Below are 72,089 nucleotides of genomic sequence, written 5' to 3'. Positions count from 1 at the left end.
TGGACTGGATGCAGGTCAATGGGACTAGCGGAATAATGTTTCGGCACAGACTAGAAGGGCCGAATGGCCTGTTTTCTGTGCTGTAGTGTTCTATGGTTCTATGGTTCTATGGCAGTCCAGGCGATACAACCAGATAAAGACATTTCTTCACGATGGTTGCCTTCGAACACCAGTTGGAGCGGTTGGGTGGAAAGGTGGATCTGGCCAGTTCCCAGAGGTTGACCATCCAGCACCTTGTCACTGATCTTTTCTCTTAATTTCTGAGTTGGAACTCCCCATCTTTGAGCTGGAGAGATGTCCATGAGATTCCCAGCTGCACCGGAGTCGATACGTGCCTTAAGTTCGTGGGTCTGCGACCTCCAAGACAAGGAAGCTGCGAGCATTACACAACTAGGAGAAGCTGACTGAAGAGAACTGACCCGTCAGGACTCCCCTCTGCTGACAGGTATTCTGTTTTAGTGGACATTTGGAACATGCCGCCCGGAAGTGTCCTGGATCGCCCCAGTAAAGGCAGGAACCTGTCCTCCGGCGCCCTTCTCGTTTCTCCTGAGACAGGCGCATGTGCCCCACTTGCATAGGCTCCTCCGTGGGATGGGCGCTGGGTGGCGAGGAAGAGGGAGAAGGTGAAGAAAGGCGGTGATCAGTTGAGGGAGGGAGAGAGGGCGAGGGAAGACGGTGATCAGGTAGCACGTAGGAACTTTGAAACATTCTTTCCCTGCGCCACTCAGTTACCCGGTTGTCAGCTCAAATAGCCAGATTAATCGGGTCATCCAGACTATCCTGCTCGTCCCGGACAGCGATCTCATGCCGGACCCCAGCGTTCAGTCCACGCTGGAAGGTAGTAATGAGAGATCACACATTCCAACCCGCCTCTACTGCAAGCGTACGGAATTTAACTGTGTAGATTCTCACCGTTCTTCTGCCCCCCCCCCCGCCCCCGCCCCCGCCCCCCGTTGGTGGGCAGCTTCTTGACTCTGAACTGGAAGATCAAAACTCTCCTTAATTCTGCCACAAAATGTCGGAACGACTGGGCTGCGGGGTACCCTTGCTTCCGTAAAGCGTTGAACAGGCTGAATGGAGGACAAAGATTGACCATGTAACACCAGTTTTCGTGCAACATCGCCAGAAACGACCAGCTTGGAATGTCATCTTGCATTAGCCGCAGGAATTTTATTACCCATCGGGGTCACCAGAATATCTGCCTGGTGGTGGAATACTCGGTTCCTGTGCGGACGCAGGAGTCTGTGGGGGTCCAAAGGTGGGGCTCAGCTCTGGTCCGGGCACAGGAGCGGGGCATTAGTAGCAGATATTGTCGGGGCAGCTGAAATGGAGGACCTGCGATACGCTGGGAGAGGAACTAAGGCGGCCAGACGCTGCTGAATTGTGTTGACAAGAACGTTAATGACTGTCAGCTGACTCCGGCTGTCCACAGCAAATTTGTGGACGGTGGCCGTGAGTGTGGAAATCGGAGACACCTGTGTCCTGTTATCTGTGGTGAGCTGTTTAACCGTTGCACCTAGGGATGATACCTGTTCCTCCAGATGAGACTGGGCTTGTTGGCACGGGATTATCTGCCTCATTGCCTCTGTAATTTCACTCGGAACAGGTTCCATTGCCTGCAGTTTGTCTCCTACCTGACCAATGAATCTCAGGGCCAAGGTCAGCTGCCCTCTCTCTGCTGGGTCCATTTTTGTGAAATTGAGACTTGCTGTCACGGGTTTCAGATCCAGCCCAGGTGCAGAGTGAGAGACACTGAAGCTGGTTGGTAGTTCACAGACTTTAATGTGAACAGAGTAGAGGGAAAAGAAAACAATAAATGCTAGGCCAAACAGGGCCATTAACTAAAACTCACAAATAGAAAATGAGGCCTACACTGTGGCTGAAAGGAATAACTAAATATAAAGTGAATACCACTCGTCTTCTGAGTCAGTTGACTCGACAGTCCAATCTCTCAGGCAAGGCTGAATACAAACAGGCAGCGAAACATTGCTGTGCTGTGTTCAAGTCTCGACAAGCACTACAACAGAAAGAATTGAGTTAAATACTATCACAATGAAATAATATTTAGCTGACACATGCATATTCATGACAGCAATTGCCGTTCCTACTGTGCTGCTGAATCTGTGGTTGTGACACAATAACTGTAATCTGCAGCCTATAAACTCCCTTTAAAATGAACATTTGAACCATCTAAATGAACTGGCACTTTTACAATCACCTGAAGGATTCAGTGAACTTGACTCTGAGGGATGTAAGTATCATCGCTAGAATAGTCATAGTCATAGTCATAGTCATACTTTATTGATCCCGGGGGAAATTGGTTTTCATTACTGGTGCACCATAAATAATAAATAGTAATAGAACCATAAATAGTTAAATAGTAATATGTAAATTATGCCAGGAAATTATGAAATAAGTCCAGGACCAGCCTATTGGCTCAGGGTGTCTGACCCTCCAAGGGAGGAGTTGTAAAGTTTGATGGCCACAGGCAGGAATGACTTCCTATGATGCTCTGTGTTGCATCTCGGTGGATGAGTCTCTGGCTGAATGTACTCCTGTGCCCACCCAGTACATTATGTAGTGGATGGGAAACATTGACCAAGATGGCATGCAACTTAGACAGCATCCTCTTTTCAGACACCACCATCAGAGAGTCCAGTTCCATCCCTACAACATCACTGGCCTTACGAATGAGTTTGTTGATTCTGTTGGTGTCCGCTACCCTCAGCCTCCTGCCCCAGCACACAACGGCAAACATGATCGCACTGGCCACCACAGACTCGTAGAACATCCTCAGCATCGTCCGGCAGATGTTAAAGGATCTCAGTCTCCTCAGGAAATAGAGACGGCTCTGACCCTTCTTGTAGACAGCCTCAGTGTTCTTTGACCAGTCCAGTTTATTGTCAATTCATATCCCCAGGTATTTGTAATCCTCCACCATGTCCACACTGACCCCCTGGATGGAAACAGGGGTCACCAGTACCTTAGCTCTCCTCAGGTCTACCACCAGCTCCTTAGTCTTTTTCACATTAAGCTGCAGATAATTCTGCTCACACCATGTGACAAAGTTTCCTACCATAGCCCTGTACTCAGCCTCATCTCCCTTGCTGATGCATCCAACTATGGCAGAGTCATCAGATAACTTCTGAAGATGACAAGACTCTGTGCAGTAGTTGAAGTCCGAGGTGTAAATGGTGAAGAGAAGGGGAAACAAGACAGTCCCCTGTGGAGCCCCAGTGCTGCCGATCACTCTGTCGGACACACAGTGTTCCAAGCACACGTACTGTGCTCTGCCAGTCAGGTAATCAATAATCCATGATACCAGGGAAGCATCCACCTGCATCGCTGTCAGCTTCTCCCCCAGCAGAGCAGGGCAGATGGTGTTGAGTGCACTGGAGAAGTCAAAAATCATGACCCTCACAGTGCTTGCTGGCTTGTCCAGGTGGGCGTAGACATGGTTCAGCAGGTAGACGATGGCATCCTCAACTCCTAGTTGGTGCTGGTAGGCGAACTGGAGGAGATCTAAGTGTGGCCTGACCATAGGCCGGAGCAGCTCCGGAACAAGTCTCTCCAGGGTCTTCATGATGTGGGAGGTCAATGCCACCGGTCTGTAGTCATTGAGACCGCTGGGGCGTGGCGTCTTCAGCACAGGGACGAGGCAGGACGTCTTCCACAGTACAGGAACCCTCCGGGGCCTCAGGCTCAGGTTGAATACATGGCAAAGTACTCCACATAGCTGAGGGGCACAGGCTTTGAGCACCTTGGTACTGACACCATCCGGTCCTGCAGCCTTGCTTGGGTTGAGACGTTTCAGCTGTCTTCTCACCCGTTCAGCTGTGAAGCCCACCATGGTGGTTTTGTGTGGGGAAGGGGTATAGTCATGAGAGCAAGGTGGGGGACTGTGAGGAGGGGTAGGAGGGGAGAGTGGAATATGTGTTGGTTGGGGGCCGACAACAGATGGCTCATGTGGGGGATGGGCAGAGGCCACAATGTCAAATCTGTTAAAGAACAGGTTAAGTTCATTGGCCCTGTCCACACTGCCTTCAGTTCCTCTGTTGCTAGTTTGCCAGAACCCAGTGATAGTCCTCAGGGCAGCTGGGCAGACTTCAGGTCAGAATAAAACAACATGGTATGAAGCTACCTCCCTCTTGCATAATGTTGGTTAACGTACATTATGCTAGGGAGAGAACAAGATGGAGGATCTAAGAGCAAAATTGCTGTATCGAAGGGAAATGAGGGATTGCTGCATTCTCTGTTTCAATGAGGCATGGCTCACTCCTGACATTCCATACATGATGCTCCAGATTTCCAATCCACCAGATGGACTGGACTGCAGATTCAGAGAAGGCAAGATGCAATGGAATGTGCTTCATGATAAACTCATCATGGTGCTTGGATATAGCAGACATAGTTCTCCCTACCCGAGCATTTAATGACCAAGTACCAACCATTCTACTTACCAAGAGAATTCCTGATCACAGTTTACATACCACCAAAGGCAGATGTCAAGCAAGTACTCAATGTATTGAGTACCATGATTCTCAAACAAGCACCAGCTTATACTTATGCCTCTTACATCCTTGCTGGGGATTTCCTTCAGACTTGCTTGAAGAAATCACTGCCCAATTACAATTAGCACATCACTGTAACAAGGGAGCTTTGGATGGTGATGAACCCCAAGTACAGAGTAAAGTCTAGAATTAACTCAGACTCAAAATAAACAAGACAGCACAAATAAAATTCAAAGGCAAAATCACAAACAGCAGTACTAGAAATGCAACTCCTACAGTTGAGCACTGAGTGCTCAGTATGAAGCCTTTAAAGACAGTGTTTCCATGAAGAAATGTGGCAGGTAATAACTGGCAGTCTGAGTGTTAAAGGGACAGTAGCAGCCAACTACACTCCGGGGAAATGGAATCCAAAACTTGGATGCAGGCCTCTAGGGTCCAGCGGGAATCTGAGGTTGATGAATGGTGCCGCCTTTGAACTAAAATTGCTGATGAACCTCCTGTAAAAGTTGGCAAAGCCTAGAAACCGTTGGAGTTGTTTCATGGAGGTGGGCTGGGCTGACTACACATAGCCTGGGTCTTATAGGCTCCGTTTGTAGGTTGCCAAGAAAGGAGACTGTGGATACATGGGATTCTCTCTTCTCGAGCTTGATGAACAGTTGGTTCTTGAGAAGTTTTTGTAAAACCTGCCTGATGTGCTGGAAGTGTTCTTGAGTGGACTGGACGAAAATTAGTATATTGTCTAGGTAGACAAAGATGAAGTGGTTTAGCATCTCCTGGAGGACATCATTGATGAAGACTTGAAATACCCCCGGAGCATTTGCCAACCTGAAAGGTATGGCCCAGTATTTGTACTGGATTGTAGTAGCCATTTTCCATTCATTCCCCCCCCCCCGCCCCAAATGTGGATTGGGGTTTTTACGGAGGTCCAATTTGGTAAATATTGGAGAATCTCAAAGGGAGGGGGTCCTAGTTTTTTTTACACTGAGCTTGTTTAGTCTATAGTCTATGCAGGGCCTTTGTCCACCATCTTTCTTGGTGATGAAGAAAAACCTGGTCCCAGTGGAAGATGCAGATGGTTGAATAAACCCAGATGCCAGAGGTCCTTGGATGTGGTCCTCCATCCCTTTTCTCTCTGGGGTCGATAAAAAGCAGTCGTCCCTGAGGAGAACAAATACCCAGTAGCAGATCGATGGTGCAGTTGTAGTCCTGGTGAGGTTGTAGAGTGGTGGCCGTTTTGATGCTGAAGATCTTCAGCAGGTCTGAATATTCTGGAGGTACTCTAGACAAATTAGATGCACTGGGGTTTGACAATAGACAATAGGTGCAGGAGTAGGCCATTCGGCCCTTCTAGCCAGCACCGCTATTCACTGTGATCATGGCTGATCATCCACAATCAGTATCCAGTTCCTGCCTTATCCCCATAAGCTTTGATTCCGCTATCTTTAAGAGCTCTATCCATCTCTTTCTTGAAAGCATCCAGAGACTTGGCCTCCACAGTCTTCTGGGGCAGAGCATTCCATATATGCACCACTCTCTGGGTGAAAAAGTTTTTCCTCAACTCCGTTCTAAATGGCCTACCCCTTATTCTTAAACTGTGTTTGAGGTGGAAGGTTCAATAGGAAATTCAGAAAGTAGTCTCGGACGGTGTTTTAGGCACCTTTAGGAGGAATTTCTTTATGCACTGGTTTGGGAATTTCAGTCTTCTGTCCAGTCAGTGATCCAAAAGATACCCCGCTGCACTGGAGTCAATAAAGGCATTTAAAGAACGTTATCGGTCTCCTCATGAAAGCAATACAGAGAGTACTACTCCCGAGGAAGCCGAAATGGGAGTGAGGCTAACAGCCGTCACAGTCCTCCCTACGCTGTATGGTCCCAGGAAGCTTCCTGGCAGCCTGGGGCAAGAGATCCAATTGCGTCCGGCTTCTTCACAGTAAATGCAGCACTTCTCCCTCCTTCTTCTCCCCCTTTCAGCTCAAGGGAGCCTGGTCTGGCCTGTTTGCATAGGCTCCTGGGATGCTGGCATCAGCAGCAATCAAGGAGGAGCCCTAGTCCAGGGAATAGGAGAGAACGGAAAGTAATCGGGAGGAGAGTCTCTCCGGAATAATCCCCTTTGTCTATCCCTTCTCCTTTCCATTTATCGATTATTGAGTGCACAGTGGAGAATAGCCTGACTAGTTGCATCATGGCCTGGTGTGAAAACACCAGTGTCCTTGAAAGGAAAAGCCTACAAAAACTGGTGGATAGAGTCCAATCGTGTGGAGGGAAAGCCCTCCATACCATTGAGCACATCCGCAAGAAGTACTGCCACAAGTAATCATCATCAAGGACCATGCTCCCTTCTCACTGTGCCATCGGAAAGGAGGAAAAGGATCTTTAGTTCCCACACCATCAGGTTTAGGAACAGTGATTACCCCTACACCATCATGCTCCTAAACCACATTAGTAACTTCACTCACCCCAACCCTGAAATGAATCCACAACCTATGGAATCACTTTCAGGGACTCTATAACTCATTATTTATTTGTCTGTTTGTGTATTTATGTATTTATTATTATTATTTATATTTGCACAGTTTGATTTCGCACATTGGTTGGTTGTCAGTCTTTATCTACACAAGTTTTCATTGGTCCTATTGTATTTCTTTGTTCCACTGTGAATGCCTGCAAGAAATATATCTCTGTGTAATATATGATGACATATGATGATAAACTTACTTTGAACTTTGAATGCTGCTTATCTGATGCTATGAGCCTGCAAAGCTGCTGCAAGTAAGTTTTTCACTGCTCCTGTGCATATATGAACTTATGCAGATGACAATGAACTCAAGTTTTATGTGAACAGGGGGATCAGAGACCTGGAGTGAAATGTCCCCAGGCAAACAACCCTATTCTATTCTGCTGTTGTTCTGAAGCACAGGAGAGGGGGTATTTTAAATGGTTTCTATGGAAAATAAATTTTAAAAGGGACAAAAAGTATAAAACATAAGAGGTCCTTTAGTCTATTCTGCAATTTAGTTTGATGCAGTGATGCATTCCCAATATTTAAACTGGGAACTTCCACTCAAGGAGGGATCATTACAGATACATCAGTACAGAAGAAAAGGAAGTGTGTAAAGAGAGTGGATTTCTCCAAAAATATTGTGGGCTTCATATGATTGTTAGGTTAGATATCCAAGTCTTGCTAGTGGAGAACCTATGGTCTAATAACAGCAGGTGGCAGTGCTTGAACAGGGAACTCAGGAGCAGCCAACGGGAACGCAGTTGACATCTTACGTTGTTCGTTATACCGTCCACATTACAGAGTCTTCTCTGTCGATGTAATCTCCGCTAGGTCATGGACACCAAACGCAGACTGCTTTGCACAACCTGCCAAAGTTGCCTCTCATCTGCCCCATCTGTGGTTCCTACTTTGGCCTCATCAGCCACATCAGAAGCCGCTACCCGGAGTGGAAGCAAGTCAGCCAGGAGGCACAGAAGCCTGGAGTCCCACAGCACCAAGTTCAGGAACACTGCTTTACTACATCTATCAAGTTCTTGAACCTGATCTGACCAACCCTGACCCTACCTCAATAATTGAACGTTTCAGACCACCTCTTGCACTAACGTGTGCACACTCATTTTGTTTTTGCAGTCTTTTTATGGTAAAACTTAAAGCATAATTTACGTTCTGTGTGTCAGCTGTACAGAGGTGCCTGTGATGCTGTCATGAGCAAGCTTTTCACTGTCCGTGTACCTCACCGTACTAGTGCAATTGACAATAAACTAGACTTCAACAGTCCTTTACAATGGCAGGAGCTATTTTACCTTTAAGTAAATATATGTCATATTAGTTTGATAAAAATTAGGCCGCAAAGCCATGGATAGATTTGGCATAGCAAGAGCCCTTCGGCCCATCGGGTCTCTACTGACCATCAAGCACCCACTTGTACATTAATCCTCCCTAACTGACTTTATTCTTCCTACATTCCCATCAATTTCACCCACATTTTTACCACTCTTCTTACACAATTAAACTTCTAACTGGAATGTTTTTGGGATGGGTCAGGGAACCGGAGCACCCAGAGGAAACCTGGGTGGTCATGGAGAGAACGTGCGAACTCCACACAGACAGCACTGGAGGTCAGCACAGAACCAGGGTCACTAGAGCTGCACCACTGTGACTTGACTTCAGTTACCAAGGACAGCCTAGGAGGAACTGAGAGAAAGCAGGCAAGTTTGTGCTTTCGACAGATTGCAGGTGGATAGGACAAAAAAACAGGTTGGGATATCTGATTTGCATATGACTTCAGCATTGTAAACAAGCACTGTAAATTATTCTTGCGGGGATCTTCTTAAAATAAGTGTAGTACCCAGAAGCATATCGCAGCAGAAGCCAGCTCAAAGATATAAAAAAGTGAAAACTAGTAACACTCAGCAAGTCAGGCAGCATCTGTGTAGAGAGAAACAGTTAGTGTTTTTACATTCTCTGTGCAATACAAAACTAACACTCTCCTTCTAACAGTTTTCTTCCCCACCGCCCTCCGTTGATTCCATAATCCGCCTTCCTCTCCTATCAGATTAATCATCTTCAGCCCTTTGTCACTTCCACCAATCACCTTCCAGCTTCTCACAACATTCCCACTCTTCCCTCATCTACAGACAGTACTGTGCAAAAGTCCTAGGCTCATATACGGCTAGGGTGCCTAAGACTTCTGCACAGTACTGTAGTAATTTTATGTATTCCACTGTACTACTGCCGCAAAAGAGAAATCATGACATGTGAGTGCTGATAAACCTGATTCTGATACCGGTCTCCATTGTGCTCTGAGAGGGGGAAGGGGGCAGGGAGAGGGGAATCATAGTTGGGAAAAGGGGAAGGGAGAGAGGAGGGAGCAGGACACACTGGAGAGAAATTCTGTGATGATCAATAAGCCAATTGTTTGAAATCAAATGACCCTGCCTGGTGTCTCAGGGCTGGGTGTGTCAGCTCCATCCCCGGCATGGCACTCCTTCTCTGCCAGCTGTCCCTCACCCCTCCCACAGCACTCCACCCCCGCCACTTCTAATATCCTTTGCTCCTGCCATGCTAACAAATACAGTACTGGGGCAAACATCTTAGGCACCCTAGCTATGTGTAGTTGCCTAAGACCTTTACATAGTACTGTATCTGCCTATCACTCTTCCCCCACCCCCGGACCCACCTATCACTTGCCCACTCTTTCTCCAACCCTTCCCTCCACATCTTTATGTTATCCTTCAGTCCAGATGAAGGGTCTCGATCTGAAACGTTGACTGTCCATTTACTGGCACAGATATTGCCTGGCCTGCTGTTTCTGCCAGCATCTACCGTCTCTGGTGTCTCTCACTTGCCAAGTTCTGACAAAGAATCTTCAATCTGCAATGCAGTCCTGTTTCGCTCTCCACAGGTGCTGCCTGAACTGCCGAATGTTTCTTGCATTGCTGGTTTATAGTTCAGATTTCCAGCGCCTGCAGGATTTTGACCTTAGTCAGAGAAACGGGTTGGAAAGTGAGGGGAAGGGATGGGGTGTAGAGAATCAGCGAGGGGGTTGAAATCCAGAGCTTGGGGTCTGGTCATCTGAAGAGGCAACCTCCAACAGTGGTTCCGGGGCAGAGAGGAGGCCAGGAAAAAGGGGGGTGCAGAGGGGGAAAGGGGAAAACGTGGTTGCAGGAGATCACAGTGAAGAGCAGAGCAAGGCCACGAGATTTTGGGAAAACCAGGGAGAGATTTTTTTAAGTCAAAGTAAGGAGGAGTTGTGGATAAGGACGGTACTCTCTGTGGGATAGCATCATACAGTTCTACAGAATGGAAACAGGCCCCTCGGCCCACCTCATCCATGCCGGACATCAAGCTCGTCCCATTTATCCATATTTGACTCAAATCCCTCTAAATCAGAGCTTCCCAACCTGGGTTCCACAGACCCCTTGGTTACTGCTTGGGGTCCTTGGCATTAAAAAGGTTTGGAACCCCTGCTCTAAATCTCACCTAACTCTGTACCTATCCAAATTTCTTTTAAATGTTGTTATACTTTGTCCGGCAGCTCATTCCATATACCCATCACACTCTGTGTAAAAAAAATTGTCTCTCAAGTTCCTTTTAAATCTTTCACCTTTCTCCTTAAACCTATGCCCTCCACATTTCATCAAAGTTGCAGGTGAACGCAGCAGGCCAGGCAGCATCTCTAGGAAGAGGTACAGTCGACGTTTCAGGCTGAGATCCTTCGTCAGGACTTCGTCATCTGCAGAATTCCTGTTGTTTGCCCTCTACATTTCAGTTCCCTTTCCCTGGAAAAAGGATCATGTGCCCTCTCTATATCCTGCATAATTGTATACTCATTGTGGATGGCACAAAGATTGGGAGGGGTGGTGGCCGAGTAGAGAGTGAGGAACATTATCAAAGCTTGCAGCAGAATCCGGACAAGCTGGGAAAATATGCTGAGAAATAACAGATGGGATTTAATGGAGACAGGTATAAGGTGACAAACTAGGACTTACACAGTGAACAGTGGGGAACCGAGGAGAGCAGTAAAACAGAGGGATCTGGGAATACAGATCCATAATTCCTTGAATGTGGAGACACTGTCATAAGGAGAGCTTCTGGCACGTTGGCCTTCATAATCAGAGTACTGAGTACAGGAGTTAGGATGTTATGTTGAAGTTGGAAACACATTGGTACGGCTGAATTTGGAGTATTGTGTGCAGTTTTGGTTACCTACACAACTATAATCAGGGAGGACCAGGGAGGCTAAAGACAGGTACAGGAGGAAGCTTGAGTGGAAACTCCAGCAGAACAACATGAGAGAGGTCTGGAGGGAGATGAGGACCATCACTGGGTTCCGGCAAACTAGAAACAAAGGAGCTGAAGGCAGTGTGGACAGGGCCAACGAACTTAACCTGTTCTTTAACAGATCTGACATTGTGGCCCCTGCCCATACCCCACATGAGCCATCTGTTGTCAGCCCCCAACCAACACACCCCTCCTCACAGTCCCCCACCCTGCTCTCATGACTATACCCCTTCCCCACATGAAACCACCACGGTGGGCTTCACAGCTGAACAGGTGAGAAGACAGCTGAAACGTCTCAACCCAAGCAAGGCTGCAGGACCGGATGGTGTCAGTACCAAGGTGCTCAAAGCCTGTGCCCCTCAGCTATGTGGAGTACTTCACCATGTATTCAACCTGAGCCTGAGGCTCCGGAGGGTTCCTGTGCTGTGGAAGATGTCCTGCCTCGTCCCTGTGCCGAAGACACCGTGCCCCGGCGGCCTCAATGACTACAGACTGGTGGCATTGACCTCCCACATCATGAAGACCCTGGAAAGACTTGTTCTGGAGCTGCTCCGGCCTATGGTCAGGCCACACCTAGATCCCCTCTAGTTCACCTACCAGCCCTGACTAGGAGTAGAGAATGCCATCGTCTACCTGCTGAACCGTGTCTACGCCCACCCGGACATGCCAGCGAGCACTGTGAGGGTCATGTTTTTTGACTTCTCTAGTGCGTTCAACACCATCCGCCCTGCTCTGCTGGGGGAGAAGCTGACAGCGATGCAGGTGGATGTTTCCCTGGTATCATGGATTCTTGATTACCTGACTGGCAGACGACAGTACGTGTGCTTGCAACACTGTGTGTCCGAAAGAGTGATCAGCAGCACTGGGGCTCCACAGGGGACTGTCTTGTCTCCCTTTCCCTACACCATTTACACCTCGGACTTCAACTACTGCACAGAGTCTTGTCATCTTCAGAAGTTATCTGATGACTCTGCCATAGTTGGATGCATCAGCAAGGGAGATGAGGCTGAGTACAGGGCTACGGTAGGAAACTTTGACACATGGTGTGAGCAGAATTATCTGCAGCTTAACGTGAAAAAGACTAAGGAGCTGGTGGTAGACCTGAGGAGAGCTAAGGTACCGGTGACTGCTGTTTCCATCCAGGGGGTCAGTGTGGACATGGTGGAGGATTACAAATACCTGGGGATACAAATTGACTATAAACTGGACTGGTCAAAGAACACTGAGGCTGTCTACAAGAAGATTCAGAGCCATCTCTATTTTCTGAGGAGACTGAGGTCCTGTAACATCTGCCAGATGATGCTGAGGATGTTCTACGAGTCTGTGGTGGCCAGTGCTATCATGTTTGCTGTTGTGTGCTGGGGCAGCAGGCTGAGGGTAGCAGACACCAACAGAATCAACAAACTCATTCGTAAGGCCAGTGACGTTGTGGGGATGGAAGTGGACTCTCTGATGTTGGTGTCTGAAAAGAGGATGCTGTCCAAGTTGCATGCCATCTTGGACAATGTCTCCCATCCACTACATGATGGACTGGGTGGGCACAGGAGTACATTCAGCCAGAGACTCATTCCACTGAGATGCAACACAGAGCGTCATATGAAGTCATTCCTGCCTGTGGCCATCAAACTTTACAACTCCTCCCTTGAAGGGTCAGACACCCTGAGCCAATAGACTGGTCCTGGACTTATTTCCTGGCATAATTTACATATTACTATTTAACTATTTATGGTTTTATTACTATCTATTATTTATGGTGCAACTATAACGAAAACCAATTTCCCTCGGGATCAATAAAGTACGACTATGACTATGACTATGACTATAAGAAAGATATCAATAACATTGAAAGAAAGCAGAGAAAGTTTACAGGGATCTTGTCACAACTTGAGAAGCTGAGTTTTAGGTAAAGGTTGAATAGGTTAAAACTCATTCCCTGGAGTGTAGGATAATGAGGAGAGACTTGATAGAGGTATATAAAATTGTGAGGGGTATGGATAGGGTAAGTGCAAGCAGGTCTTTTCCACTGAGGTTTGATGAGACTTGAACTAGAGGTCATGGGTTAAGGGTGGAAGGTGAAATGTTTAAGGGGAACCTGAGGGGAAGCTTCTACAATCAGAGAGTGGTGTTAGTGTGGAATGAGCTGCCAGTGAAGGTGGTGGATGCAAGCTCGGTTGCAACACTGAAGTGATATTTGGCTAGGTAAATTGATGGGAAGGGAATGGGAGCTATGGGCAAACTAAACGGGCTAAAGAGTATGTTTCTGTTCTGTAGTGCTCTATGACTATATGATGTCCTCTGTAAGGTCACCCTTCAATGTCCTATATCCCAAGGAATAAAGTCCTAGCCTCCCCAGTGTATCCGTATAACTCAGACCCACAAATCCTGGCAGCATCCTTATAAACCTTCTCTGGATTCTTTCCAGTTTAATGATATCTTTCCTATAACTGGGTTACCAAAACTAACCACAATACACTGAGGGTGGTTTCATCAATATCTTGTACAACTGCAACGTCTATACTCCATGCCCTGACTGATGAAGACAAGTGTGCTAAAAGCATCTCCATTACCCCGTCTATCCATTACACCACTCTCAGGGAGATTGTGCCTCTGTTCTACAACAATTCCAGGGCTGTGCCATTCACTGTAGACATCCTACCAATATCCGTAAGGCAGTTGGCTTATCCCAGCTGGCACACTGGCATGGTATAAAACAAAAAGCAATAAGATGAGAAAAGATGAAATTGTCACAATGTGGTGCTGCGAACAGACCCAAATGCAAGACACAGACACTGAAGTACAAGGAACAGGACTTGACTAGAGTAGGGACATGACAGGATTCAGACCAGGAGCAGGGACAAGAATGCAGACTTGGGCTAGGGAAAGCGGGACCAGGACTAGAAACCATGGACTAGGAGACAAGGCTTGGACTCCGATCCTGAGACTGGACAAGGACCCAGAACCTGGGTCTTGCCTCGGGCTTGGACCCAAGAACCAGGCAAGGACGTGACATGGCTTGGGGTCTTGGGTCTTGAGGCTTGAGGCTTGGCTTGAGGCTAGGGCTCTTGGTTCTGGAGCTTGGCCGTGGGATGGTCGAGGACAGGGCTCTTGGTTCTGGAGCTTGGCCACGGGATCATCGAGGCCAGGGTTTTTGGAGCTTGGCCGCTGGATCGTCAAGGCTAGGGTTCTTGGAGCTCAGAGACAGACTGGGAACTAAACATCAACATATTATCCTAAGACAAGCCGGGACTCAACTTCTCCACACCAAGGTGGGACAGGTCCATCTGTTGGGTAACGGCAGGACAGCCAGACTTACCCAACAGAGGCAAAGACAAGACAAGACAAGACATGTTCCCCCACAGGGCAACAGCAAAACCAGCCTGACTTACCCCACTGAGGCAAGGACAAGACAAGACACAACCCCCCACGGGGTAACAGCATGACAGCCTGACTTACCCCACGGAGGCGAGGACAAGACAAGACAAGACATGACCCCACATGGGACAACAGCAAGACGGCCTGACTTACCCCACGGATGCAAGGGCAAGAAGAGATAATCACCAAAGCACAACAGACAGTTCCTTCTCTGCTCCAGGGTTGCTCCAAGTCTCAGTTCGGCCAGCAACCTCAGCTGGCTGCAGAAACAGCCCGATCCCTACCTAGCTCACAGTGGCTGGCAGCCACTCAGCTGGCCCAGGAAACAGCCAAATCCATACCGCAAAGACTACTCCAACAAGTGGCAACAAGGCTCCATGAAGCAGTGGTCCTCCAACCAGGCCTAGAGATCACAAATGGTTTCATCAGCAGGTTGCTCCGAGGGGGACAGACAAGACAAACCAGCAGCCCACACCAGTATAATTGAAGCCCGCTGGAAGAATGTGGGTACCTCAGACTGCCGAAGGGAGAGGTTAAAGATTTCAGTGAACACTCTAGACAGATAATCAGCACAGATGTTGAGCACTTGGCCAGGTAGCCCATTTGGGACAAATGTTTTCTGTGGCTTCACCCTTCTGAAGGATTCTCTCATGTCAGCCTTTGAGATGGAAATCACAGGGTCTTTAAGGGCTGTGGAAGTCCATGAAGGTGCCTCCATGTTTTGACAGTCAAAGCAAGCATAAAATGCACTGCGCTCATCTGGGAGTGAAACCTTACTGATATCTACAGTATGTCGCTCAGTTTCACTTTGCAGGATGTGAGAGCATTCAAGCCCTGCCACAACTGTTGAGTATCCTTCTGTGATTCAGATTTGGTTTGGAATTGCCACTTCGCATGTGAGGTGGCTTTCCGGAGATCACATCTGATATGTTTTGTAACTCAAGAAATTAATCAAAAGAAGAACACAGGAGCTAGGATACTTGTCTACTTAGTTTTTCTTTCATTTGTTACATATACAGTGCCTTTAAAAAGTATTGATCCCTTTTAGAAGTTTTCATGTTTTATTGTTTTACAACATTGGATCACAGTGGATTTAATTTGGCTTTGTTTTGACACTGATCAACAGAGAAAGACTCTTTTGTGTCAAAGTGAAAACAGATCATTACAAAATGATCTAAATAAATTACAAATACAAAACACAAAATAATTGATTATACAAGTAATCACCCCCTTCAAGTCAGTATTTAGTAGATGCACCTTTGGCAGCAATTCCAGCCTTGAGTCTGTGCGGATAGTTCTCTATCAGCTTTGCACATCTGGACACTGTATTTTTTCCACATTCTTCTTTTCAAAACTGCACAAGTCCTGTCAGACTGCATGGGGATTCTGAGTGAACAGCCCTTTTCAAGTCCAGCCACAGTTCTCAATTGGATTGAGAACTGACTTGGCCTCTGCAGGACATAAAAACAACAAAGTTAAAGCCATTCCTGTGCAGCTTTGGCTTTATGTATGGCACCATTGTCTTGCTGCAAAAAACACATCTTCTCCCAAGTCACAGTTCTCTTGCAGACTGCATCAGGTCTTCCTTCAGGATTCCCCTGTATTTTGCTGCATTCATTTAGCCCCTACTCTCAGAAACCTTCTGGGGCTTGCTGCAGTGAAGCATCCCCACAGCAAAACATCCACAGCGTATAAAATTTTAAACAGACCCATTCAAGCCTAAAGATTTAATTGCTATGTAAGATTTCTTACTCTTGTGAGATAACGTTTTACTTGATGGTGGGGGTGGGGGTGGGGGTGGGGTGGTAGGTCATTCTGTTTGGCTGGTGAGACTTGTGGCTCTGAAACAATCCCAGGTTCTGCAGCCTCCTCTGTGGTGGTTGTAGGAGTTGACTCTGGGACTGCAGGAAGTGATTCTGAAAGCTCTGGCCACCTTTCTTCTCTAACAATTGACTCTGCTTTCCTCAACTGATCGATATGCTGTCTCCAGATGAAATGAGACACAATTTCCACTGAGTAGAAGAGTGGTCCAGTTCTGTCCATTACCTTTCCAAGTATCCACCTTTGATCACCTCTGCAGTTCCCCCGCTTGTCCAGGGGTGAAATGTCAAGCCTCCTTGTTTGAGGAGCCCTCACTTTGTCTCAGCTGTTTGTCCTGCATACTCCTTCTGAGAGTAGGTCTGAGGAGATCCAAGTGTGAACGCAAGTGAAGACCCAGGAACAGCATAGCTGTTGAGTTGTTGCTTGTAGAGTGTGCAGCACTGTGATATGCAAGGAGGAAATTGGCGAGCTTCTGATTCAGTGTAATGTACTCTTCTGGCATTGCTCACAGTGCGTTCTTTAGACTCTGAACAAACTTCTCTGCCAAGCCGTTTGTAGCTGGGTGATACGGTACAAATATCCACTGTTTGTTCATTGCCATTTTTTCCCAATCAGGAATAATGAGTTCAAGGGGTGGAACACAGAGGCCGGTTTGACAGGAATCTATTATAGTAATTGACAAACGCTGAAAAGCACCGTGCCTGTGACACGTCCTTTAGGCTTAGGGCATCCACCACTGCTTGCATTTTCTCAGCACACTTGTGTAATCCTCATGCATCAATTGAGTGACCACAGTGAGTGATGTGTTGTTTAAAGAATTCACATTTGTCAGATCATGCTCTGGACCCATAATTTTCTAATCTTTTTAACCCTGTCTTTAGGTTTTGGAGATGTTCCTTTTCATCCTTACTGGTAGCAATGATTTCATCCAGATAACACTGAGTGACTGGGCAGTCTTGCAGCATCTAGTCCATAGGGTTCTTCCAGAGTGCAGGTGCATGTGCTACTCCCAAAATAAGTCTTTTATAGGAATAAATCCTTTTCTGAATGTTTTGTGGTGAGAAACACTTTAGACTCTTCTTCCATCTTCTTCTGTATGTAATCCTCAACTAAGTCCACTTTGCTGAAGTGTTTTCCCCCAGAAAGGTTTACAAAGATATCCTCTACCCTGGGAAGAGGATATTGATCTACATTCAGTACTGGGTTGATAGTCTCCTTAAAATCACCATAGATCCTGACAGACCCATCCTTCTTGGCTACTGGGAACACTGGCATTGCTCATGGGCTCCACTCAACCTTGGAAAAAATTCCTTCAGACTCCATGTGACTGGATCTCTGGCTACTTTATCATAGGTGGTATAAGGAAGCAGACAGACCGTGTAAAATTTGTGTGTGGCATTTTCATTTAACACTACTTTATCTTCGACATGTTTGAGTTTTCAGTCCTATCCATGAACACTGCTGTGGCATCATCCAGTACTTTTCATAATTCACTTTCAGTAGACCCTGTTGCAGGGGACGTGGCATGCAAATATGGGATGAATCTCCAATCAAATTGTAGTTGTCTCAGCCAATCACAGCCCGTTTGCTGGCCCTCCTGTTTTTGCCACATACAAGCCCAGTGTGGCCTGTGCTTGTTGTATTTCACTGTTACAGACAGAATTCTCATAAAAGTTTTCTCTTCTCCAGTATAAATTCTTAGTTGGCTGTCTGTAGGCTTCAGTTCAGTATCTTTGAAATGCCGTTCAAACTCATTTTATGGAATGAATTAAACAGCTGAGCCAGTGTCCAATTCCATTTTAATTAATTTGCCATTCAGTTCTGGTGTAAACCACATTGCTTGCCTATTGTTAGTTTTCACATTGTAAATCTTAAGGCTACTCAGTCCTGTGCCATTCTCATCATTATCAGATTCTTTATCTGCAGCATGCAGGTTTGTGCTCTTTTAGAAAATGAAACTTATCTGTTTATCTTTTTCTCTTCCTGTGCAGCACATTTATTTTTGTCTAGCAAACATGCTCTTTGTATCTGTCCTACATGTTGCATTTTCTGCAAGTTTAGCTTTTAAACCTGCATTGGTCTGGTGTATGTGAGCCCCTGCACAATGATAACACAATTTGTTTGACCAGGCCATTTTCTGTTTATGCATTACAAATTTGTTCATGCTCACTTTCATCTCTGACTGCTTCTCAATTGCGTCTCTGACTGTTTTTTCCATTGATACAGCGATTTCAACTGCTCTTTTAAATGTGAGTTGTAATTCAGTTAGGAGCCATTTTTGAATGCTTTCCTGAAAGACTCCACAAACTAAGTAATCCCTCAGTGTATTATTAAGCCCATCACTGAACTGACAATGCTCAGACAGTTTCTTCAATTTAGCCACGTAAGCTGAAATGAACTCCCCTTCTTTTTGATTCTACTTCTGAAGCCTAAAGTGTTCTGCAATTAACAATGCTTTTGATTCTAAATATTCCTGCATTACGTTCAAAGCTAATTTTGGCTGGTTTGGTTGGAACAGTTAAACCATTAAGCAAACTGTATGTTTTCCCATCCATTGCACTCAGTAGCACTGGCAATCATTTTTCATTGGCTATTTCATTTGCTTCAAAATACTCCTCAATTTGTTCAGTATATATCATCCAGTTATCTGCTGTGCAATCAAACACAGCTAACTTTCTAATGTAGCCAGCCATTTCTGCTCTTTTATTTTGTTTATTATTATTATCACCGGGTACTCACTATTTATGAACCTGTGGCCGTACTCATTGTTTATTAACTTTGTCAGTTTTCAGCATTTTTTTAAACTCAAATATCTCTCTTCCCTTCTGAAGAAAAACATGCTGCACTTCAATAGGGTTATTTGGGGTTCTTTTTAAAGCTTCCTTTTCACTACTGTTATGTTTTCTAACTCCTGAAACTAATCAAAAGAAAAACACAGGAGCCAGGAAACTTGTCTATTTAGTTTTTCATTCCTTTTGTTTTAGTGAGGTGCTCACATATGAAATGGTGGTGTAATGTTGTATGCCATTCCCATACTTCTTATATATAACCCATATAGCTACTGCTACTGTGCGATTAAGAATCCCCGGAGGGAAGGCCCCAAATCTTCGGCTTTACCTGTTGCTGGCGGCCGGGGCTGGGGTCGAAGCGCTCGGTAGAGATGGTGCTCAGTGCTCGGTGCCGGAGGGCTGATCGGAGGCTCGAAGTTTACAGACAGACTGAGAGTCAGACTGTGGTTGGGTGCTTCCAGGATGCTGCATCGGCAAGTTTGCGGTGCTGGAAGCTCATGGCAGGGAGAGTTTTCTTCCTTCTACCGTCTGCGTGAGATGTTGGGACTTTCAGAGACTTTGAGACTTTTTTTACTGTGCCCATGGTCTGTTCTTCTATCAAATTATGGTTTTGCTTGCACTGTTGCAACTATATGTTATAATTATGTGGTTTTTGTCAGTTTTTCAGTCTTGGTCTGTCTTGTGTTTCTGTGATGTCACACTGGAGGAACATTGTATCATTTCTTAATGCATGCGTTTCTAAATGCCAATAAAAGAGGACTGCGTGTTCTCATGATCTAATCTAATAATCTAATGAATTATGTGAACAAACAAAAATGCTTAATCAAACAATATATTTACATTTTCATTCAAATATTACTGAACTATTAAATACACAATAGTCCTAGACCTCTTGTATTTTATTTGTTCACCAGACCTGAATGCCACTAATCCGGCCCTCAGCATATTATGGATCTCATGGTTCATCCAGAGCTTCTGCTTGGAGAAGACCCTGAATTATTTTGTGGGGACACACTTGTGCTTTTAATAAATCCGTTGTGATTGAATGACACAGTAGATTCAATGGGCTGAATAGCCTAATACTGCTCCTATGTTTTGTGATCTTATGATCTTATGGTATTATCAGATCCTGCTGATGTACGTACAATCCATTCAGGGGTGTCTAGGGACTGACAAAGGCGCAGAGTTGGTAAGAGCTTCCTCTTGTCTCCAAGTACTTCTCTTTGTGTCTAACGAGTGCAATGATGAAGTACACAGCCAGGAAAACTAGAAGAGGTAGTGTTCAAACCTCATAGCATTACAGGAGGCTTCTAGATGACAGGAAAGGATTTAGGGCCTCATAACCAAAGGTGCCGCTGAGAGAACTAGTATCCGTTTCCAGGGTTGAAATGTTTAATCGTAAATGCAAAGCAGATGTGCAAGGCAAGCTTTTTAATCCACTGCCAGGGTGGTGGTGGGGCAGATTCACTAGAGATATGTAAGAGGCTGTTAGATAGGTACATGAATGTGCAGAGAAGGGAGGGGTATGGACACTGTTCAGGCAGAAGGGCTTCTTCCTGCTCTGTACTATTCTATGTTCAGCTTCTGCAGGCAACTTAAACCACAAGCTCACAACTTCCAGACTAATGTGAGTGGCCTGCTAAGTAGTTGGGCAAAAATGCAAACTGAGAGCATTTAACCAACCACCATCTCGCCGTCTGAGCTGTAATGTCACAGGCATGCCTCCTTTAGAGACAGGGACTGCCTTTAATAATGCCATTACTTCAATGAGTATCACTCAGAGGTAAAAATTTAATAGACTAGCATTAGCACAAAGGGTTGCTAGGCAATAACCAGTGCAGAGTGGGCTGGGCTGATGGTTGCTAAGGAGAATTAAAGACAGATCTCTGTCTAGACACATCATTTACTTTAGACACTGTAGACAAGTGTTTCTCTGTCAGGGCTTATCAGATTCAAAGCCTCGTAACCTGGAGGCCTGTAACTAAGTGTCATTGGCATGGCAATGGAATATGTAATTTTTGCATCCTTTACACTGGAGATGTCTCCAATGACGTAAATGTGCGCACAGTCCAACCTTCCAATTTTGTGGCCCAGGCTGGGGTTTGTGTGAGGGTCATGTTCAGGCTGGGGTCAGTAGTTGGGATTGTGGTCACGGTCAGGGTCGGAGTCATTGAAGGGGATCAGGGTAATGGTTAGGGTTGGGGGTCAGGGTCAGTGATAAGGTCAGAGTCGTGGTCAGGATAGGGGTAGTGGGGTCATGGTCAGGATGTGTTCAAGTTCAATATCAGGGTCAGGATTGGGGTCACGGTCATGGTCAGTTTCAGGATTGGGATGGGGGTCATGTTCAGGGTTGTGAGTCAGGCCTGGGGTTGGTGTTGGAGTCGGAGTCAGGGTGAAGGTTGGGGTTGGGGGTCAGCATCAGTGTCAAGACCACCAGATAGAGGTCAGGATTGTGGTGGGGTCCTGGTCAGAATGGGTTCAAGGTCAATGTCAGTCAGGATTGGGGTCATGGTCATGGTCAGCTTTGGGGTGAGGATTGGAATGGGGGTCATTGTCAGGGCTGAGGTCGGAGTCAGTGTTGTGTTCTCTAACCTTCTCTCAGTTCATCTCCCCTCCCCAACCACCCACCTTCCCCTTCACCTGCCAGCTTGTATTCCTTCCTTGTCTCCCCACCTTCTTATTCTAGCTTCTTCCTCCTTTTTCTAGTCCTGATTAAAGACCTTGGCCTAAATCATCAACTCTTTATTCCTCTCCAAAGATGCTACTGAACTTGTTGAATTCCTCCACATTTTGGATGCAACAAAATAACTGTTTTCTGTAAACAGCCACTGTGGAGGCTGCAGGAGAATTTGGCGGTGGGGTGTGGGTGGGGTTGATTGGTATGTGAGAGAGAATGGATTCTAGAGATATGCTGGGGAATAGGACTAGGGATATAGTGGGATTACCCTGAGAACCCATGTAAACACAATAGTCTAAGTGCCTCCTTTCCAATGTCAAGAGAAATATGATTATATGGGATCCGAAATGTCAGAGGAGGCTTGGCATGAAGAAGTATCTGTGTGTGTGTGCTTCAGAGAACACAATGTACTCTTGGTAAGGAGGCTGAAAATTGAAAAGGGGTCACTTGTAACCAGAAACCAGAGCATCACAGGGGAAGCTTCAGGCTGAACTTCCACCAAACCCTCAAAGCAGAAGTATTGCCTTGCACTAGAAAACATATAACCAACAGCAGATTGCTGGACCCATCTCAATACTCTGCGGGCCAACGTGAGACACCAATGTATTCCTAATAGCCCTGCCCCTAGTTTTTAGTTTTTTAGGCATAGAGTGAGGGCTGTTGTGGATCATGGTCAACTCTGCCTCCATACAAGAATTAGAAAGTACTACAGGGTGTATGTCTATGCTTAAAGTGTCCATCAGCATTTCAATTTCCTGCAGGTACTTCTACATCCGTGGAGGCTGGCTAGCCGGAAGCCACTGCAACCATGAAGCCCTCCTATTAAAACTACAGAGGAGGTAAACACTTGGTTTTATTACAGTCAAGCAAAACCCTTTAACAGAGAATTGACTACTTAATGGAGGGCTTTCTATACCGCAGAGCATTGAGGAATAGCTGTGGTTACGTGGTCCCTTCTGGATACCATTTGCTGTCAACATGCCAATTGTACATGTAACACTCAGCTCCATCAACTCACGTTCATCTAGGGGAAACTGCCCTCTGCCTGCCAAACTGTGTCCACGTTTGTGTAGATGCTGTGTAATGCACCCAACCCACAACACAAAATATCAGACAGTACACAATGTACGATTAAGTGATTACACTTTATAACTCTTTTAGGTGGTGTGGTTAGTAGAAACAAATAACACTGTCCTGTCCTCTTCATACGCCTTGCATGAATTGACAGACAGATGAACTCATCCCCAATTACTACACTGACAAAGATGTTCCAAGTTGACGTTCTTTAATGTAACAACTGGCGGTAGGGTAAAACTGACAGAAAGAAAAACATACAATCAAAAGGTGTCCAAATTCCCATTATGGTAAGTACAAGGCGAGCATTAAGTATACCACAAATGATACAAAATAATACACAAGATACTGTATACAAATAAGTTCCAAATATATCATAAAAATAGGCTACTGGTAAGCAAGATGTTGCTACATACAATGTATCTTATGCATATTTTCTCAGTACAGGTTAGTCAGAACATGTGGCCCGCATAAATATCCCATCTGTATTTTATCTGCACGCAAACCATTCAAATATCTCTGATTTGTGGAAATATGCATATACATCAATAAATAATAAACCCAAAGATTACTTTTACATACCGACGATGCTTTCAAAGACGTCAGGATGATGTCGGATGAAAAGGCACAAGGTCTCCCTTAACTCGACATGGAGAACTCTCTCGACGCGTACTGATGATGTCATCAACTAGAGACACAGATCACATGACCTAAATGACTGCTATACAAAACTACCAGCAATGGGTACTACTACTACTACTACGTCGACTCAGGCCTAGGGGGCCGGCGTCGGGCATGATGACGGACTCTCCACTTCTCCCTCTCCCTCATCGGTGTGATCAGTTCATCTACATTAGCCGCGCCGCTGTCTTCTAGGAGCGTGTTGACCATAGTCTTGGGAGGGCGCCCAGGGTTCATTCTCCCGTGCTTGGGCTCCCATATGATGACTAGGCTGGCAGGTAGCTCGGGGTGGCATAGACAGTGGCCCGCTAGTTGCAGTCTTCTTGCCTCGATTTTAGTGGTGAGCATCAGTAAGTTGTTATAGAGCTCGACGTTCGTCATGTGCTGTTGCCAACTCATGTCAAAGCCATCTGGAGCATTCATGTATAGCAACCATCTAGAGACTTTTGTGTCGTCTTGGTGACTGACCATGTCTCACCTCCGTACGTGAGAATGGGCTCTATGACTGCTATGAAAATCCTCTTTTTAAGCCCGCTGGTCGGATTCGACTTCCAGATTTCCTTCATGTCGTTCACAGCCCTCCACGCCAGCGCCTTCCGTATCTTTATGTCCTTCTCCGAACTCATCATTCTTGACCCAAGGTACTTGTAGTCATCTAGCAAAGGGTGCTAGATGACAAAAAAAATAACTGACTATTAAGGCAGCACAAATCAGTAAGTTTATCAGTCTTGTGGATAAAATATAATTCATTGGAGCTCACACCTTCCCGATCAAACCACAATCGACCTCCGAACATCTGACAGCATCAGAGCCATCGAATTCTGGTATCCGCCATCCGGGAACTGCCAGCTGTTCCCACACTCGCCCTTGCTCTTCGCTTGCCTCGTCGAAAAAAACCGCAAACTCTCTCTTGGTCCCAGCATACAAGATAGCATATCAGGTCATCATTGGTTAGTTCCCTGTTATCGGTAACTTTAACTCAAACATCACAGCTACAGAGAAACATTACCTCATCATTTAACATAACAGAGAAGCCATTTCATGTAACACTACAGAGAAGCCATTTTATTAGCCTTAGCAGTTAACATTACTGAGAACCCTACATACATTTAATATGGGATTCGGAAATAGAAGAGATTTGATTCCTTTACACCAACTTTGTTACTCTTTTAATGGTTCTTGGGATTTTAGCAAGCCCAGTAAGACAACACAGAGACAGAAGTGATTCTGCAGGTGCGGGACATTTTGAGCAACACACACAAAATGCTGGGGCAATTCAGCAGGTCAGGCAGCATCTATGGAGGGAAATGAACTGTTGATCTTTCAGGCCAAGACCCTTCAACAACAGCTCTTGCCAATTAGTAATAAACCCAAAAGAAAGGAAGGCTTAAGCAATTAATACAGGGTTGGGATTTGCATGCAGACTGGACATCAAGTCAAGTTTGTTGTCCAGTGATAGAGGTATGTGAAAAACATGTAGCAGCATTACAGGCAAATAGATGTAGACAATAAACAGAACATGTATATAACATAGAAAAATTATACAAGATAGTGAAGAAAATAAAGATTGTGCAAGAGAAGACACCAGTGTAAAAACACACACACAATCAAAGACTAGTCCATTGTAGTGCAAGAGCTGGTCTGTGGTGTTCCATTACTGAAGTGAAGTTAGGGTTGTGCAGATCAGTTGCTGTTGCTGAGCCTGTTGGTGTGGGACTTCAGGCTTCTGTACTCCTGCCTGACAATAGCAGTGTGATGCGGATCTGACCCAGATCGTGGGGATCCTTGATGATAGGTGCCACTTTCCTGAGGCAACACCTCCTGTAGGTACTGTCAATAGTGGGGAGGGGAGGACATCAGGGTGGGTTTCATTTCCTGCTGTGTCTTTGGACCAGCTTCTGTACAAACCATGGGACACAAATGGAGGAGAAGGACCTTCAAAAGCTACTGACTGGATGGGCCAAATGGCCTCCCCTGAGCCTTCAGTTGCAAAATAACCAGGTCTATTGATCTGAGAAACCCATGGTGGAACTCTATCCCTCTACCTCATCCATACTGTTTACAATAGGCTATAGTAAATGGTTGTGGACCACCAGAATCTGAGTTTCAATGAGATTTGAATCGCCATACTCAACAATGATTTGGAGAATTACAGAAAAAAAAAGTTGTAGACAGATGGCCAGTGGTCCGCGATTTTGTTACTGCATAAAATACTCCTTTAGATTCACTTGTGGCTTCTGAGTGTTGCTGATGGGACTAGGACATCTTGATTTCCCATGACCAGATCCTTGAACAAGTGATGGCACGTCTTCACCTTGTACTCGTGTCCATTTGGTGAAGGTGATCCCACAGTGACAATAAGTATGGAGTTCAGGGAGGTGCAAAGGTTTCTGTGCTACGTAACTCTATGGTTCTGTGTCTACTCTTTCTTCTTGTGTCCGTGACCTCCAATCCTGAGCTCACAGTCTGAACCAGGACATGGCTGGGACAGATCCAAAGGCGGAAGTTCTAATTGTTTATCCACCGTGCTCTGAGAGTTCCAATAACTTTTAACAATTGGATCTTGCCTTTGTTTGGATAACAATCAGAGCACTTCGAATGCAAAAGTGATGTCCTCCCTATAGTTAGGTCATCCTGTTACAGGATATTGTTATAACAGCCAGGAACAGACAAGTGCTTATCACAACAGTACTGTTCCTGTGAAAGATAGCTTGTGTCTCTGTCTTCATGTCTGATGGGTGGGTCGTGGTCATTTGTTTTCATTTAATATCCTCAGCTACAAGGTGGGGATGGAACGGACAGAATTTCTTGGCTATCCTAAAATGACCGTGATCTGACACCAATACAGAGGGACAATGTTGCTGAGTTACACGAAGACCAAATGGTGTAAGGATAGCAGGTATCCTCCCTTGAACCGGATGGCATAGCTTGTTCCTTTCAGTTGAACTCTGGACCATTAATAGAATTCTGTTAGGTCAGCCGGTATTGCCAGGATCCGAACAGAGGTCTTGGCTTTGTTGGCCTCTGGGTTACAGAACCCAGAGCACCACTTCTGTAGCCAAATCTTGCATGCTCTTACACTTAGGCAAATACACCCTAGTAACAGCTCGACCACAGGACCGTGACACAGATACCATTGAAAGATTAGCTTTATTTATCACACGTACATAGAAACATACAATGAAATGCAACTTTGCATCAACAACCAACACAGTCCAAGGACTGTGTCACCATGCTTCCAGCACCTACATAGTATGCCCACAAGTTATGAATCCTAACTGAACGTCTTTGGAATATGGGAGGAAACTGTAGCACCCGGAGGAAATCCATGCAATTTTGGGGAGAACATACAGACATCCTACAGGCACTGGCAGGAAATTAACCTCAATTGGTGGACACTGGCACTGCAATAAAATTACACCAACTGCCTTCATTACACTATTGCAGTGTTACCTAATGCTGAGATTTATTGCCACTTGCATTTAACAAAGTATATGGCACCTAGAGAGAATAATGAGTTTAAACGAGACAACTTCTGGTGTGGAAAAGCCTTGCATTTCTGGCAAAAACTCGAAATGTCCCCAAGTACTTTGCAATAACAAAGTAATTTTGAAGCATAAGAAATGTCACAATGAACAAAATGCATCTGCTAGTTAATACACAGCAAGATCCCACAGTTGTGGGTAATGATCAGATGATCAGAAACATAGAGTAGTACAGCACAGTACAGGTCGATCGGCCCACTATCTTGTGCTGACATTTTCACCTACTCCAAGATCAATGTAACACTCCTGTCCTGGATGTCTCTCCATTTTTCTTTTGTACATGTACCTATCAAAGAGATGATGGCTAATGAGTAAATATTGGCCCTGGACACTACGGCAGTTCCATTACTGCTCTTCCAAAGAAAGGACATTTAAGACTGGCAAATTTGACTCATTATTATCACATGTATCTAGGTACAGTGAAACATGTGTTTTGCATGCCATCCATACAGATCATTTCATTCCAACAATTTACAGATAGTACGAGGGAAAACAATAACCAAATGAAGAATGAGGTGCCCTAGAGAAAGTGTCGTGTAGGCTGATAGTTAGGAGCAAGGCCCTGACTGTGAGGTCAAGGGTCCATCCTATCATACTTGAGCACCATTCAATAGTCTTACAACGGTGGGATAGAAGACATTCTTGAACCCGGTTGCTTGTGCTTTCAGGCTCTTGTATCTTCTGCCTGAAGGGAGAGGGAGGTGAAGAGAGCACGTCGGGTTGTTTGGATATTTGATCATGTTGACTGTTTAACTGAGACATTGAACGTGCCTCTCCCAGGATCTCAATTAAAAATGATGGTGCATGCAGCATTTGCTGAAGTGAGCTAGCCTAGGCTTTAGATTCATGAACGAGTGATAAGGTTAGGGTTGGTGATGAGCTTGGTGTAGGACTAGGATTAGATATCTAGGGATAAAATAGGCTTTAATTATACTGCTGAAGCTTTATAACGTGTTGGTCTTACCATATTTGGAAGATACTAAGTGATTTTCAACCCAGTGTCAAAGGAAAGATGTTCTGATCATGGAGAGGATCTAGACAAGTTTCACTGGAATGATCCCAGGAATGAAAGAGTTAATCTGGGAGGAGTGCTCAATGTCTTTGGGTCTGTACCTGATGGAGTTCAGAAGAAACAGTGAGGGATCTCATTGAAACTTACCAGACAATGAAAGACTTGGGATAGAGTGAATGTTGGGAGGACGTTCCCATCAGTTAGGGAGTATGGGATCCAAGGGCACAGCCTCAGAATAAAGAGACGTCCTTTTAAAAATGGGGCGAGGAGGAATATCTTCAGCTAAAGGGTGATGAATCTGTGGAATTCATTGCTGCGGAGGACTATGGGGGTAAAGTCATTATGAGTATTTAATGCAGAGATTGGTAGGTTCTGGACTGGTAAGAGTGTTAAGGGTTATGGGAAGAAGGGGGGATAGTACAGCTGAAAAAATGCCAGCCATGATTGAAAGACAGAGCAAGAAATGTTGGCTGAATTCTGCTCTTACATCTTATAGTCTTATAAGACTTATATAAGTCTTATATAGTCTTATAGTGTTATAGTCATTTAAGTCTAGAATTAAGAAATATTGAACATGTAGTGCAGCTCAGAATAGGCCTTTGACCCATGATGTTATGCTGACTTCTTAACCTATTCCACGATCAATCGACCCCTGCCTTCCTACATCACTTGTAACCCTTTATTTTTTCTTTCGTCATGAGCCTATCCAAAAGCCTGTTAAATATCCCTAGTGCTTCAACGTCTACCACCATCCCTGGCAGTGCGTTCCAGGTACTTACCAATCTTTGTGTAAAAAACCTACCTCTGACATCTCCCCTAAACTTTCTTCCAATTACCTTTCCAGTATGTCCTCCAGAAATGACCATTGCCACCCTGGGAGAAAGGCTCTGACTGTCCTCTCTATCTATGCCTCTTATATTATACACCTCCATCAAATTGCCTCTCATTCTTCTTTGCTCCAAAGAAAACAGCCCTAGCTTGCTTAACCATGCATCCAAGACGTGCTCTCTAGTCCAGGCAGCATCTGGTAAATCTCCTCTACACCCTCTCTAAAGTTGCCAAATCTTTCCTATAACGAGGTGACCAGAAATGAACACAATACTCCACGTGTGGTCTAACCGGTGTTTTGTAGAGGGAATGTATAATGGGAATAGGGTTCGCAATAGATTCTCTTTTGTGCTGCTGATGAAAAGAGGTATTTTGTTATTGGCATCCACTCTAAGGCAAGGACAGCTGAGCCTTACATAACACAAACAACAATCCTCAGGAGAACTCTCTCCACTTTAGTTTTGATTCATTTTCTTGCCTGCTTGTAAAAATAAGCCAATGAGTCAGCAGACTGTAAAACCCATTTGAGACATCATTTATATCTCTGCACTTTAACAAGCTCCACGCTGACAACACTTCCATCTCTATTGCCACTCAGCGACAGCATCTATTTATAGAGCTGTTGCCGAGCGGCTGGGAAGAACGCTGACTACTGCTGAGAGCTAAGTGCCGAGTCGCTGGAGCCAGCTCCCCCAGATTGTGGTAGACTTTGAGGCCGTTGCTTCGTTTTGTTTTACTTCTCTGCCCAGTGGAACAGCCTGTTACGAATAACCGTAAAACACGTGCGACAGGCAAAAACTTAGCCTGCTGAACATCGGCCATCATTCAGCTGAGGTTATGCTAGTCAGTGATGTAACTGATAAGAACGAAACATACCAAGCATTGCTCACACCACACCAGATAAAGAGCACTAATTGGAGTAAAGAGATACTTATCTTTCTTGATGGCACACACTAATGTAAGCACCCATCAGATGCTCTGAATGTCCTTGGATGCTTTGTAAGCAGTAAATTACTTTTGAGGTGTAGTCATCACTGTTATGAAATACAACCACACCAATTAGTGCACAGTAAGATCCCAGAAATGAATGGTCAGTAAAGCTGGTGGCTTAGTGGAGGCGGAATTAATGTTGAGGGTGCTTCTGTTATTCTTCAATTATCTCCAAGGAAGCCTATCTCATGGGTAAATGGCACCTAGGCAATATCTTTTCAGAATGATCAGACCAACCAGTGGTGCTTCAGCGTCACTTTTAACAAGATACTGCACTCTGCACTGAAAAGTGCTATTGCACCACGTGTGTGCGTCCTTAGTCAGATCCTATGGGGCACCTTGGAGGTTCATGTTACACTGATCTACATCCAGAGGTCACTTTATTAGGTATGTACTGTAGCCCACCCACCTCAAGGTTCAACGTGTCGCGCACTCAGAGATGCTCTTCTGCACAACACTGTTGTAACCCCAGTCTGGACAGTCTCCTCTTACCTCTCTCATTCACCATGTGTCTTTGTTCACAGAACTGCTGCTCACTGGATATTTTTTTATATACAATTCCTTATAAACTCGAGAAACTGTTGTGTGTGTGTGTGTGTGTGTGTGTGTGCATGTGAAAATCCTGGGAGATTACAGTTTCTGAGATATTCAAACCACCCGTCAGGTACCAACAATCACTCCACGGTCAAAGTCACCCGAGTCATATTTCTTCCCCATGCTGTTGGACCTCTTGGACCTCTGGACCTCTTGACCATGTCTGCATGCTTTTATGCATTGAGTTGCTGCCACGTGATTGGCTCTTTAAAATGCCACTGCTGAGAGCGAGTGACAACTCACTGGTGGTTAACAAAAAAAGAAATACAACTAAACACTTTATTAATAACACTTTTTATGTATAGAATTATTGTAAATGATCACCATAAACAATGAAGAGGTGAGTGAAGGTAAGGCTGAGTTGAGGGTGTGAGGTGAAGTCGAGGCATATTCGAGATGAAGTCAGGGCAAGCGGAGTGGAGGAAAGTCAGATTCGGGGCCCGTCCACCTAAACAGAGAGCGAAGTTTGATCGATCTAAGCACTGGGCCAAATTGGGAAGGTCAAGCACATGCTGAAATGTGGTGGCAGGGTCCAGCCCCAGAGTGAATCGATGTGACAGGGGCCTGGGTATCAGAGTGAGAAACGACCTGATGTTTGGACGATTTAAAGCTGGCCCAGATGGATTGAAAGGGCAGGGTGTTGGGACCAGAGGCGAGGGTCGGGCAGATTCTGCTCACTGTTCCACAATGTTTACCCTGCTTTCGCTGCTCCGGGTTTCGCAGTGTTTACTCCACCACGTGCTGAGCTGTGGTTGAGTCTGTGGGCCTGCTCTGGCTGCTATAGGCTTTGTGTCTGAGGGCTATTTGCTATTTGCTTACTTTCATTGTTTACATTTGTTTTCTTTTCTCTCTCTCTATCTGCACATTGGGTGGTTGTCGGTCTTTTTTTTAAATGGGTTCTTTTGGGTTTCTTGCTCTGTGGCTGCCTGTTAGGAGATGAATCTCAGGGTTGTATAATGTACACATACTTTGATAACATACGTACATTGAAATTTGATTCGATATTTGCATTAACAAGTAGGTGTGCAGGCGTACTTAGTGAGTGTATAGCAGCCAACCGGCGCTCAGCGAATGCCACAGATGAGAGCAAGATAGTGATGTTGGTTGTGGGCTATATATTGGCCAGGACATCAGAGAGAACTCCATGCTCTTTTTTTTTCTCTCTGTATTTCTTTGTTTCGGTTCTTTTTGCATTGGCTGAGGATTCAGATGGAGTTTTGGCTTATTCACACGTTGATACTACATCTCCGCCAAGTGCATCGAGATGCAGCTCCTAAGGGACCGCGTTACGGAACTGGAGCTGCAGCTCGATGACCTTCGTCTGGTCAGGGAGAGTGAGGAGGTGATAGAGAGGAGTGGAAGGCAGGTGGTCACGCCGGGGCCACGGGAGGCAGACAAGTGGGTCACGGTTAGGAGGGGGAAGGGGAAAAGTCAGGTGATGGGGAGTACCCCGGTGGCTGTGCCCCTTAACAACAGGTACTCCTGTTTGAGTACTGTTGGGGGGGACAGCTTACCCAGGGGAAGCGACAGTGGCCGTGCCTCCGGCACAGAGTCTGGCACTGTAGCTCAGAAGGGTAGGGCAAGGAAGAGGAGGGCAGTTGTGATAGGGGACTCGATAGTAGGGGGGTCAGCTAGGCGATTCTGTGGACGCAGTCCAGAGACCCGGATGGTAGTTTGCCTCCCTGGTGCCAGGGTCCGGGATATTTCTGATCGTGTCCAAGATATCCTGAAGTGGGAGGGTGAGGAGCCAGAGGACGTGGTACATATAGGTACCAATGACATAGATAGGAAAAGGGATGAGGTCCTGAAAGGAGAATATAGGGAGCTAGGAAGAGAGTTGAGAAAAAGGACCGCAAAGGTAGTAATCTCAGGATTACTGCCTGTGCCACGTGACAGTGAGAGTAGGAATGCGATGAGGTGGAGGATAAATGTGTGGCTGAGGGATTGGAGCAGGGGGCAGGGATTCAAGTTTTTGGATCATTGGGACCTCTTTTGGCGCAGGCGTGACCTGTACAAAAAGGACGGGTTACACTTGAATCCTAGGGGGACCAATATCCTGGCAGGGAGATTAGCGGGGGCTACTGAGGTGACTTTAAACTGGAATGGTTGGGGAGTGGGAATCAAATTAAAGAGGCTAGGCGTGAGGAGGTTAGTTCACAACAGAGGGATGGGAACCAGTGCAGAGAGACAGAGGGGTGTAAAGTGAGGGTAGATGCAAAAAGTACAAAGGAGAAAAGTAAAAGTGGCAGGCCGACAAATCCAGGGCAAGCATTAAAAAGGGCCACTTTTCAACATAATTGTATAAGGGCTAAGAGAGTTGTAAAAGAGCGCCTGAAGGCTTTATGTGTCAATGCAAGGAGCATTCGTAATAAGGTGGATGAATTGAAAGTGCAGATTGTTATTAATGATTATGATATAGTTGGGATCACAGAGACATGACTCCAGGGTGACCAGGGATGGGAGCTCAACGTTCAGGGATATTCAATATTCAGGAGGGATAGACATGAAGGAAGGGGAGGTGGGGTGGCGTTGCTGGTTAAAGAAGAGATTAACGCAATAGAAAGGAAAGACATAAGCCGGGAAGATGTGGAATCGATATGGGTAGAGCTGCGTAACACTAAGGGGCAGAAGACGCTGGTAGGAGTTGTGTACAGGCCACCTAACAGTAGTAGTGAGGTCGGAGATGGTATTAAACAGGAAATTAGAAATGTGTGCAATAAAGGAACAGCAGTTATAATGGGTGACTTCAATCTACATGTAGACTGGGTGAACCAAATTGGTAAAGGTGCTGAGGAAGAGGATTTCTTGGAATGTATGCGGGATGGTTTTTTGAACCAACATGTCGAGGAACCAACTAGAGAGCAGGCTATTCTGGACTGGGTTTTGAGCAATGAGGAAGGGTTAATTAGCAATCTTGTCGTGAGAGGCCCCTTGGGTAAGAGTGACCATAATATGGTGGAATTCTTCATTAAGATGGAGAGTGAGATAGTTAATTCAGAAACAAAGGTTCTGAACTTAAAGAGGGGTAACTTTGAAGGTATGAGACGTGAATTAGCTAAGATAGACTGGCAAATGACACTTAAAGGATTGACGGTGGATATGCAATGGCAAGCATTTAAAGGTTGCATGGATGAACTACAACAATTGTTCATCCCAGTTTGGCAAAAGAATAAATCAAGGAAGGTAGTGCACCCGTGGTTGACAAGAGAAATTAGGGATAGTATCAATTCCAAAGAAGAAGCATACAAATTAGCCAGAGAAAGTGGCTCACCTGAGGACTGGGAGAAATTCAGAGTTCAGCAGAGGAGGACAAAGGGCTTAATTAGGAAGGGGAAAAAAGATTATGAGAGAAAACTGGCAGGGAACATAAAAACGGACTGTAAAAGCTTTTATAGATATGTAAAAAGGAAAAGACTGGTAAAGACAAATGTGGGTCCCCTGCAGACAGAAACAGGTGAATTGATTATGGGGAGCAAGGACATGGCAGACCAATTGAATAATTACTTTGGTTCTGCCTTCACTAAGGAGGACATAAATAATCTTCCAGAAATAGTAAGGGACAGAGGGTCCAGTGAGATGGAGGAACTGAGCGAAATACATGTTAGTAGGGAAGTGGTGTTAGGTAAATTGAAGGGATTGAAGGCAGATAAATCCCCAGGGCCAGATGGTCTGCATCCTAGAGTGCTTAAGGAAGTAGCCCAAGAAATAGTGGATGCATTAGTGATAATTTTTCAAAACTCGTTAGATTCTGGACTAGTTCCTGAGGATTGGAGGGTGGCTAATGTAACCCCACTTTTTAAAAAAGGAGGGAGAGAGAAACCGGGGAATTGTAGACCGGTTAGCCTAACGTCAGTGGTGGGGAAACTGCTGGAGTCAGTTATCAAAGATGTGATAACAGCACATTTGGAAAGCGGTGAAATCATCAGACAAAGTCAGCATGGATTTGTGAAAGGAAAATCATGTCTGACGAATCTCATAGAATTTTTTGAGGATGTAACTAGTAGAGTGGATAGGGGAGAACCAGTGGATGTGGTATATTTGGATTTTCAAAAGGCTTTTGACAAGGTCTCACACAGGAGATTAGTGTGCAAACTTAAAGCACACGGTATTGGGGGTAAGGTATTGGTGTGGGTGGAGAATTGGTTAGCAGACAGGAAGCAAAGAGTGGGAATAAACGGGACCTTTTCAGAATGGCAGGCGGTGACTAGTGGGGTACCGCAAGGCTCAGTGCTGGGACCCCAGTTGTTTACAATATATATTAATGACTTGGATGAGGGAATTAAATGCAGCATCTCCAAGTTTGCGGATGACACGAAGCTGGGCGGCAGTGTTAGCAGTGAGGAGGATGCTAAGAGGATGCAGGGTGACTTGGATAGGTTGGGTGAGTGGGCAAATTCATGGCAGATGCAATTTAATGTGGATAAATGTGAAGTTATCCACTTTGGTGGCAAAAATAGGAGAACAGATTATTATCTGAATGGTGGCCGATTAGGAAAAGGGGAGGTGCAACGAGACCTGGGTGTCATTATACACCAGTCATTGAAAGTGGGCATGCAGGTACAGCAGGCGGTGAAAAAGGCGAATGGTATGCTGGCATTTATAGCGAGAGGATTCGAGTACAGGAGCAGGGAGGTACTACTGCAGTTGTACAAGGCCTTGGTGAGACCACACCTGGAGTATTGTGTGCAGTTTTGGTCCCCTAATCTGAGGAAAGACATCTTTGCCATAGAGGGAGTACAAAGAAGGTTCACCAGATTGATTCCTGGGATGGCAGGACTTTCATATGAAGAAAGACTGGATGAACTGGGCTTGTACTCGTTGGAATTTAGAAGATTGAGGGGGGATCTGATTGAAACGTATAAGATCCTAAAGGGATTGGACAGGCTAGATGCAGGAAGATTGTTCCCGATGTTGGGGAAGTCCAGAACGAGGGGCCACCGTTTGAGGATAGAGGGGAAGCCTTTTAGGACCGAGATTAGGAAAAACTTCTTCACACAGAGAGTGGTGAATCTGTGGAATTCTCTGCCACAGGAAACTGTTGAGGCCAGTTCATTGGCTATACTTAAGAGGGAGTTAGATATGGCCCTTGTGGCTACGGGGGTCAGGGGGTATGGAGGGAAGGCTGGGGCGGGGTTCTGAGTTGGATGATCAGCCATGATCATAATAAATGGCGGTGCAGGCTCGAAGGGCCGAATGGCCTACTCCTGCACCTATTTTCTATGTTTCTATGTTTCTATAGCGTCACGAAGAAGGCACGCCAGTCAATAGGAGTTGTGGTATGTCACCAAAGACTCCTGCAAATGTCCACAGATGTATGGTGGAGGGCTGCCTCACCTGCTGGTATGGCTGCTCCAATGCACAGGTTCACAAGAGGATGCAGGCGAATACAAACTCAGCCCGCTCCATCACAGGCACTACCCTCCCCACTACTGGGACATCTTCAGGAGGCAGTACCTCGAGAAGGTGGCATCCATCGTTAGGGACTCTCACCGTCCAGGACATGCCCTCTATTCATATTACCATCGGGGCGGGGTGGTACGGGAGCCTAAAGACCCACACTCAACAGCTTCTGACCTTCCACCTTCAGTCCATGAATGCTGCCTCACATACTCTTCTTTTGCACTCTTTATTCAATCATCCATTTATTCGTTTGTTTATTGTGGCTTAGTGTTTTTAACGTGGCCACAAAACAACATATTTCATAGGATAATAAACCTGACTCTGATTCATCCCTATGGCACTTCTGACAGTGTTGTTCTCCCTGGACAGCCACCCTGGGTACACGCTGGCCTCTGGAGGGATGTGAATCCACAACCTTCTAAAATTATCCTGCCCAAGTGATATAAACAACAGCTGAGGAGGAGAGATATGAGCCCAGGATAATACCGATGTCTCAGTCAAAAAACAAAGTATCTAACATGCTGATGTGCCTTTTCCCTTCATCCTAACCACTTCATTGTACCCACAGCCTATTGTACAGTCTGTTCAGGCGTTATGAACCTGTTCTGAATATTGTCACACAGTGATACTGTCTTGGTGGCCATCCATTTTATTTCTCATTCCCATTCCCATTCCGACTTGTCTGTCTACAGCCCCACAGCCATGATGAGGCCAATCTTACAGTGGAGGAGCAAAACCTCATATTGCATCTGGGTAGCCTCTAATCCTTCTTCTTCTTTTCTCTATTCCTCATTCTGTCCCCCATCTTAATATTTCCCTTCTCCTCACCTGCCCATCATCTCCCTCTAATGCACCTCCTCCTTCTCTTTCTTCCGCGACCCACTGTCCTCTCCTTTCAGATTGTTCTTCAGTCCTTTGCCACTTCCTCTTATCACCATCCAGCATGTCAGCCTATCCCCTCTCCCGCACACGGCCACCCTCCTTCCCCCTCATTTGGCTTCACCTATCACCTGCCAGCCTCTATGTCTTGCCCTCTCCACCACCTTCTTTTCCAGCTTGCCTCTTACTTTCCAGTCTTGATGAGGGGTCTCAGCCCAAAACACCAACTCCTTATTCCCCTTCGTGAATGCAGCCTGACTTGCTGAGTTCCTCTAGCATTTTGTGTGTGTTGCTCTGGATTTCCTGCATCTGAAGTATCTCTTGTGCTTGTCATTCACAATTGCCTGTAATAAACAACACTGCCTCAGGAATCCAAACAATCTTGCCCACCACTTGCTGATCTACAGTACATCTGGATTCTTTACCCAGAGTGTACAGAGCATGAGAATAATACTTCTTGCCCCAGAATTTCCCCAGGACAAGACCCTGTGCTGATAGGTGTGCTACATATGATCCTAGACTGTTTTTTGTCTTCCAAGTTATGTTCCGCAGGAAAGCAAGCATTCCTACCTGTTTCCCAGTTGTGTATTGCTCTATTGCAAGCATTGGATTGGGCTGTAGACTTTTTATTTTTTTCTTGTAGTTTAACTGTTGTATGCTTGTTTGTATTTTTATATAATCACCTATATACATGCAATTGTTCAGTGAGATTTCCAGTGGTTCTTATCGCCTCTGTATTTCTCAGAAAACTTCTTGGTTTCCATGGCGAGTGTCACATTACTTGAATCTGGGTATCTTATTGCTTAATGTTACCAATGGAATTTCTGTTGCCAGTAGTTTAGTATGAGAAGACCACTTTTTAGACTACCATTTAGTCTTCACTCTTTCCTTTGTCTCTCGCCATGTTTCTTTTTCCCCTCCTTCTTTGCTCTTGTAACACTTCATACAGCAATCACAAGCAACAAGTTTTATGCCTCATTCTTGACTTCTGAAGAACATTCGGATCGCCAGAGCATCAGAATCCAACACAGGGAGGCTGATTCACAACCTGGTGGAGAGACCTATTTGCTTGAGAGGTCGTTGGCAATGACCCTAGAAACCAGCTGCAGTCCACCAATATCCTGCAGCTTCATAATAGTCCTGGCTCCAGCTGTGGTCAGCTTTTCAACAAAAGACACTTGAAAATGTAGTTTTGTCATTTGCAATATTGTAATGGCTTTCACCTATTTCTTTTGAATAACGGTCATCTTCAGGCATTGACTTTTCTAATGAAATAATGAGCTAGTGAAGGTGTAAATAAAACAGAAGCATTGTTAAGGAGTAACCAGTCTGTGGACCTCTTGTGAGAAGAAGACCACAGTGCAAAGGAAATGAAATTCTTCTAGATTTGTAACTAATACTTACACCTAGAGCCTCAACATCAGAGAGATTGCTGAGGTATCCTTTGTATCCATTGTGGAGTTGTGTGTTCCTATATGGATGGGGCCACAATTCAGAATTAAATCAGTGGTTTGGAATGTTTTAAGGACATGAAAGGTGTTATTTATCTATCTATACATTACCAAAATTCTCATTCTGTTTATGTTTGTCGGTTTGAGGCCTCAAATTAGCCCAGATGGTGCATCAAAGTGGCACTTTTTTTGACTGAATGGACTTAAAATGCGCTAACTTACAGAATGCATGCAAAGGTCAGGGCTATCTTCGACAAAAACTGCTCACTCATCAACAGGCCCCGCTTTCCACACCCGATTCCAGCTTTCATGGAAACCGCGACATGACACCACGACACATGCACACGGCCAGCCTCAACAGCGCCTCACGATGCTCACAGCAGCGACACCAACCGCGGCAAAAGGGCAGGGCAGCTCTATTTCACATTCTGCTAATCACCATCAGTATGGGCAGGATTGGGACAGATCAAACTGCGACCCATCAAGAAGAGATAATTAAATCTTATTGTACTGAAGTACTTTGAAACGCCCATCAAACCCTTTGCTGCAGTCAAAGGACAGTGGTGACTATATCCCGTCCATTTAGGAGACTGCCAAGCACATCATCATGAGAAATCAGCATCCTGGAGGCTTTGGTGTTACTGCTTCGTATCTTCTATCCAGCATTAGGTAAAAAAAAATATGGTCAGCCTAATTATGCCACGTGGAAAGAGAAGGGGGACATTATGGTCAAGAGTTTATGCCAAACGTTGTTGGGAAGTGGCAAGGAACGGAAGAGAACAAGAATGGATGAGGCCAGGACTGCACGACTCCAGGATTAAAGAGTCAGGACGAAAAAGATGGGAGAACACGAGACAGAAGAGGAGGGGCATGCACGTCTCCAAAATGACAACAATAGGCACAGAAGGAGGAGAGAACAGGAATCCGATCAGGCCAGGGCCGCATGACTCCAGGATCAGAGAGAAAGAACAAATGCTAGAAGAGATGAAGAGACGAAGGATGAAAGGGCTGCGCGTCTCCAGAATGACAACAACTGGCATAGAAGGAGGAGAAAGGAAGCAACAAAGGAGCTGAGAAATGCTCGTTTCCAGGATCAGAGACAAAGAACAAACAGCAGAAGAAATGAAGAGACAGGGGATGAAAGGGCTGCACGTCTCCAGAATGAAAAAATCAGGCACAGAAGGAAGAGAGAGGTAGAGACAGAGAAGAAAAGGAAAGATCGACTCGAGGATATGCGGTAAAGAGTAATTATTGCAGACGACAATGCCCACTTTCAACGACAATACCTCGACAGAGAAAGAGCAAGACAAATTGCATGACTCGCACACCGTAACATTTCTGCTGATGTTGGTTCGATGACCAGAGTATGTCCTCATTGTCCTGCCTTCCTATTCACTGGAGAAACCGCAAATTTCTGCTAAATGAAGGGAAAGGTTGGGATAGGCAATTTGCAGCCTCTACCCAATGAACTCCTCAATTTATACAGCAGAGATGAACCTATTGCAAACGAGTTCAGGAAGAACATCAGACAATACAATTGCCTCTTCCAAATGCCATCCTTTGGTGCCAAAGAAGTCCTTCCACCAAGGAATGGATGGAATCCTTCTCTGATTATTCAAGGCCAAATCCATCATTACATCGGACATTTAATTCCAGACCCCAACCAGCAAGCCCAGTTCCTTCAAATTTACTTCATGGATCCTCAAGACAGCGTAGAATAGAGAATGGGGATACTACAGAATGATGGGGAAGAATGTATTGACTTCACCTACCCAACATTTGCCAATCCTGCAGAACTGTCCTCGAGGAATTCTATCTTGGTTCCTCTCAAAGAAATGATGTGAAAAATAAACTTCACATGCATTAAATGCCTCCCTGGAATCATGAAAGAATACCGTTCCTTCAATGCCGTAAGTGAAAGAGCTAACGCCACTCATTTTCCAACAAAATTCCTTGATTCGGTCAAACTTCTGGATTGCCACCACATAAACTGAAATTGAAGAGGTGATCTCCCATCATTTCAATGAGGAATTTGGATCCACCAAGGCTTTGCAATGGAATGCGAATGATGGTGGAAGAACTGCACGACAATCTCATCGTAGCAAAGATAAACATTGGTGCGTTCCAAAATAACATTATCATGATCCCAAGAATGACTCTCAGTTTATTAGAAGGGGAAGCTGTCCCTCTTCTGTGGAGCCAGTCCCTGATACAGTCATGCTTTGCTATGACTATACGTAAGGCGCAAGGCCAAACCATGGAGAATGTGTTGATTTATCTGGAGAAACCGGTATTCCAGCATGGTCAGCTGTATGTGGCTTTAAGTCAGGGAAAAAGAAATGAATACGTTAGAGCATTCATGAAAGGTGGCAGATCAACCAGAAATGTTGTCATCAAAAGTATCCTTCGTTAAACGAGGAGGAGCTATATTTGTCTTGCTATGCATCTTTCTTCTTTAATAAACTGAATTTTTCTTCTTTAATTTCCAAAGCAAAGCGATGGCAATAGCATTCAGGGAAATTTAATGTTCATTCTGGTCACATCAGACTGCACTACCCTTTTCTCAAAGGGTGCCCCAACAGGTCACCTGGTTGTCTAGTATGTACTATAGATAGTCCAACAAGGATCTGGATCTGGTGTTGACTAATAAGCCAGACTAGCTGACTGACCTTTCAGTGGGTAAGCAGTTAGGAACAGTGACTCCTTAGTGGGGGAGTCTAAGACCCAAGGCACAGGCTCAGAATAGAGTTAGGTCCATTGAGAACAAAGATAAGGAGGAATTTCTTCAGCCAGGTGTTAGAGAATCTGTAGAATACATTTGCCACAGACAGTTGTGGAGGACGAGTCATTGGGTATATTTAAAGTGGTCCTTGATTAGTCAAGATATCAAAGGTTATGTGGAAAAGGCAGGAGAATGGAGTTGAGAGGAATAATAAATCAGCCATGATAAAATGGTGGAGCAGAATCAATGGGTCAAATGGCCTAATTCTCTTCCTATGTCTTATGATCTTAAGTTATAGATACGGATAAGTATGGACTTGGGGGAAAGTATTAGATTGTAGCAGGGCAAATTATGAGAGCATAAGACCATAAGACATAGGAGCAGAATTAGGTCATTCAGCCCATCGAGTCTGCTCTGCCATTCCATCATGGCTGATCCCAGATACCACTCAACCCCATACACCTGCCTTCTCGCCATAACCTTTGATGCCCTGACCGATCAGGAAACTATTAACTTCCGCCTTAAATATACGCACGGACTTGGCCTCCACTGCAGTCTGTGGCAGAGCATTCCACAGATTCACTGTTCCCTGGCTAAAAAAAAATTCTTCTTACCTCCTGTTCTAAAAGGTCACCCCTCAATATTGAGGCTGTGCTCTCTAGTATTATATATATACACACACATATATGGTAGAAGACCCAAGACTGAGGGAAAAATACATATAAATACATATACACACCACCCATAAGGGGTGAGAAAATTACATATATATAGCTAGGGCACCTAAGACTTTTGCACGGTACTGTATTTGTCAACATGGAGAAGACTGAATTTGTAAATCTGGCAGGAGCGAAGGATGTTGGAAATGGCAAAGGTGGGACAGATGGTAGGAAAGGAATGCCAGGGTGGGGGGGTGGCATGGGTGTAGACGCATCTAACCCTGAGACACCAGGCAAGGTCATTTGATTCTAAACGATTGGTTTATGGATCATTACAGCATGTCTCTCTGGTGCTCTCCTCTCCCTTCCCCTTTTCTCAATCATCATTCCCATGTATTGTAATGAAATATGAATTACACAGGACAACAAATTATTTCGAAAGTGTGGTTTCCTCAGAAATTTCTTTTGTTTGTAATAGACCACTTGAAGCTGAATACAAATATAATTTCACTCTACTTGTATCATATAGGAATTTAGAGAAACAAGAAATTATCTTTAATTAAATATGTGTTTAATTACAAAACAGTGTTGACACCTTGCAATGTTCAACTAAGCCAAAAATGTTTTGTTGATTTTTTTCATTCGTACTCAGTGTCTGAGGCTTCTCGCTTAAATGTCCAACAATAATCAGCCAGCGTTGATGGATTCCAGGTGCCCAGATAGCGTTTCTCCATGACCTCAATGTCCTGGTGAAACCTTTCACTATGCTCATCACTGACAGCGCCAAGATTTGCAGGGAAGAAGTCTAAATGGGAATGCAGAAAATGAATCTTTAGTGACATGTTGCACTTCATGGTTTTAGATGCTTGAAGAATGTTGTTAACCAGGTGCACATAGCTTGGTGCTCTGTAGTTGCCAAGAAAAATCCTTGAATGTCTTTCATGCAATTTTCTCCAGTCCCACTACAAGTTCTTTGAATTGACTGTCATTGATTTGTGGACCAACAAAAATACCTTCTTTATTCTTGGCATCAGTTATTCTGACTTGAATTATGAATTGAAATAACAAATGAAGGCAATTTTTTAAAAATGGTGCATGATAGGGAAATTTCATGGCCCAAAATCCATAAGATACACCCAAAAACATTCAGGAAGCAAAATCTTATTCCTGATGTAGACATTTATCTGTCTGTTGAACAGATTAGAATATTGGTAATCAAATCTGAATATGGGAATGAACATAATTGCTAATTGAATGTAGTATCTGTGGTGCTTCTGACTGAAGATAAAATTTTACCCTTGTTTTATTTTTTTAAATTTTTTTTTCCATAATTTTTTTATTGTGTTTTCAAACTTGGTTACATGGAATAATAATATCTACTCTCCCCCTTCCCTTAACCCATCCCCCCGATACATACCCCTATCTAAAAGAAAAGAAAGAAAAAGAAAAAGAAAAAGAAAAAAAAAGAAAGACTGCCTGGATATTGGAAGGTCTCCACATGCTCCGTGGATTCGAAATAAATTTAATATATTTATTCGTTTCTTTCCCCAAAGGACCAACATCTTTATCATTGGAGCACCTATATATACTATCCTATCTTTTGTAAATAAGGGTGCCAAATATTCAAAAATGTATCATATTTATCTCTTAAATTATAAGTAATTTTTAAAATAAAAGCTGAGGGAAATAAAAGACTTTGCAGCACTAAAACACAACTTCTTAGTGTTGCCTGTACAAATGAGGCAGAAACATCTGAATATTGTTGCTGCAGGCACTTAAAAATGTAGTATATTGACAAAGTACATTAATGCCACCATTTTCAACTCTGAGACTCATTTTCTTGTGGGTATACTTAACAAATCTATAGAATAATAACTATAACAGAATCAATGAAAAACTGCCAACTAGGTCATTCAATTAGAGTACAGAAGACAACAAACTATGCAAATATAAATGTAAAAAAAAGCAATAAATATTGAGAACGTAAAGAGTCCTTGAAAGTGAGTCCATTGGATAACTTCACTGAACTTCACTTGCCCTATCCTTGAAATCAATATTTACAAAACTTCATTTGTCTGACAGCTCAGTCCAATGCAAATTCAATTATTAAAATCATAGATTGTCATTTAACATAGTCTCCAATTATCCCGGAAATGAAGGCTGTCATTGTAATACATATCATCATGATAATGTGAATTTCCAGTAGTAACTGATGAAGTAATCTATTCTATTACTTGATGTCAATATTATTAATAAACCTCCCTCTGTCAGTGAATTCTAACTGAAAGAAGGCTGCTAGCACTAGAAAAGAATATAACTTCTGTAATACAAATTACCCTGATCTTCCTCTGCCTTATGCATTCAATGGTCACAAGTGGAGTCCTCTGTATATTTCACCTTGAAAGATAAGCTAATACACACTGTAATTTTACAGATAATTGAACTTCCTGGATCTATCAATTAGTTGAGGATCCATGCTCCATCTCACATTTGTCACAAAATGATATTCATTTTTAAGATCAAATGGGCTCAGCTCTAATAAGACATTGAAATTTTCAAAGAAAATAATTTCTCTTCATATTAATGTGATAATCAGGACAATTTGTAGCGAGCTGTAGTGCAAACAGAAAATACTGTACCATTCCCATCTTCACTCAGAACTTCTGCATCACCACACCTGCATTTCAAAGGAGACCTCAGCGTGAAGAAACATCTAAAAGCCTTTCACAAAAAGGATATCATTAAAACTGGATAAGAAGGGGTAATGAAAAAGCTGATCAAAGACTACTTTTGATCTGGATTTGTAAAATGTGCCAAGGTGAATGATAGAAAAGGTAGGCAGTTTTCATAATGAGAGATTGGAGGATGAACGCCCAGGAGTGTTAAGGGAAAGAACAGAATGAATTGCTGAATGATTTGAATCTTAATACGGTGTACCATTACATTAGCTCTTTCATGGTGATTCTAGATGTTGATGACTAGACAAGAGAAAAATTACTGTAGATTCAAACTTGGAACATGCAACTGTGGACCCAAAGGTCTGCAGATAGTGGAATCTGGAGCAGCATACAAAGTGTTGGAAGAACTCAGTTGGTCAGGCAACATCTACAGTCATAGTCTTGAAGGGTCTTGACCTGAAACTCCAACGGGTTGTTCCTCCCTTTGATGCTAAGTTCCTCCAGCATTTTGTATGTTGATACAGTAAACTGTGTATCCTACAAGCATTGGGCTGGGAAGCACCAAGTTTGGAATGGGACAATGGGGAAACAAGTGAATTCCTCCCACTTCACTGGGCAATTGGGATTGAATTCTCTATTAAATGGATGGAATAGTAGTGTCATCTGTGGTACCTCTGCCTTCTTACAATGCTGCAAAAGACCCCACCCGTAGTAATTTCAATGAGTGTCCTTGCTTCCTATAATTGTCACTAGACTATACCATTTTAAAATCACCATATAAATAATACAAATCCAATGCTTAGTTCAAAGTAGAGTTAAAAAAACATGAAACCAGCACATGCAGATATAATTTGAAAAAGATAATTATGTTTGCAATCAAATTTTCTTGTTCCAGCTCTCCCAAACATCCTGTTAAGCATTTTATTTTCAGTTTAATATTTTACTTCACAAGCCCTGTATCTGTTTACGTACAGTAAGTCATAAAGTGGAGATTTAAAATGTTAAACTCTGTAGTGATTTTTTATGTGACATACGCCAGGGTGATCTTTACCCACAGATTCGTAAGTGCAGATTTCGTTCGAATGCAATGCCATTTCTGCATAATCTCCCAGCCATCTAATATTCTGATGAGATCCTGACCTCAAGCTACCCACAGGTGTTCGCATTGAATCTACAAACAAGCTGTCTTTCTAAATGCATAATTTATGGTGGGTTAATTTGCAAGTTGCATATTGGGAACCAAAAAAAATCTGTAAAGCAAACTCTAATGTTAATAAACAAAAATGTCCAACATGGAAAGTGAATTGGTTTTACTCAAGGTCAAAAGAAGCACTGATTAAGCAGATGACTAACAGAAGTAGCTGAATGGTAATCACTGTTCTATTTATATAGCTTCAGCTTCTGAATACGGAAGTTTATTTGGTCTCTGCTAATCATTACATTCACAACTTATTACACTTTACCTCACTCTTGGATCGAAGTGTGTTTCGTACTTGCAGTCAGTAAGGTTTGAAAGGTTTGATATGCTAGGGTCAGCGTTTAGGAGCCTCTGAGGTAGATACCAAAGGCGACATCCTCAAGGCGAGTCACGAGGCAATTCTTTTCACTTCTTTTACATCTTTTTATTTTCGATATGGTTCTGCTACCGTTAGAGCATGTAATCTACATTCTGGCAGAGTGATCTCGGGCCGATCTGGCACTTTGCCATCTCCGGGAGTGTTCCACGAGACTGCAACAAAAGTGTGTGGCGTGGAGGCCAGAAAGCCAGGGGATGGGGCCTGAACACATGATCGACTCCATCTCTCTCTGATCAAACCGCTGAGGAAGATAGAAATCATCGAGGCGGGTGCAGAAAGCAAACAGGTGTTTAGTGGCATCTACCAGCCTCTTGCTCACTGCCACTGGAGAAGGTGTTTGTATGTGGTGGTCTCTCACTCTCTGCTCCCGAGGGAAGGTTCTTGCGTTCAAATGATCTCTTTCTCCCCCTTCTTAGTGAAACATACTTGTCCTGTACTCTGTATATCTGTTTTAAACATCCTCATGTCCAATGTAGATTTGCCCAAAAACAGCTGTTCTAAATTAACTCTCCTTAGTTCCTGCCTATTGTTCTCCAATTTACCCTGCTCCAATTTAATATTCTCCTCGCAAACACGAGAAATCTGGAGATGCTGGAATTTCAAGCAATACACATAAAAATTGCTGGTGAATTGCAGCAAGCCAGGCAGCATCTATAGGAAGAGGTACAGTAGACATTTCGGGCCGAGACATTAGTCCTGACGAAGGGTCTCGGCCCGAAACGTCGATTGTACCTCTTCCTATAGATGTTGCCTGGCATGTTGCGTTCATCAGCAATTTTTATTAATATTCTCCTGCAAGGTCCAAACTTAATCTATCAAAAACTAAATTAAAACATAAGGAGATGTAATCAGTGTTCCTTCACTGTTCTACTGAAAGGTCTATCACCCGGCCAAGCTCATTAAATAAAACCAAGTCTAGTACAGATTCTACTCCTGCTGGATGACCAACATACTGATTTAAAGCATCCTCCTGGATGCACCTAACAAATTTTGCCATCTACAACTCCTGGTCTCAATTTATATTACGGAAGTTCTTGAAGTCACTCACTTCAACAACCCTACTGTTTTTACAACTTTCCCTAAAGTGCCTGAAAATTTGCTCCACAAAATAGATAACTATTGAGGGGTCTGTAATATAACCCCATCAGAGTAATTGCACCTTTCTTATTTTTGAGTTCTACCCATATAGGCTTAGTGGACGAGCCCTCCATTATTTCCCTCTGAGTGTATATTTGATATTGTTTCTGATTAATAATGCAACCACATCCCCACTACCTCCATCTCAATCTTTTCAAGAACATTAAAACCCTGGAAAATTAAGCATCCATTCTTTTCCCTCTTTCAACCAAATTTGTTATGGCCTTATTTTAGTTCCATGTTCATCATCCTTATCCCCAATACTCATAGCATTAAAATACTGACTTCAGACCCTCTGTCCCATTGTGTCTTTTACCTCGCCCGTGTCTGTTATTACTGGTCATGACATCAACCTTCCCCTCAATCCCTCCTGGTGCTCTGGTGTACAATCCACTGCCAAACTAGTTTAAGCCCTCCTGAGCAGCACTACCGCACTTTCCACTAATTGTTAGTGCTAGTGAGGATAAGCTCCCACTACCTATAAAGTGCTCCAAATGGTGTGCATCTCCAACAGCCTCTGACAACCAAGGCCAACTCTTGTCCTTCACGTGTGGCTTAGCTACTAGGCCCGGTGGAACTGTTTCTACTGACAAGGGGAAAAGGCAGACCGCTGGTGCCTCAAAACCAGTTGCTTCAGGTAGTTGGGGCTCGTCAGCCTTGGACAGCAGTCCACCCAGAAGGAAAACTCTACTGCCTTGCGGCCATACCCACCCATGGGAAAGGCTCCAGGAGTAAACCATGGAAGAAATCCGAAGCCGGGGTCCCTAAAGCAGATTGAGGCTGTTTACAACTTCAGTCTAGCAACCTTTGCGATGACACTGGTGCCAAGCTGTATCGGCACTTGCCCTTCCCTTGGACTACATCAGTGGTGTGGAGATGGGGAACCTGCTACAAGAGCAACAGCCAGTTCTTCAAATCTTCCCACCCAGTTTGTGTCCTGGAGATCCATGATCCCCTGGGATTGATAGCTGCCTGCTACTAATCCAGAGATTACAGCCTCTTTCTCAACTCCCTATGCCCACTGTGCAGTACCTCTTCTCCCTTTCTACCCATGTCATTGGTGCCAATATGCAGCATGGCCTCTAGTTGCTCACCCTAACCCTTGAGAATGTTTTTGGAGATATTTTACAAAGATAGTGTGGATTGGAGGGCAATTGCCAAGTGGTGGTGTTACCATTGCTTTTGCTTCCGCTTCCCTTGCCATTCTATCTGGTATAAGTCATGGACTTGGAGCACCACCATATTGTGACACTATTACAGCTTGGAGAATTCTGGAGGTTGGAGTTCAATTCTGGCACCATCTGTATGGAGTTTGTACACGTGTTTCCTCTGGGTGCTCCAGTACCCTCTCATAGTTCTAAGATGTACTGGTTAGTAGGTTAATTGGTCATTTTGATTTGTCCTGAGATTAAACTAGTGTTAAATAGGTGTGCTGCTAGGCAGTTCAGCATGTTAGGCCAGAAGGGCCTGTTCCAAGCCATATCTCTAAGGAATCTTGCTAAGGTGCTGTAGATGGTATATATAACTGCTACTGCTGTGCATTGGTGGAGTGAGAGAATGGTCATGAATGGGGTGCCTATCAAGCTCAGGTCATTGAGAGTATGCGGGCAGTGGGCAAATCAGCACTCTTGTGCTTTTTGATCTCTTCACTTGAGATTCTATTTCACGCAACCCTGCCACTTTGATCTGGCCCACGCCTTCATTAACCAGGTCCAACACTTGCCTTTCTTGGATCTTGCCCCTCCTGACAAAGGTAATCGGGTTTGTGGGAGTGTGGCCAGGGATAATCGGGATGTGCCTAGGGTTTGTTGGGATGTGTGCCTCCTTGGACGTTAGGATTAGGTTTGAGTGTTGGGCTGGTCGATGTATATGTGTGACATTTGGAATTTCCTACCGAATGGAAATACTGGAAGATTGGACATAGATCAGAAAATTAAAAAAATAGAAAAACAAACTTGGCAATTAAACAATGTACAGATTGTCCAGCTTTGCTACATTCCCCCAGAGTTTGTTCACTACAACCTCCAAGCTGGTTTCTCTAATTTTTCAACTCTGGTACCGCCCCATGATCAATGGTTAAAATGGTGTGCCGGTTGGTCTCCAAGCAAATGTACAGTTACGTGTGGCAGCTTTGTTCAAAGCAATGGCCAATCTGCAAGAATACCAAAACCATTTATTTAAATAAACAGATAACCCAATAAATGATCAATTGCATTACCCAATGCAATTGCTTGGTGAACTGCAATAGCAGCAAGCGCTGTATGAATGCACAAGAAAATGGAAAAGGAAAGGCTGACGTCCATAAAATGCAGCACTATTTTTGCATAACATGGCTTACTGCAACAAATGTCATGTGCAATGAAGGGTAAATCTGCATCTCAACTTGAAAGCTTAGTCAATTTTCCAACTGCTTTTCTCAAAATTCTGTATTAGAGAACTTCTGTTCTACAATAAAGTCTAATGTTGCAAGTCAAAGAATTCTTTTACACCCAAGGCCTGTTTAAATATATCCCTGCTTTAACAGTCTTAAAAATTTCACATTTAGGCCTTTTAATTTCACATTTAGACTCTGAACAATGGATTTCCTTATTTTTTAATTTTTCCTCATTAGGAGGTAAATGAGAAAGCTAGAGCTTTGCACAAATTACAAGTGGCTGCAAATGTCAAGATTTTCAGATTTGTAAAATCACTCCAATGTAGCAGTCAATTAAGTGCGATACAAATTGAGTTTATTTTTTAATGCTGATAGCTATTTACATAAACCAGAAATAGTAATTGTTATGCTAGTCATGTAAAATTGATATTTGAAAAAAGAAAATGCAAATGAAAAGTGACCCACTAGAAAATATTTTGTGAATAAACTATAAATACCCAAATATTGAGCACTATAAATTCCTGATTAGGGGGCAAGTCAGCATCAAATGGTAGATTTTGATAAATTCCCAAATGAAAACACCTATGAATGGGCAATATGCCTTGAACAGAACCCAACCACGCATAAAAGAAAAACAATACATCATGCAAAGGTAAATTTGAAATATTTTATTTTATTTAAACAGCTTTCAAGAAGGTACATAAAAACACACAGTATGTGAAAGGAATGCAGAGGCTTTCAATGTTTTCTGTAAACAGCAATGACAAATTGTCACACAGTTCAAGAAACAAAAGACAAAAAAAAATCTTGACAAAGTTGTAATTTGAGACAATTACTGCTCAGTATCAATCCATGAAGCTGAATTCAGCCCAGGCTGCCTAAAGAACATCTAGGCAAGATGATCAAATTTTGCTTACGCAAAAGACAACAAAAATTTGCACCTTTTACAGGCTGTAGCTATGGGTATTACACAGCGTTTATACTAAGGACTACCCTCTCCCAATTGAGCTACATTATAAAGGAGGGAAAGGAAAACACAGTATGTGGTCACTCCTCCTCAGATAATGACTGATCAATGGAGTACACCATAAACAAGACACCAGGCCGAGCTGGAACTGAGGGATGGCCTGGTCTCACAATCTCAAAGCCCATGAAGCTGAATGTCCTCAAAAGAATAGCTGTGAAGAGAAAAGAATCCAATGCTTTAATTTGTTATTCCTAGAAAATACAAATCTTGCAAGAACTAAACATCTGTAAATTGAGACACTACATGAAATTCAAGACATTGGCATGCATTCACTGATAGGAAGCATCTAATCACCATTTTCCTTTGCTATTACTTTTTATTCTTCACCAAGTCAATATTCAACCTAGCTTTTAGGAAAAAAGACAGAAAAACTGACAGGGTTGATGACAGTTATTGGACATCTCTTCAGTGTTTATTAATACAGAAATAATAAAAAGCCCTTACCTCGATCTTCTCTGTTTTTGTAGAAGTAGACAAATACGTACTCCACCTTCAGCTTCTCCTCAGCAAATTCTAACAGCACAGTTAACCTGGCCAAAACAAAACAAGTCTAAAGGAACTAGAAAGTTTTAACCTATCCTATCAATTGTCATATATTATAGAAACAGAACCTTTGCCCACTGAATTCATGCAGACTACTGACCATTTACACATTTCTTACATTAATCCCAGTTTATTTTTATTCTCTGAATGTCCCATAATCTACCACTTACCTATGCACTAGGCCCCAACACAATGATGCAGCAGTTCTATCTCAAAGATAGAAAGTACATTTATCAAAGAATGTATGAATTATACAACCTTGAGATTTGTCTGCTTACAAGCAGCCCTAAAGCAAGAAACCCGAAAGAACCCAATAATAAAAAAAATCAACACCCAATGTGCAGGAAAAGAGAAAAAACAAATCACGCAAACAAAGAAAGCAACAGCATTCTGAAACAAATTGAGTCCTTAGATCCGAATTCCCGGAATGTCATGGAGTAGGCCCAAAGCCTCAGTGCTACCCTATTATTCCTGTTCTCACTACAACCAAGTTAAGTGAAGTAACCATAAGCTTATAGTACAAAAGGTCAAAATGTCCCATAATGCACAAAAGAGTTAGACAAATTCCATTTTGTGTTTCAAAGAACTGCACTTTATATTTGGTTCAGGAACTGAATGCAAATGCGTGAGAATAGCAAGACTTGCCAATCACATTTAACTTAACAGTCAAAGAATGAGAAACAAACAAAACACACAATGGAAAAGAAATACTGGATTAATTTTAGTACTATTTGAGCAAGATCGTAGGTTAAAATCAGCTAGAATATTTCTTGATTTATGGTATTTTTAATGGATACCCAAAGTAGCAGTATTAAATAAAGCACACTCAGTGGGTAGCATTAATTGCATCAGTGGAAAGAGCACTGGAGAATGAAATTTAAGATACAACCTGAAGTCAGAGACAGCCATTTGGAAGCACCAAATGTAGACCAATATTATTTAAAGCCTAAATTTTAGGAATGCAAGCAAATACAATGGCAAATTCACTAAAGGACGACAATCGACAGAAGCCTCAAGCTTTTTACAAAATTCAATTCCCAAATCACCTTGCTGCAATAAGTATCTAAGAGTTCATTTCATTTTACTGCCAAGAGAAATCTACCAGTTTCTTCTTAACACTAAAGCTGAATGTATTAGACAATCTCCTCCTCTCAGGTTACCCTGAAGCAAGGTGAAAAAGTTAATTTGAATGCTAAATCTGAAAAATATTTTTATATGGCTCAATAGAGACAAGGACATGAGAACAGAACAGGTTTCAAACCACTCACCCTTCCTTGCTTCCTTCTGCCAAAATACCATCAGGGATCTCCAGAAAGAGACTATTATTGGAGAAAACTGCATTCCATTTAGAGATCTTAGAGTCTGTCAACTTGTACTGAAAGTGGATAATATGCTGTTTTCCATTTGCTGGTAGTTCTTGCGTTACGGTTAGCTTCTCATCCTACAAATAAGAAAGGCACCAATTGAGGAAAAGTACTCTGCACACATTTCCACACTGAGAAAAACAGGCAAGATGTAGGAAATAACTACTGAGTCATAACAGTGTAATTACTCAGCCTTTTAGCATTTTTAACTAAATAATAGAACAGTACAGCACAGGAACAGACCCTCTGGCCCACAATGTTGTGCCAAACAAATTAGTAATCAAATGGCTAACTAAACTAATATCCTCTATCCACACAATATCCAAATCCTTCTATTTTCTTTTCATTCATGGGCTATCTAAATGTCTCATAAAAGTCCCTAATGTGTCTGCCTCAACCACCACCCCAGGCACCCATCACTAAAAAAAAACAAACTTACCCCTCACATCTCATTTGAAATTATACCCTCTCACCTTAAATGCATGCTCTCTGGTATTAGACATTTCAAGCCTGGGAAGAGATACTGAATACTCTATCTACGCCTATCAATCTTACAAACCTTTATCAGATCTCCCTTCAGCCTCTGACACTATAGAGAAAACAACCCAAGTTTGCCCAACCTCTTGTTATAGCACTTGCCCTCTAATCTAGGCAACATCCTGGTGAACCTCTTCTGCACCCTCTCCAAAGCCGCAATATCCTTCCTATAATGGGGTGACCAGAACCGTATGCAATACTCCAGATGTGGCCTAACAGGAGTTTTATAAAGCTGCAACACAACTTCCTGACTCCAACTCAATGCCTCAACTATTAAAGGCAAGCATGTTATTTGCTCTCCTAATCACCATATCAACCTGCGTAGTCACTTTCTGGGAGTTACGAGTTTGGACTCCAAGATCCCTCTACTCATCAGGAGAGTTAAGTGTCTTTCCCTTAAGTCTACTGTCTCTTTACATTTGACCTACTAAGATGCAACACTTCACATTTGGCTGGGTTAAACTCCATCTGCCATTTTTCTGCCCGTATCTCCACTGATCAACCCCACTGTATTCTTTGCCAGTCCTTATGCTATCCACGATGCCACCAATCTTCATATTGTTTGCAAACTTACTAATGCACCCCTCTACATTTTCATCCAGGTCATTTATATACATCACAAACAGCCGAAGTCCCAGTACAGATCCCTTCAAAACACTCAGCACAAATAGAGGCACAAAATACGAAAATCTTACAAGGATTCTTCCCCTAGCATTGCAGGTGATTGCTACAAGTACTAATAGTATGGCATTAGTAGCTCTTTCTTTTGTGTCCATTCATAATCTCCACAACATACAATGCTAGGCTATTTCTCTCTGGCATTCCACTTCAAAAGTATTGTTAATCTCTCCCCCCCCCCCCCCCGCTTCATTGTATAATGTCAGCTTCCCTCCCAATTCAATGCTGCAGGCTTTGGTGTCAAACTGTTCCATATCAGGGATCAAATTCACAAAATTATAAGAGCCATTGCGTCTAACAAGATTACCATGCATTTGAAATAATAAATTTGGGGAATTTTGGGGCAATTGCCTATATCAAGTCTGAAAATCAGGAGCATACTTTCAATTCAGTAGCTCAGCATTTTTAATAAAACGCAGGCAAGCACTGGATTGGTCACCATAGCAACAAACTTCAAAGTCAAAACAAAACAGCACAACAACAATGTCAATTTCTAAGTGATAACATGGAAGAGCTTAACAATAATATGATTTAATGGAGATGAAGAGTCAACAATACTGGTAATATGGCATTATCAATAATCTTAAGGGATATGTGGCACCATTTTGATCATATGAGTTCAATTTTGCTTCATTTTTAATGACATGCAGTTACAAGAAAAAGTTTGTGAACCCTTTGCAATTTACCTGGCTTCCTCCATTAATGAACTCAAAATGAGGTCTGATCTTCATCCAAGACACTATAGACAAATAATGTGCCAAGCTATTAACAAACAATTGTATTTCTCATCAATACTGAGTACATTATTTAAACAAGTATGTGGACCTCTGGGGCAATGCCTTCTACAAAAGTCAGGTGTTCCAATCAATGAGATGAGATTGGAGGTGTGGGTTGTGGAGGTGCTCTGCCCTACAAAAAAGATAATCAGTTTACTGACAGAGCCCGCTCTTCTTGAGAAAGATCTCTATATGCACCATGCCTCGATCAAAACAACTTCCAGAAGACCTTAGAATTATGGAGATGCATGAAGCTAGAAAAGCATTTCTAAAGACCTGAGTGTTCATCAGTCCACAGTAAGAGAATCTGTCTACAAATGGAGGAAATTCAGTACTGTTGCTCCACTCCCTCGGAGTGGGTGTCCTGCAAAGATCACACCAAGAGCACAACTTGCAATGCTGAAGGAGGTGAAAAAGAACCCAATGATAACAGCAAAAGACCTGCAGAAATCTCTAGAACTTGAAGTCTCTGTTCATGCGTCGACTATAAAAACACTGAACAAGAACGGTGTTCATGGAAGGACACCACAGAGGAAACCACTGCTCTCTTAAAAAAAAGCAATTACTGTACATCTAAAGTTTGCAAAAGACCATCTGGATGTTCAACACTTGTGGGACAATGTTCTGTGGACAGATGAAACAGAAGTTGAACTTTTTGGCAGAAATGCACACCGCTCTGTTGGAGGAAAAAGGGGACTGCACACCAACACCAAAACCTCATCTCAGCTGTGAAGGGTGGTGGAAGAGGCATCATGGTTTGGGGCTATTTTGCTGCCTCAAGACCTGGACAGCTTGCTTTCATTGAGGGAACCATGAATTCAAAAATTTATCAAGATATTTTATAGGAGAATGCCAATGTAGCAGTCCATCAGCTGAGGCTGAATACAAGCTGGATGATGCAACAAGACAATGACCTGAAACACAAGAGCAAATCAACAACAGAATTGTTTAAAAAGAAGAAAACTCATGTTTTGGAATAGCCAAGTCCAAAACCTTAACCCAATTGAGATGCTGTGCCATGACCCGAAGAGGGCTGTTCAAGCAAGGTATCCCAGAAATACTGAAGAACTGAAACAGCTTTTTATTTTAAAATGGAGGAATAGTCTAAAATTCCTCCTTGCTGCTCTTCAAGTTTGATCAGCAGTTACAGGAAACATTTGGTTGACACAAGGGTTCACATAATTTTTCTAGCCTGGACTGTGAATGATTAAACAGTGTTCAATAAAGACATGAAATGTACAGTTGTTTTGTGTAATTAGTTTAGGCAGATTGCGTTTGTCTATTAATGACTTAAATGAAGATTAGACCACTTCTTATGAGTAAAAAATGCAGAAAGCCGGTAATTGCAAAGAGTTTACAAACTTTGTCTGGCAACTGTATATTACAGCCTTAATGTTGAGAGAAAATAGGAGCAGTGGATAATATTAATAAAGAACATGCTAATTATGGAAGATACACTAGAGCTACCAAGGTGGTCTAGGGACTCATTGCAGTTGAGGAGGCCAATAGCGAAGCCACAGTTGTAATACACAAACAAGAAAAAAATCTGCAGCGCCTTTACTTCCTGAGGAAACTAAAGAAATTAGGCCTGTCCCCTAAAACCCTCACTAATTTTTATAGATGCACCGTAGAAAGCATTCTTCTAGGGTGCATCACAACCTGGTATGGAAGTTGTCCTGTCCAAGACCGGAAGAAGCTGCGGAAGATCGTGAACACGGCGCAGCACATCACACAAACCAATCTTCCGTCCTTGGACTCACTTTACACCGCACGCTGTCGGAGCAGTGCTGCCAGGATAATCAAGGACACGACCACCCAGCCAACACACTTTTCGTCCCTCTTCCCTCCAGGAGAAGGCTCAGGAGCTTGAAGACTTGTATGGCCAGATCTGGGAACAGCTTCTTTCCAACTGTGGTAAGACTGCTGAACGGACCCTGACCCAGATCTGGGCCGTACCCTCCAAATATACGGACCTGCATCTCGGTTTTGTTGCACTACCTTACTTTCCCTCTTTCTATTTTCTATTTATGATTTATAATTTAAATTTTTAGTAATTACTACCGATTTGTAATCCAGGGAGCAGGAAGCACAGAATCAAATATCGCTATGATGATTGTACATTCTAGTACCAATTGTTTGGCAACAATAAAGTATAAAGTATAAAAGCATAAATCAATACACACAAAATGCTGTAGTCCTGATGATTGATGATGGGTATCGGCCCAAAACATCGACCGTTTACTCTTTTCCATAGATGCTGTCCAGCCAGCTAAGTTCCTCAAGCATTTTGTGTGTATCACACACTGTTAATAAAAATGTTTGCATGCCAGATCTCAAGTTTACCAGATTACTATCTTTCGATAATAAAGTTGTCCTTGCACCATTGCTTTTGCCATTTAATTATGCTTCCCTACACACCAAATCTTACCCTTTTTTTTTTGCTTTGTTTAGTTAAACTGCTTGAATCTTAACATCCTCAAATCCAAAAAGACCCACCATTAACTTTTGTCATTAATGCTGAGTACTTGTTAGTATCTATGGATTTTAATTTAGAATTTCAATAGTCATTGCATTTTACTTGTATTGTGCAAGAACACTATAATGCCCAGCACCGCAAGATTTAAGATCAAAGTCTTTTGGGCCTAAGAATGCTCAAGATCATGGGTATAGATCTTTTTACAACCTTCACTATTAACATCCAGTTTCAAATTTCCATTGCATCATAGCCAAATTCACAGCTTCAGAAATTTTAGTTTGATAACCTTTGCTACATGATAATTTCAATTGTAAAATGACACTGGACCACAATAAACTCGAAGTTTGATCTCTCTGAGTACTGCCATATTATACAATTCATGCTGCATGATATAAGGAGCAGCTCGCCAAAATGCTGCAACTTTAAATAATGTACCTTTGAAGTCTTTACTGGCTCTATTATTGTAACCACTGTCAGAACATGATACAATCCACCTTTTAACTGTTTTCAATTACAACACATTTCACCTATTAGCTGTTTTCAATTACAGAGAAACACCCACACTGGCTATGTTTATGGATCACACTCCAGTTTTTGTACCAGATCAGCAACTTGATTTTTTTAATCTTATGTAGAAAAACTATACAAACCGCATGCAAGAGAGCTGCAAGAGTGTGATCCCTTCCGTTCCCTCGCCCACCCGGGATCTTCACTGATGGGTGAGGGGCATCAGGAGCACCACAGAGGCCCTGGACCGAGGTGCCTGCAGTATTGTTGCTGAGAGGTACCACACAAAGGAATATTACTGCAAAAAAAAACACACAAAAGCAGTGTTAAGCACATTTATTTCAAGAACTAGATATCAACAATACTAATAATGTTAAGGCAGAAAACCAGCTACATACAAGCTTTCTGACCAACTCATTTCAAACAAATTCCATCTTTGCATTTTAAAAAGGACATGCATTTCCCACTGAGTCACTTGCTCATATATACCCATCTCACATAATTTTTAACTTCAGTTAGCCAGGTTATGAATCAATATCTGACGTCCAATCTTTAAAAAGGCCAGATGCCCACTACATGCTAAATTTGCATCTTAAGTCAGTTGGCATTGAGATTTTATAAAAGGAAATTCTTTAATTGCTGAGAAATAAAGACTGTTTGCTCTCGTAGCAAACATCTACAATGAAGTACCCTTAACATGTCAGTTGTGGGATAATGGATTGCAAAATTACTTACAAGGGCTAGGAAAAGGAAGGTATGCAAAACATGTTTTTCACGGTATCTCAGTACACTGCATTAATAACCAATTTACTGCTTTGGCTGCAGGCAACGCTTCCTTTCCTACTCAGCAGCACTGATCTATGTTGCAAAATAGATTTAAATCATGCTTTCAGGTCAGAAATACATTTTAATATTTAAATTATCTTCTCCCCTTCCCCCAACCAAAATGGCACCAAAAGTCCACTATACTTCATAATTAAAACACTGCCTTTAAAAAAAACCCTTTAACTATTGGTTAAAAAATATAATACCTTTCTAAAAACTGATGGGGTAATCTACTGACCAGGGAGTAATAAATTTGTCACTTATTAGACTAATTCACATGACACTTTTGAAACACAAATATTATTTAATAAATAAATGCAACATCTGGTTTACACAAACACATCAATAAATGAAAATGAGATTAACAGCCATTTGTCTTTGGACAGAATTGAAGAATTTTCCAACCAAAATTGCTCATTGTAACTAGCTTTTAATTAGAAATTAATCCAAATACAAACTAAAAAATTAAAGATAGCATACACACACAATTCGTCTTAAACCAGACAGTTCAAAAGCTGGAAATGTAGCCAAGAACTGAATTCCCAGGGGATACAAGATACTTGGAACCTTTCAATAGTCAAGTAAATTCACCCTGGTAGCCTCCCAAAACACTCATTCATATGTATGGGCTGTGCACAATTCAGGCATTTATAACCTGGGGTGGACCTGGGTGGGTCTGATAGATCAGTTATCATAAAGGTGTTGAAGAAACTTCACTGAAAACATCCTACAAATAACCAAGAACCAAGGATACTGTACAAAGAAGTTAGCATTAAAATTACTGAAGTTAATGAAGTTGGTGGCTATAGAGATAGTGGATTCTTTAATCGTCTAAAATTCTATGGATTCTAGAGGTTCCTGACGACTAACAGTAGCAAATGTGATAACATACTCCTGACCTGTAAACATTAAAGTTAGGAAAACAATAGAATTTAATTAATGAATGTAGTATCAAGATCCAAAGGAAAAACTGAGTCAAGAGAATATGTATTTATGAAAGGGAAACCATGTTTGATCCACTGGAGTTTTGAGGCTAACTCTACTGAAGTAGATATGGCAACAAATGGATGTGGTGAATTTTCTACTTCCTGAAGACTTTTGATAAGGTTCCATGCAGTGGAGCTTTAAACAAAGTGTGTGGAATTTGGGGCGAGTGTGCTTAAAATAACCAATGTGGGCTGAGAGTTTGTTACTAGATAAAACAGAATGCATGAAGCAGACCTCCCTGGCTTGACAGGTTGTGACTAGTTTGGTATCACAGAGATCAGTCTTTGGGCCACAACTATACACAATATATGCCAATGATTTGGCTGATGAGACTAAATGCAACATTTCCAAGTTTGCTAATAATATGAAATTAAGCAAAAAAATTGAGCAATGATAGGGATTGCAAAGAACTTTCAAGGGAGTACACAGACAAGCTTGTGAGTTACAAACATGGAAAATTGTATGGAAAAAATGTAGAATTATCCATATTATCCATGTCAGTAGATAAAATAATTGTTTTTTGGTCTGGAGAGACAAATGATTGATGTTCAAAAGATTAAGTGTTCACGTACATGGGAACTACAACGAGCTGCAATCAGGAAGACAGGATTCCTCATTGCTTGAGGATTGAATAAAAGTACATTAATTACCCAAAGTGCTGGTATGTCCATACCTAGAATACTATACAATGTTGGTCCTTGCCCAAAGAAACAGTACACTTGCAATAGGGAGAGAATTTACAATATTCCTAATTTGTTCCCCTTGCATTTGATCATTCAGCTACACAGTAGGTACAATTTAGTGGCAAATTAAACTGCCCAAAATGTAGGTCTTTCAGAAGAAAACCTGGAGTACCAAGAAGCCCATGTGGTCACAAGCAGGTCAACCACTTCATTATACAAAAGTCAGATGGCTTAAAAAACATACAAAATCAGAATACGTGCAACAAAAAAGGAATTGGTCTGTAATATGGTAGACAATGGTACAGAAGGCAGTACTCATCCAATCGGATGGGATGTGGGTGATCAGAGAAGCAGACGCCCTACCTTCTTACTCTTCTTCCTCTTCCTTTTTACTGGGGTCCTGAAGGGTCTTAGCCCAAATCGTCCACTGTACTATTTTCCTTAGATGCTCCTTGGCCTGCTGAGTTCCTCCAACATTTTGTTTGTATTGCTTGGATTTCCAACATATGCAGATTTTCCCGTTTGCAAATACATCACGTAACTTTTTCCTAAACTTTACCAGAGGTACTGACTATCCTATACAGGTTTAAATTCTTTTTTCTAAAGTGTGCACTATGTACAACTGAATCCTCTGGTAACACCACAGAGTACAAAGATGATTGGAATTTCACAGGCATCTCTACAAGTTCCACCTTTACTTCGCCTCAGCAAATGGGAATGCCTGATCCTGACCTTGTAACTCCTTCAGATACAAAAGGCCATTCTTTTATCTGTCAAACTTTAACTCATTCAGGTTAAAATTGATAGAAATATAACTGCATTTGACAGATCATACACTGACAAGACACTGATTTTGTGCTGTCGTTATTTCATCACAATGCTACTTTACACCATGTATTGCAAAGTACCATTGAGATAAAATAGCTAGAACAAAAATTATCAGTAAAGATCATTGGTTTCTATTATTCAAAAAACTGTACAATAATCTCAAATAAAAGCAAAGGGAAATGAGCAGCATAAGCAATCATAAATGCAGTACCATCATTAGTACAAAAATTAGCTTTGGTTGAAGACCAATCCACTAAATTCAGAACATTACAGAAGCACCCGAGGGAGCTGTCCTAGCAACTTATCAGCTGCTTCAACTAATTACTCAAACCAGAACTAGACTGCTCAGCATTCAATTACATTCACATGGGCAAAAAGTTTGAAGGGTAGCATCTTTCTGAGTTACCCATGTTTAAGAAAGAGAAGCTGTCATAGGAATGTACGGAGTTATCATCTAGCTTGGGGTATAGATCAAGGCAATGCCATTGATTTAACCAAGTAAGAAAGCTTTATAGAATACATTCCAATTGGAATGCACTTCAACAAAAAGTTAAACATTTATACAAAACGATATACTTGACTGATATTTCATTTACCGCCTTAGAAGATTCCTTGTTTTCATTTTTAGTGCAATCTGTATGCTTTTAGAAAAACTACTTGCAATGTTGTGAAAATATTTTTCAAACTTCCAGCAACTATCACAAGTGTTCCAGGTCATTAACTATTGCAAAAATATTTGTACCTTTTACATCCAAGGGTTTTTTGCCCTAGCAAAAGCAAGTTTCTTCTTCATATGAACAGCACTTCACTAAAGTTCATAATTGTGCATATTACTGACAAAGACAATATCTCCAATGTAAGAACTACACTATTTAAACGCTGCCAAGCAAACAGGTTTGGTATGGCAACTGCGCTGCCTGAGACTGCAAGAAACTTCAGAGTTGTGGACACAATTCAGTACGTCACGGTAATGAGCCTCTGCTCCATTCTTCTGGGGCTGCCCCAGTAAAGCACCCAACATAATCAAAAGCTCTACTCACCCTGGACATCTGCCCTTTCTTTAGAGAGTGGTGAATCAGTAGAAAAAGGTGAGTGGTATGCTGGCATTCATAGCAAGAGGATTCAAGTAAAGGAGCAGGGAGGTACTACTGCAGTTGTACAAGGCCTTGGTGAGACCACACCTGGAGTACTGTGTGCAGTTTTGGTCCCCTAATCTGAGGACAGACATTCTTGCCATAGAGGGGGTACAAAGAAAGTTCACCAGATTGATTCCTGGGATGGCAGGACTTTCATATGGTGAAAGACTGGATCCACTAGGCTTATACTCGCTGGAATTTAGAAGATTAAGGGAGGATCTGATTGAAACGTATAAAATTCTAAAGGGATTGGACAGGTTAGATGCAGGAAGATTGTTCCCGATGTTGGGGAAGTCTAGAACAAAGGGTCACAGTTTGAGGATAAAGGGGAAGCCTTTTAGGACCGAGATGAGGAAAAACTTCTTCACACAGAGAGTGGTGAATCTGTGGAATTCTCTGCCACAGAAAACAGTTGAGCCCAGTTCCTTGGCTATATTTAAGAGGGAGTTAGATAAGGCCCTTGTGGCTAAAGGGATCAGGGGGTATGGAGAGAAGGCAAGTATACGGTTCTGAGTTGGATGATCAGCCATGATCGCACTGAATGGCGGTGCAGTCTCGAAGGGCTGAATGGCCTACTCCTGCACCTATTTTCTATGTTTCTAGAATTCATTGCAACAGGTGGCTGTGGAGGCCAAGTCATTGGTTATAGACAAGGCAAAGATTGTTAGATTCTTGATTAGTCAGGGTATGAAGGGATACAGGGAGAAGGCAAGAGATTGTTGCTGAGGGGGAAATGAAATGGATATGGCAGAGCACTCGATGGGCCAAATTCACCTGCTATATCTTTAGGTCTTATTCCTCCTCCCAAGTTGCAGTAGATACAAAAGCCTGTACTACCAGGTTCAAAACACTGTTATAAGATTATCAAATGATATTCTATTATGATAGGAAGGACCCCTGTCCTCAACCTACCTTGTTATGGCTTTGCACCTTATTGCCCACACTGCACTCCGTAAGCTACAATATCTGCTGCATTGTTGATTTCCTTTGTGAAACCTCAATGTAAATTAAATGGCCTGCTTGAATTGCATGCAAAACAAAGATTTTCACCGTTTTTTGGTATGTGACAATTTACCAATTCACACAGGACCATCTCAACCTGAGAACACTAAACAGAAGATTAATTACAAAACACAAATTATACTTGAGCTGTGACAAAACCGAAGTTTAAATTACTTATTTGTTCAAAAGATAATTGTGACAGACAAGGTCTGCAATCACAAGCAACCCTAGATGACTCATCACCTATCAGCTATACCGAATGGGCAATGAACACCAGTGCTACCCAGGCACTGAAAAATAAATTTTAAAATATACTAGGAAAACTCAGTACAGTTTGGCAAAACAAGAAGCCACATTTCTTACCCTACACAACCCTTCAGAAAGATGCTTAACAAACTTTAATAGTCCAACCAGCATAAGTAGGACAGAACCCTGCTAGGTCTATAAATGACAAAAAAAATTAAGATGATCACCTACAGCAGGGTAGCTCCTGCTCAATCTGTAGATTATATGGCCTCACTAGCTACTTCAGAACCCACAAAACCACAGTGGAAGTCATCATCAATCATAACAGGTTGGCTTTTACAGTCCAAGACCTTGTATTGCAGCATTGATAAATTTAGAGAGATACTAAACTGTAATAGAACATTGCAAAAATGTAAACCACAAATACCTGTCAAGCTCAAAAAGGCTTTCAGCTTGGTTCAATCACATTTATTGACCAAAATGAACCAATTAGTAATCTCTACAGCCAGGGTCAGAAACAAAGCCTGACAATTTGTTAATAACCTTTCAAATTTGTGTAGCAAGATTCTATAAAAGTCAGAATGCTCAGATACTGCTTTATTCCTATCACTGTTAATTAAGTGGCTGAAATTAAGCAAATTTTGATGAGAAATAGAATACACCCAACACTTTTTGGATATATTAATTCCAGAGTAGCTGTATTATTTTGGCTCAACAGAATTCCCAGAATACTGCATAAATTTGTTTCTACCTCGTCAGAAGAGAGCACTAGTTTCCATCTCCCCAGGACCCATGCTAACAGGTTCTTCAGAATTTCAATGCCAAGCATTCCCCATCTAAAGTCTACTTAAAATCTTGAGATTTATCATTTTAAACAAATCAAAGATCAGAGTAAAGTTACTATCAAAGTATGTATATTTTAACATTATACTTTGAGATGCATTTTCTTGCAGATATCTGCACAAAAATACAATGGAATTTTATTAAAATCATACATATACAAACACTGGCAAACACCAATGTGCAAAAGACAAACTGCGCAATTAAAATAATGAGAACATGAGTTGTAAAGAGTCCTTGAAAGTCACAGAAACAGTTCAGTGGTGAATGAAGTTATCCATGCCAGTTTAGGAGCCTGATGGCTGTAGGAGTAACTGTTCCTGAGCCTGGTGGTGTGGGATCTACAGCTCCTGAACCTCCATCTGATGGCAGTAGCAAGTGGCCACGGCCTGGATGGTGGGGTCTTTGATGATGGATGCTGCTTTCTTGTGGCAGCACCCCTTATAAGTGTACTCAATGGGTTCAATGAAAATGTGTACGAAACACTTATGACACAAGAGCTCAGCAATTACAAACCCTCACATCCATTTCCCACTCTTAGCTTTAAAGGCAAGAAACTTAAAATTCAATACAATAGCTCACTGGCTTTAAAAGTATGAGAAATTTTCATTCTTTTGCACTGCTTGAACTTTGGAATTGCAATAAAAACATGTATCCTTAGCAGTATTCAATTTAAATTTGGAATCGTGATGTGACTTAAAACAAATTTCTTCCAGCCTTGAATTACAAGTACTTTAATGAAAGAGCCAAAACACAGAATACCACAGTGAGAAATACTATACTTTATAGTTATTATAAAGTAAATATAATGAAAAATAGACCCATGCTCCTCAATAGCTCTATTCCAATTTTGTTGCACTCTATGAATGTCACTAAGTGCAGACTGGATAGTTATTGCTGCCAAGATCTGGAAATCATCTTGTATAATACTGTACCCATGTACTGACCATTAGGTAAAAATGTGAGACTGAGTGTAAATGAGTGAACTCGAAATGTAACCAAGCAAAATTAAGGATTTCTATTTTAAAGAGAAATTGACAGTACAAATTAACTAACAACACTTGTACCTTTTGCTGACATTAGCACACATTAATCTCAGACCTCAGTCTAGGTAGGTAGGTATTTATTTGGAGGTATACAAAGCACAAATAACTTCAATGATGCTATTTATATGATCACAACTCTGAAGGAAATCCACCTAGGAACACAATATACATAGAAGATTACAACAGGATGAATGTGATCTCAGCATTGGAAGGAACTTTCTACACAAGTTTTGCCTAAATAGCAAGAGAGTGACTATGACAAGCTTCAGAACTTGTGTGGAATGCACATGCAAATATTTACAGCAACTGAACAAAGATACATAATTTATCAAAATGCTTACTCTTGCATGGCTTGTGTGACTTAATTATATCCCTTGAACCTAACTCAAATGTGAAATAAATGCATTTAATTCCAACCTAACACGTACAGCGTTCTCAATCAATAATTAGAAAGTATTGTTTGGTCAATGAATAAAGTCATAACTTAGATTAGTTCATAAATACAAGTTAAGATTGCTCCAAAATTATCACACTGCAAACCATCCATGTAGTAAGGTGCAAGCTTACTTCATGGAAGGGAATCTACCATTTTTCCTGGCAATTGTCATTAACAGGATTGATTTGAGCATCATGCTGAGACTCAATGACAAATGTATATTTTTCCCACATTAGAAATCTTAGGGCAATCTTAGAAAACAAGATGTAGGGAATGTTGCATTGTGTTGCTTGGATTTCCAGCATCTGCAGATATTCTTTTGTTTATGTAGGGAATCCTTTAGCTTTTAGAAGTTTCAGTCATGAGGACTATTAATTTCTGACAAAAATTCAAGTAGCTCTCAAAACCAAGCTGCAACACAATTCTAATAATAAAGTATTTTCCAAAGAAATAGCAGATTTTAGATCTAGTAGGCAACAGTTTCAATACCTTGCTAATCCAAGTTAATTTAAAAAAAGTCAAATTATTTGCTTCAACTTTGCCCAAGCCATCTAAACTATCTAACTACATTGAAAGTTTAAGCAGCACAATCACAAACTTCTATTTCAAATTACTGCTGCGAACCAGATGTTTCACGGCATAAAATGTGAATATGCAGATCACTTGTAAATGATCTTATCTTCAGTGTTAATGGGCAAAATTACACAAGAAAACACCAATTGAAATTCTACGTGGAAGCTAGACATTATTTTTTATATTTCAAAAGGAAAAGGGGAATATTTAAAGTGTGTCAGTTTCCATCATCCAAGGCTGAAGAAATATATAAAATCAGGTCAAATATCATTTATTGAACTGATTTTGATGATCTATTTTGAGCCTTTAACCTTCGAATGATTTATTCAAATGAGAATAACATCTTCAATATATTATGTCCCTCCAGCTTGTAGATCAACTTTAGTATCGTTGGATGTTACCTGTCTTCCTATTCAGCATCCAATTCAGACAACAGCAGGGGATCACTGATCACATGTCTCGCTTTTCATGAAACACACATAAAAATGCTGGTGAACGCATTTTACGATGGGTCTCGGCCCAAAACGTCACCAGCATTTTTGTGTTGCTTGAAATTCCAGCATCTGCAGATTTCCTCGTGCTCGCTTTTTATGAGCTGTTTTAACAGCAATATCCATTCCCATTAATTTTAAAATTCATTTTTTAAATAGCTGTTGATAGCAGAATGAATGCAGAAGGAATTTATACAACTATTTATTCAATTTAGAGAATATCACGTCATTTCCTCTTTACAGTCCATAGTTAAAATAGAATCATTTCATTTTCAGGTTCACTACAGACTTGCTTTGTATTCCAAACACTCTCTGATCTTTCATTTTCCATCTCTCATCTTGCCAAAAATATCTTTTGAAAGGTTCAATTGGCTTTTGAATATAGATTTCAAATAAACAACTGCTTTGCATAGCACTCTTCTGGCATCAAACGAATGAAAACATAGATAATGTGTGTGACAAGGCAGGAAACACTTGTTACTATGGATCATTTAATAGCTGTATATGATTCGCAATTTTTTATTAAGCCACCACAATAGAACTCGCCATTGAGGAACAATCGTCCGTCACAATCCAGAACTTTGTCAACAACTCACTACCTAGAAATGCACTGCCCCCTTTAAACACGTAAACCGCAACACATCCCTAAGGACACCCATCAACACGATTCGTCCTCGGACCATCGGAGTCCCCATCGGCCAGCAACCGCTGATCCGCCCCTCCTTTCAACCCACGCCTCTCGGACCCCCTCCCACAGGGGAGCCCCTTACCAACTCCCCCGCCCTCCTCCCATCTTCCCCGGCATCACCTCCTCCCCCAGCGACCGCCTCTTTTCCCCCTCCTTTCCGCTCCACCCTCCCCGCCCCCCCGCCCATCACCCCTGAGCGATCCCCTCCTTCGCTCTCTCACTCACCCCATCTCCTTCTAGGACCCCCACTTCCCCCTCCCCGCTGACAACCCCCCTCCCTTACCTCTCTTGGGCGTTTATCATCCTGACCGACGTCGGTGAGTTCTGTCCTCTTTCTTTACCGAAGTAGTGACTGTTGAGTATCCGTTCCACGGAGCTTCTCACCATCCGGCCGCAAACTGAGCCCGCCCCCAGGGTTATGTCGGCTTGCTGTGTCGGCCCTGGCTGCCCATCCACTCCGATCCCCTTCCAGAACCTTCAGCGGCCGCATCACCAGCGCCCGCCGCTTATATACACGCGCGGGGCATCATGGGCAACGGACCGAAAAAAAATTAAACAACCGTCTGATTATTTTAACTCATTCTTTACCAAAAAAGAATATTTTCCTTTTCTGTATATTTTTCATTAATTATCTTTACGCAATTCTTGCTGCGGTCGTGTACAGTATATGTTTTGTTTTTGCTGATGACGTCAAGACACTTGTTTGATTGACAGGAGGGGGATGGGCGCCGAGGTTATTGCTTCCTTGTCTGTGCATCTCGGGCAGAGCTTTTATTATTATTATTATTAATAATAATGATAAATGTTGTCCTTAGCCGTTCAGAAAAGAGTCTTTAGTTATATTAGCACTATGCCCACATCCTCGCTCTATCCCGAAATGATTCTCATCAATGACAGTCTAAGAGCTAAATTCCACAAGGTATTAAGAGTGGAATGTCTTGTTAATCTGTTTCGGTTGTCTTTTTCAAAAGAGGAAGGTTGTACGGGAAATTGGTCATTTATTCCTTTACATTCACTAGCACAATTGGATAGGACGAGTCACAAACAGGAGTCACAATTGGACAGGGCGGGTGTTGTTTTTAATGTCATTTGATGAGAAATCTTTACTGTTTTAGCAGTTTTATCTACTCTCATCAATTTTATTACCAATCCCCTTCACAGAAACCATAGAAACTACAGCACAGAAACAGGCCTTTTGGCTCTTCTTGGCTGTGCCGAACCATTTTCTGCTTAGTCCCACTGACCTGCACACCGACCATATCCCTCCATACACCTCCCATCCATGTATCTGTCCAATTTATTCTTAAATGTTAAAAAAGAACCCGCATTTACCATGTTGTCTGGCAGCTCATTCCATACTCCCACCACTCTCTGTGTGAAGAAGCCCCACCTAATGTTCCCTTTAAACTTTCCCCCCCTCACCTTTAACCCATGTCCTCTGGTTTTTTTCTCCCCTTGCCTCAGTGGAAAAAGCCTGCTTGCATTCACTCTATCTATACCCATCGTAATTTTATATACCTCTATCAAATCTCCCCTCATTCTTCTACGCTCCAGGGAATAAAGTCCCAACCTATTCAACCTTTCTCTGTAACTGAGTTTCTCAAGTCCCGGCAACATCCTTGTAAACCTTCTCTGCACTCTTTCAACCTTCTTTATATCCTTCCTGTAATTTGGTGACCAAAACTGAACACAATACACCAGATTCGGCCTCACCAATGCCTTATACAACCTCATCATAACATTCCAGCTCTTATACTCAATACTTTGATTAATAAAGGCCAATGCACCAAAAGCTCTCTTTACGACCCTATCTACCTGTTACGCCAATTTTAGAGAATTTTGTATCTGTATTCCCAGATCCCTCTGTTCCACTGCACTCCTCAGTGCCTTACCATTAACCCTGTATGTTCTACGTTGGTTTGTCCTTCCAACGTGCAATACCTCACACTTGTCAGTATTAAACTCCATCTGCCATTTTTTAGCCCATTTTTCCAGCTGGTCCAAGTCCCTCTGCAGGCTCTGAAAACCTTCCTCACTGTCTACTTCACCTCCAATCTTTGTATCATCAGCAAACTTGCTGATCCAGTTTACCACATTATCATCCAGATCATTGATATAGATGACAAATAACAATGGACCCAGCACTGATCCCTGTGGCACACCACTAGTCACAGGCCTCCACTCAGAGAAGCAATTCTCTACCACCACTCTCTGGCTTCTTCCATTGAGCCAATGTCTAATCCAATTTACCACCTCTCCATGTATACCTAGCGACTGAATTTTCCGAACTAACCTCCCATGCGGGACCTTGTCAAAGGCCTTACTGAAGTCCATGTAGACAATATCCACTGCCTTCCCTTCATCCACTTTCCTGGTAACCTCCTCGAAAAACTCCAATAGATTGGTCAAACATGACCTACCATGTACAAAGCCATGCTGACTCTCCCTAATAAGTCTCAGTCTATCCAAATGCTTGTAGATTCTGTCTCTTAGTACTCCCTCCAATAACTTACCTACTACCGACGTTAAACTTACTGGCCTATAATTTCCCGGATTACTTTTCGATCCTTTTTTAAACAACGGAACAACATGAGCCACTCTCCAATACTCCGGCACCTCACCTGTAGACAGCGACATTTTAAATATTTCTGCCAGGGCCCCTGCAATTTCAACACTAGTCTCCCTCAAGGTCCGAGGGAACACCCTGTCAGGTCCTGGGGATTTTTCCACTTTAATTTTCCTCAAGACAGCAAGGACCTCCTCCTTTTCAATCTGTCCAGTTTCCATGATCTCACTACTTGATTCCCCTAATTCCATAGACTTCATGGCAGTTTCCTTAGTAAATACAGACGCAAAAAACCTATTTAAGATCTCCCCCATTTCCTTTGGTTCCGCACATAGCCGACCACTCTGATCTTCAAGAAGACCAATTTTATCCCTTACAATCCTTTTGCTCTTAATATACCTGTAAAAGCTCTTTGGATTATCCTTCACTTTGACTGCCAAGGCAACCTCATGTCTTCTTTTAGCCCTCCTGATTTCTTTCTTAAGTATTTTCTTGCACTTCTTATACTCCTCAAGCATCTAACATATTTTTCTTAAATAATTCAATCAAGCCAAAGAGCTGCTATGGAGCCACAGGGATGTTTTGATTCAAAACCTTGCATCCTAAGCAACTTGCTTTTTTTTTTGTTCCAGATTCCAACATCTGTAGTCTCCCTTGTCTCCAAGAGATTGCAGTCCCTGTCTTTGTTGCATAACCAGGATTTGGCTCTTATGGCTTCATGTAACCCTCATCAGGGGTCTAAGCTGGTGCTATACCTTGCACAAAGATGCCCTGCAGGCTCACAGAGGGAACGTGAAGCTTTGGTAGAGACGTATCTCCACCCGGCCACCCAGAAAATCTGTGTAATGGTGTTGAATGACTCTTTGCTGTAGTACCGTGTAATCTAACCAGGGGTTCACAACCTGGGATCCGCGGACCTCTCGGTTAATGGCAGGGTCCGTGGCATAACAAAATGTTGGGAACAACTGAGCTAAACAAATAAAAATGCAGCAGAATGTCCTCAAAACTTAAGGGCTTCAGATGAAGTTGAGATGAGGAGGAATTTATTTAGCCAGAGGGTGGTGAATCTGTGGAAAACATTGCCCCAGAAGGTGGTGGAGAGCAGGTCACTGAGTGTATTTAAGATAGACATTGATAGACTCTTGATTGGTAAGGGGAGGGATAACATTTAGGGGGAGAATGGTGTTGAATTTTATTTATTTATTTATTTATTGAGATACAGCATGGAATAGGCCCTTCCAGCCCCTCGAGCCATGCTGCCCAGCAAACCCAGGATTTAGCCCCAGCCTAATCACAGGACAATTTACAAAGACCAGTTAACCTACCAACCGGTATGTCTTTGGACTGTGGGAGGAAACCAGAGCACCCGGAAGAGACTCACGTCGTTGCAATGAGGCACTGGGGGCGGACCCAAGTGCAGGACACAGACATAGAGGTAGCATTTATAGAAGTGTATTTTATTAATAGTTGCCAGGAAGGCCGGAGAGCGAGGATTAGATGCTTACATGGACATAAATGTTGGACAATCAACTTAAATGTTGGACAATTAACTGGAGGAACCTGGACTTAGACTCGGACGCAGAACCTGGATTTGGACTCAGACGCGGAACTAGGACTTGGACATGGAGCCAGGTCTCAGACTTGGACTTGGACACGGAGCCAGGACCCAAAGTTAGACTTGGACACGAAGCTAAGACATGGACACAGAGCTGGGACTCGGACTTGGACACGGGATGACAAAGGCAAACAAAGACAATTCGTATCTTGGCTCGGAGTAGCGGCAAACGGCTTGCAAAACTCAGCTGGGCACGAGACGACAAAACCAAACAACGACAGACAATTAACACACATCAAAGTTGCTGGTGAACGCAGCAGGCCAGGCAGCATCTATAGGAAGAGGCGCAGTCGACGTTTCAGGCCGAGACCCTTCGTCAGGACTAACTGAAGGAAGAGTGAGTAAGGGATTTTGAAAGCTGGAGGGGGAGGGGGAGATGCAAAATGATAGGAGAAGACAGGAGGGGGAGGGATAGAGCCGAGAGCTGGACAGGTGATAGGCAAAAGGGGATACGAGAGGATCATGGGACAGGAGGTCCGGGAAGAAAGACGGGGGGGGGGTGACCCAGAGGATGGGCAAGAGGTATATTCAGGGGGACAGAGGGAGAAAAAGGAGAGTGAGAGAGAGAATGTGTGCATAAAAATGAGTAACAGATGGGGTACGAGGGGGGTACAAGTGCTACACATGCCCTTACACTTCCTCCCTTACCACCATTCAGGGCCCC

General features: G+C 42.8%; 1 protein-coding gene across 1 annotated transcript; it reads right to left on the bottom strand.

Annotated features, from left to right (window-relative positions):
• Positions 1–50,208: 50,208 nt before the first annotated feature.
• Positions 50,209–67,739, bottom strand: LOC134358529 (ornithine decarboxylase antizyme 2-like). The gene is given in 6 exon segments (XM_063070852.1): positions 50,209–50,733; positions 51,027–51,112; positions 52,394–52,566; positions 57,607–57,687; positions 57,689–57,761; positions 67,528–67,739. Coding segments are annotated over 6 exon segments (648 nt in total). The 5' UTR covers positions 67,632–67,739; the 3' UTR covers positions 50,209–50,602.
• Between the last annotated feature and the right edge of the window lie 4,350 nt (positions 67,740–72,089).

This window comes from Mobula hypostoma, chromosome 18, assembly GCF_963921235.1.
Source record: "Mobula hypostoma chromosome 18, sMobHyp1.1, whole genome shotgun sequence".
Taxonomy (NCBI): Eukaryota; Metazoa; Chordata; class Chondrichthyes; order Myliobatiformes; family Myliobatidae; genus Mobula; species Mobula hypostoma.
Note: the sequence above shows the minus strand (reverse complement) of the source record. Positions and strands in the feature narration are given on the sequence as shown.